At 41.7% G+C, this 71415-nt stretch overlaps 6 protein-coding genes and 1 pseudogene across 7 annotated transcripts; 4 read left to right on the forward strand and 3 right to left on the reverse strand.

Moving 5' to 3' along the window:
- Positions 1-2088: 2088 nt before the first annotated feature.
- Positions 2089-5392, reverse strand: LOC311137637 (kelch-like protein 23). The gene is made up of 4 exons (XM_084172150.1): positions 5334-5392; positions 3398-4436; positions 2798-3209; positions 2089-2674 (listed from the first exon to the last, which is right to left on the reverse strand). Exons 2-4 carry the CDS (start codon positions 4365-4367, stop codon positions 2371-2373), a joined length of 1686 nt encoding a protein of 561 aa, XP_084028276.1. The 5' UTR covers positions 4368-4436; positions 5334-5392; the 3' UTR covers positions 2089-2370.
- A 604-nt stretch (positions 5393-5996) lies between these two features.
- LOC311136989 (U6 snRNA-associated Sm-like protein LSm7) lies at positions 5997-6984 on the forward strand (annotated as a pseudogene). The gene is made up of 4 exons: positions 5997-6005; positions 6245-6335; positions 6441-6511; positions 6843-6984. The product of its transcript is annotated as a U6 snRNA-associated Sm-like protein LSm7 (transcript).
- Positions 6985-14693: 7709 nt separating this feature from the next.
- tmprss9 (transmembrane serine protease 9) lies at positions 14694-34946 on the forward strand (the record flags this gene model as incomplete). Its single annotated transcript, XM_084172147.1, has 15 exons — positions 14694-14829; positions 14935-15062; positions 15168-15235; positions 15503-15678; positions 15924-15965; positions 16067-16180; positions 16292-16457; positions 18404-18678; positions 18796-18938; positions 19448-19709; positions 21411-21524; positions 31539-31707; positions 33489-33754; positions 33876-34012; positions 34556-34946. 15 exons carry the CDS (start codon positions 14694-14696, stop codon positions 34715-34717), a joined length of 2358 nt encoding a protein of 785 aa, XP_084028273.1. The 3' UTR covers positions 34718-34946.
- A 286-nt stretch (positions 34947-35232) lies between these two features.
- Positions 35233-37182, reverse strand: LOC311137650 (mitochondrial import inner membrane translocase subunit Tim13). Its single transcript, XM_084172165.1, has 3 exons — positions 36957-37182; positions 36454-36522; positions 35233-36274 (listed from the first exon to the last, which is right to left on the reverse strand). The coding sequence occupies exons 1-3, from the start codon at positions 37074-37076 to the stop codon at positions 36176-36178; spliced, it is 288 nt and encodes a 95-aa protein (XP_084028291.1). The 5' UTR covers positions 37077-37182; the 3' UTR covers positions 35233-36175.
- Positions 37183-51882: 14700 nt separating this feature from the next.
- larp6b (La ribonucleoprotein 6, translational regulator b) lies at positions 51883-53882 on the forward strand (the record flags this gene model as incomplete). The annotated part of the gene is made up of 4 exons (XM_084172151.1): positions 51883-51927; positions 52049-52173; positions 52427-52643; positions 52767-53882. The coding sequence occupies 4 exons, from the start codon at positions 51883-51885 to the stop codon at positions 53880-53882; spliced, it is 1503 nt and encodes a 500-aa protein (XP_084028277.1).
- A 503-nt stretch (positions 53883-54385) lies between these two features.
- On the reverse strand, positions 54386-57170 carry LOC311137648 (vimentin-type intermediate filament-associated coiled-coil protein-like). The gene is made up of 2 exons (XM_084172163.1): positions 56482-57170; positions 54386-56327 (listed from the first exon to the last, which is right to left on the reverse strand). Exons 1-2 carry the CDS (start codon positions 56670-56672, stop codon positions 55973-55975), a joined length of 546 nt encoding a protein of 181 aa, XP_084028289.1. The 5' UTR covers positions 56673-57170; the 3' UTR covers positions 54386-55972.
- A 223-nt stretch (positions 57171-57393) lies between these two features.
- On the forward strand, positions 57394-59634 carry LOC311137649 (NADH dehydrogenase [ubiquinone] 1 alpha subcomplex subunit 11-like). The gene is made up of 4 exons (XM_084172164.1): positions 57394-57515; positions 57951-58043; positions 59005-59127; positions 59448-59634. Exons 1-4 carry the CDS (start codon positions 57437-57439, stop codon positions 59558-59560), a joined length of 408 nt encoding a protein of 135 aa, XP_084028290.1. The 5' UTR covers positions 57394-57436; the 3' UTR covers positions 59561-59634.
- The last annotated feature ends 11781 nt before the right edge of the window (positions 59635-71415 follow it).

The raw sequence follows: 71415 nt of genomic DNA on the forward strand, positions 1-71415 counted from the left end.
ATTACGGGGTATTGCATGTAGATTGATGAGGAAACAAATTAATGTAATCAATTTTAGAATAAGGCTGTAACATAACAAAATGTGGAAAAGTCAAAGGGTCTGAATACTTTCCGAATGCACTGTATATTGCCAACACAGTCCATTTATGATTTCATTTACGGTTTCAGATAATACTTAACTTCACTGCGATTGGAGTACATTACTGTACTGTCAAAATAATGGTCTGGCCAAACAACAAGAACACTGGTTTTACTTTTAGATCAAGTTTGTTTATTTATTTTAGATTTATAATGTATTTGTTTTTGTTTTAGATTGTGTGTAAATAATGAAAGACATAGGATACTCAGTCTCTGGCCCAGTCAGTCTCTGGCCCAGTCAAAGTGTTACAAGTGTCACAATTCCTCCCTGGATAATTCCTCCCTGGATTAAAATGTTTATGAAAAATGACTGAATCAGGATTATAAAAGAAACAACCAAGTAATCAATGGCCTTCTTATTCGTTATATGAACAACTGTGACACTAATAACACAAGTATGATAATAGAATTTGGAAGAAATTATACATTTATTAAACAATTAGCTTTTTATTAAATTAAGGATATCACAGGCAACATTTCTAGAATGAAATGTGCAGTTACTGTAGCTTTGTGATTTTAGCTGATTTATCAGACAATTTATACAAACTTCCCAAACATGCTCATTTTTGTCATCAATTCCTCATATTGGCCATATTCCTTTTTAGAATGGTGAAAGCGCCCTCTAGTGAAGAAAATTAGAACATGCCTATTTGTTATGGAGCAGCGTCATGACCAGGTATTTAACATTTTATAAGAGCAGCCATGGGAAAAAAATATTTATGTTTTTTCTATAAATGTATTATATCAATATCTTTGTGACAACAGAGAGGAGTTTGCAGCATGTTTCTCCTCAAGGTGTTTTACTCTGTGCTACTGAACTTTGTTATTTTGTGCCTTGGCCGCTACCTTTACACTGTCTGTCACAAGCACTTGTTATGAAATATGACAATGTTTTAGATTCTGTCTAAATCTATAACTGGAATAATGTCTGAATCGTTACAAGTTTACTACTCATATAGTTTACAGGAGCTTTTGCAAAAATGCGATGTCATTAGATTGACGTGACAAAACGTTCAAGCACTAAAAACATTATACTACCGTGCTGTGAAAAGATGGGGGTTTGGAATGACTTGTATTCCTCTTTTGCCCAGAGATGTGTCAATCACGATCACCTCTATCGTCTCACACTGGAATACCAGATCTGTATGAGCTTGTCATGCAATGACAATGATAATCAGATTAGTTGACTAAAGCACATACAGATCTGGGACCAGAGTAGGAACACACTTCTTTGAGACTGACTATGTTGTTACCAGGGTCTATGTGTACCTCACTCTCTGTTAATGCTGCTTTTCGACTGTAACACCAGTGTTACACTAGTGTATACAACCTTATGTTATACTAGGGAAATAGTGTTTCCATAGCTATGGCTGACAGTGAGGACTTGTGAAGAGCAGAATCAACATCTCTGCATAATAAAGTTGCTTTGTGAGAAGGTGCTTATGTTCACAGTTAGTCATGGTTACTGTATGTAAATACAAGCAATATCATTTCTGGGTAACAATTAAGTACCTTAATGTGATTGTTTTCGATTAAATGATCAAAAACATACAAAAATATATTCTTAGCAAAGAGCAATTTCTAAAGCAAGAATTTAGCTAGGACTATCTGGGAGTGGTCTGAGTTGGAAGGGGAAAAACTGAAAACTAGCTGTTATTGGCAGAGAGGTTTAGAACTCGCTTTCTTATTGGTCTATTAACTGTGAAATTGTGAAAATGATGATAATGCCCTTTTAGTGTAAGAGCTGTTTGAAAAGGCTGCCTGAAATGTTTGCCTGTTTTGGTGGGATTAATTTTTGGCCTGCCTGCCTGTGATGTCACCAGGCAGGCCAAAACTCCACCCCAATAGAACAGGCAAACATTTCAGGTGGTCTTTTCAAACAGCTCTTACACTAAAATGTACTGTATATATAAAACACGGGGAAAATCATGATTACTGGATGTTTATTTTATTAAAAGTTATTCTAGTGCAACAATAGAAATGGCAATAACACGACTAGTCTTGTTCTGAATGCACACACCTCATAAGTTTGTTCACTCTGTGGCCAGTTCAACACAATCAATAAATAACTTTTATCAAACTATTGATAAATGTGTTTGTACCTTTTCATTCAAAAGCTAAATCAATAGCTGATAAGTGTCTGACCATTTCAATACAATATCTCTTATTTTGGGGTGAGGGAGTTGGTGAGAAGGATGTGAACTGCTAAATGTTTACTGGTAACTCACTAGTGTCATGTGACTATGCGCATGGTGATACAGCCACGGAGAGGCACAGGACAGGGTATGGCATTGTCTATTTCCATGCAGGTGTCGATGTAAGGATCCATCAGTACCATGTTTGGGAATGCTTTGTTCATCTTTCGCTCGCTCAGCAGGTAGATCTGCCCATTGACTGTGGTGCAGCCACCAAAGAACTTTCTGTCCAGACATTCTTCTTCTAGAACTGTCCATTCATCTGTCTCCACATCTAGCCGCAATGCCTGACCTCCCAGGAGATAGAGGGCTCCGTTGAGCACTGTTGCAAGAAGGTCATACCTACGGGACATAAATATCTATTTTTATAAGGAACCTGCCCCAGACAAACGTCTGTTGATGCAACCTAGCTAGTTCCATGACTTTCAACCTAGCAGAACTAGTGCAAGCTCTGAGTTCACTTACCTGGGCAGAGGGGAGTAGGTGACCACGTCCCATTGGTCCTCCTTCACCAGGTACCTCTGAATGCCGCTGTACACCTCCCCATTCTCATCCAGTCCACAGGCGACATAGATACACCCACCCAGAGTGACTGTGGCAGCCCTATCCACAGCCCGCACCATGGGGCTGACCTCCTCCCAGCCCTGTGCTCCCAGCAGCAGCTTCTCCACGTGGGCCACAGGCCCCTCGTCCATGCTGCCCCCCAGGACATACAGCTCCTGCCCCAGGCCCACAGAGCAGTGGCTGTGCCTGGACTTCTGCAGCGGAGGGCCATCCACCCAACGCTCATTCCCACACTGGAACATCCGCACCCAGTCCACGCTGTACCAAAAGATCTCATCACGGAAGTTACCTCCGGTGACTACAATGTTTTCTTCTGGGAGAGTAAGAAACAAGAGATTGACATAAATGACTTGAATTATGACTCCTATGGCTTATTCAAGTATACATCCTCCCGATAGCATGTTGATAGTAAGTTCATGCATCACTTTAGCTGACTTAATTTACTCAGAATAAGAAAGGGTGTTTAACTTCAGAAAGGGAGTCAAATTGTCAAATCGTTACCTACTGCTGCCACAGAGTACTGGGTGAGATTCTTCCTCTGAAGTGGTGCATGGGACTGCCATCTCCCACTGTGGGGGTAAAACTGGTAGAGAGACTGTTTGTCCTGGTCATGGGGCCCTCCGAGTATGTACAGTGTCTCTCTGGCCCGAGTCCGAGGTACGGACCTGCCCATAGACCAGCTAGTAGGAAAATTGTCATTCAGTTTACAGATGAGTTTGGCTCGTGGGTCGGACCCTTTGAGCCTGGTGAGCAGATCAGTGATGTAGGGCAGAGACAGGCTCTCTGGTTGCACCAGTTCCACCAACTCCATGAAGTCCTCCTCCCGACTGGGGTCAAAGGTTGCCCAGCGTAAGGTCATCTCCAAGGCTTGATCCTCCCTGGGTACAAACAGTTTATCACTGGCAAGGAGGTCTGCCACACTCTCCTTGGACAGGTACATGAAGTCCTCCTCTGTGGCGATAGCAGGTAAGTGGGTTAGAGCCACCTCACGTGCTGCTGTGTAGAGCTCCCGGCATCCCAGCTGCCAAGCGTAGGCCATCATGCCCAAGCAGTTGCTCAGATGCAGCTCTCTCTCCAGGAACTTGCAGCATAGGAGCCTGGGTCTCTCCAGCTGGAGGAAGTCTGCTGTCTCTAGGATCCTCAGGACATTCTCTCTGCTGAGAGACAGCTTGGATGTCTTGGTGTATTCCATCAGGACACGAAACTGGTCCACACCCACACCTTTGATCTCAACGTGGCGCTTGCCACTCTCTCTGCCACCGCCATAGAAAAGTGCACGGAAATAGGGGCTCTGAAGAGCCAGCTGTTGACGGTTCACAAAGAAGGATTCTGTCTCTACGTGAAGAACTGTGTCAGGTATCATCACATTTATCTCAGCCTCCTCGTCGGCACTGTCGTTATCGGGGCATAACACAGGAGAAGGTGTTGCTCTTAAAGTATACGGCACCAGCTCTTGATTTCTCCTGGCCATGTCACAACAGCCACGGTCCTCCCCTCGTCTTACTTTCTCTGGTGCGACCTTTCTCTGGTTCTCTGTTGGCTACCAATGGAGAAATTAGGTCAGGTCAGCTTGCAAAACACAAGCTAAATATAACTAGGGCCTATGTGCCAACCAGACAGCAGGCATACCCAACTATTTGTTGTGGGTGAAAGGGGTTTGTAAAGACCCATGTAATAACATTGAATTATAACATTGGCTCCTTGATAATTTGCAGACCTATGTGTTAAATAGAGAATTGTATTTTTGTAGCCATTTTTTTATTTGTTCATCTTGTTTGAATGAAGAAAAAATAATAATTTAGCTAAGTTCCATACATTTTGGAAAGGGTTTAACTTTTAAATATTTTCGTTATTCAGACTAGCTAACCACCTAGCAGCACTGCAAGTCCTGGCTATCATGGCTAGCTAGCTAGCTACCCTTGCACCTATCGTGTTTCTAGCTCTGCTCCATGGCGTTTCGTGTGGCTTGAGTCTGCTTTAACACCCTGCATCTTTTCAATTTGTTTAGTCACTTCCATCAATATACTTACGTTACTCACCAAAATAAAATATGTTCAAGTTCTGACGAAATTATATGTAATGCGCGAGCATGCCCGTCTGACTAGCTCTGGACCACGGGCATGCGTCGGATATTCACTACGAGCTGCATGCACATTCGACGCATGCGCATGGACGAGAGCTAGTCTGACCGCAACCAAGGTGCTCGAAAGTAGTTTTATTTCGTATTTTGGACAAATGACAGCTTGCTCATACAGAAAAAAGTTTGTCAGCACTACTGCAACACTTTTATGTTTGCGATTAACAAAAGTATATTAAAGCCAGTCAGTAAACAAAATGTTACACATTTCCTCTATGGAGGGTAGCCATGTAAACTTGAACCTCAGCTGCATATCTAATATGCTGTTTACTAACTGTAATCAAGATATTTTTGACTAACCTTTACTTGGCGACACTTTCTTTGTTCTCGAATTCGGAAGGGGCCGGTGTCTTGTAAACCTCTACGTCCAGTTACAGGTGGAACTCCGATAATGAGGAAATATTCAGAAAGATATGAAATCCACGTTTTGTACAGAGTGAGAAATGGCATCGTGTACATGTGTAAATGTTTGTTTTGTTTTCGGTAGCACTGTGCTGTAGTCTTCTTCTGCATGTGACCGTGGCGCACCTCGATCAAACCTACAGAGAATTTGCGTTTTGGTACATCAGAAGTATATTAAAATGCAATGGAACGCCGCGTTTGCCTTGCAGCGGTAGTTGCAATGCGTTCTGTGTGGTGCAAACGTTGGATAAATTGAACGTATGTGTAGACGGCTTGACAGAAATGATAGCAGAAGGTGTGTTGAACTTTTCTTGCATACATATCCAGATGAGGTTGAGAACCATTTTACGCAAACAAACTGTCGGTGTGATCGAGGTGTTAGAAATGACCAGTTCGTGCAGATGGCAAATGCCAGATCTCCGGCAGCTAAGGTGGCGAGGAACCTCCTCATGTGGTGCAAAAAGTGGATGAAATATTTTTCAGAATATTCTCTGGTTTTTGGAGTTCCACCTGCAACTGGCCACAGAGGTTTATAAGACACCGGTGCATTCCGAATCGAGAATGAGGAAAGTATCGCCAAGTAAACGGTGGTCAAAAATGTGCTGATTACAGCTAAACAGGAGCTATCACAAGCAAATTAAATTAATTCGCTAATGATAAATCGTTTGATTTGATATCAATTATATTAATCGAAATATGCAGGGCATTGAGGTCGAGGCTCAAGCCACACATAACGCCCTGGACCAGAGCTAGCATGTTTCCAATCCCCACATGACACATTGTCGATTCATTATTTATTTCCTCTGCAGGATAAAGATAAGAAGAAGCAAGAAAGTATATTTGACCTTTCAAAATATATAGACAAACCAATCTGAGTGAAATTTCAAGGAGGACGAGAAGGTAATTGTCTAGCTAGTAACTAAGCAGCTATTTTGAACTAGGACTGGTCATTCATTGTTTTGACAGTCAATGCACCTCAATTCCAAACACTAATTGTATTCACAGCCAGTGGTGTCCTGAAAGGTTTGATCCTTTGTTGAACCTGGTGTTGGATTGAACAGTTGAATACATGCGTGGTAAGGGATACAAAGTCATCTGATAAAATCAATTGCATATATTCATGTCCTCCCGCCTCCTTTCTCAAAACCCATTGGAGGAAAAGGTCAGAGAGGCGGAACCTCTGGCTTTCTCATCCAATGGGTTTTGAGAAGGAGAGGAGAGGAAATGTGAGGACTATGCAATTGAGATTCTCCCTATGTGATGATGTTTATACTGATGAAATATTTCCCACAGCACCCTGATGAGGACTTTACTGACAAAATAGCAGTTTCTGTGAAATGCATTCTATTGAACTTCCATTTTGTTCCAAGAGAGTGGCTGATTTATCATGTTCTTCTCCCTCCCCAGACCCAGATGACCAGTTCAAGCTGACAGAGGACACAAGACAGCTGGGCCTAGCAGTGTGCAGAGGGACCTCGTGGTGCTCATCTGCCCTCAGGATAGCATGGAGGCCATTCCTAACCCCTTCTTACAGCAGCAGGAGGGCTAGCCGGTAGCAGCACCTCCACCACCTCTTTCCTATAACTCTCAGCGGCTGCATCTCAATAGTCTACATTGGCTTCCTCTCCTTGTCTTCTCCCCTTTATCTACACTGTTCCGAAAAGACAGGATCGGTGAAAGCAGTATGACGGATGACTACTAGAAATGTTTCTTGCATTTGTCCAGCTATTCTACGTTAGTTCAGATGAGGAAATGCAGACATGGAGAGGAAGCCACTTCAGACTATATGGGAAGATCTCAATTGCAAACTCCTCGCATCCTTTTTCCTCGTTTCCTTCTCAAAACCCATTGGATGAGAAAGCCAGAGGTCCCTCCCCTCTGACCTTCTCTTCCAATGGGTTTTGAGGAGACGAGTATGCAATTGAAATATTCCCTTTGAGGTGCACCCACCTACAGAACTCGGGAAACAGTGAACAGTTAATGAGGTCAGTCAACTATCATGGAACATTCCGGACCAGAGAGTAATAATGTACATACAAAAATGTGAATCTCAGATCATGTGGATAAAAATAAATAAAAAAACGGGATTTTTGTTTCTGTTTGAGTTGTGCCACACAGGCCTATCTGTTAATGGGCCGGAGCTGTATAAACAGTTGCGCACTACAGTTGTAGTTCTGATCTTAAAAAATTAGCACTTACGTGTTTAACTTAATTTTCTACAGTTAGTTGTTTTTAAGAAAGTAAAATAGAAAATTCATATCTCTCCCTTTGTTCTCTGTCTCCAGTGCCAAGTGTGACTCTCAGGGTGCACTGCAGTACTAGAAAAGTGAAATGGAGGATTTTCTTTACAGACAAATTGTTTGGGCATTGTTCTAGGTACACCCAGCTAGTTGTTAGTACTCTTTGAAGGACTAGATGGCAGTATTTCTCATTTCAACCACATTTGTGTATTCAAAAGAAGGCTGAGGCTAAGAATACAGAGTTTTCACCCTCTGGAAACTTCTTTCTCAAAACTAAGGATCCAAATCACGCATGTTATTTTGCACACACATTCAAGTTTTTCTCTTTACTCTATGCTTTTCTCACCCTCTTCTGAACCCTCAACCACTTTGATCGACATGATGATGTAGCGTATGTCTCTGCCTCATATTTCTGAACAGCTGAAATAAAAACTTGGCCGCGATTTGAAAGAACATTCCAAAAATAATACACTACCAGTCAAAAGTTTGGACACATCTACTCATTCAAGGGTTTTTCTTTCTTTCTTTTTTACTATTTTTTACATTGTAGAATAATAGTGAAGACATCAAAACTATGAAATAACACATATGGAATCATGTAGTAAACAAAAAAGTGTTAAACAAATCAAAATATATGTTATATTTGAGATTCTTCAAATAGCCACCCTTTGCCTTGATGACAGCCTTGCACACTCTTGGCATTCTCTCAACCAGCTTCATGAGGTAGTCACCTGTAATAAATTTAAATCAACAGGTGTGCCTTCTTAAAAGTTAATTTGTGGAATTTCTTTCCTTCTTAATGCGTTTGAGCCAATCAGTTGTGTTGTGACAAGGTAGGAGGGTATACAGAAGATAGCCCTATTTGGTAAAAGACCAAGTCCATATTATGGCAAGAACAGCTCAAATAAGCAAAGAGAAACGACAGTCCATCATTACTTTAAGACATGAAGGTCAGTCAATCTGGAAAATTTTAAGAACTTTGAAAGTTTCTTCAAGTGCAGTCTCAAAAACCATCAAGCGTTATGATATATTTTGATTTGTTTAACACTTTTTTGGTTACTACATGACTCCATATGTGTTATTTCATAGTTTTGATCTCTTCACTATTATTCTACAATGTAGAAAATAGTAAAAATATTTAAAAAAACCTGGAATGAGTAGGTGTGTCCAAACTTTTGACTGGTACTGTATATTATAAAGGCTGTCTGTTGTAACGGATATTGCTGTAGCACAAGCAAAACTGTCTACACATTGCACTGTGGCAAAACTATCAGCATTTTGTGTGATGATGTAATCATTATAGTTATGCTGCCATATATCCAGAGAACTCTGCCTCCCAACAGCCAATGTTTGCGCATTAAATCGCTATTGACTGCCTGTCTGTGTCTTGCTTGTTGATATGCTGCATACATATAGCTTGCCTGAATAGCTGCATGTAGTCTAACTTCTCTCCTAAAAAAATAAAATGAAATTAGTAGACTGCCTGTCCTGTCGTACTTATGTTTGCAATAGATTACTGTTACAACAGACAAATAACTAAGTTTGTTCAAAGTCTTTCATTTACAAGTGGCAGCGGCGTCACAGAGTGAGTGAGCACTGAGCAGCAGCTGAAACTTGGAGGGGGAAGCGCGTTGCAGATCCTGCACATGTGCAGAAATCTCTATCTTTAGTTGTAAAAAATCTGGGTTCCAGAAAATCCGGAACCCCAGCCACTGTAAAAAGAACATTGTGGAGGGTTGGTAGCTGACTGGCTATAGTGTCACATTTATAGCTAAGGTAGAGGGGCTGAACAGCTCTTTTCATCCTCCAGGAAGGGAGGCTTGTTGATTGTGATCAGTAGGCTGTAATTCTTATCTGCTGTAGGGGGCTACTCAAGCTTGTGGGCACACACAAAGAGACGCTTGTGGGCGGCTCGGGTCTTCCTGGGGTCTTAAGCGGTGCGCGGCTGCGAAACGAATATAGGGGAAACTCCGTTGACTCTTGAATGCATTTACATTTAAAGCAGCTACTGGCAATTATTTATCTGTAGATAGATCTAAATGTAATGCCACATGTATTTTCATCCTAAATAGTGTACTGCGTGAGTGGCACAGTGGATGTGGTGTAAAATCACCATGTAACTAGAACTGATAAGCGAAGTTGGCCAGAGAGACTGCAGTCCTTGTAAGAGAAGTAGAGATCTGCCAAGAGCAGTGAGCCCAAGGCATCGAGCCAAAAGTTAAAAGAATTCCAGGACTCTCCCCTCCATCTTGAAGTGTTTTTACTATGTCAGGAGATAAGATAATGATGCATGTATCCTGAACAAAAATATAAACGCAACATGTAAAGTGTTGGTCCCATGTTTCATGAACTGAAATAAAAGATCCCAGAAATGTTTCATACACACAGAAAGCTTATTTCGCTCAAATTTTGTGCACAAATTTGTTTGCATCCCTGTTAGTAAGCATTTATCCTTTACCAAGATAATCTATCCACCTGACAGGTATGGGGGGGGGGGGGAGGGGGGCTCCCCATACCTGTCAGGTGGATAGATTATCTTGGTAAAGGATAAATGCTTACTAACAGGGATGCAAACAAATTTGAAACTTAGATGAAAACTAATTCTGATTGGCTGGGCCTGGCTCCCAAGTGGGTGGGCCTATGGCTACACCCCTGCCCAGTCATGTGAAATCCATAGATTCGGGCCAAATGAATTTATTTCAATTGACTGATTTCCTTCCATGAACTGTAACTCAGTAAAATCTTTGAAATTGTTGCATGTTACGTTTATATTTTTGTTCAGAATAATAGCCTACATGGCCACAAATATATATACACTACATGACAAAAAGTATGTGGACACCTGCTCATCGAACACCTCATTCCAGAATCATGGGCATTAATATGGAGTTGGTCCCCCCTTTGCTGCTATAACACTCTTCTGGGAAGGCTTTCCACTAGATGTTGGAACATTGCTCCAGGGACTTGCTTCCATTCAGCCACAAGAGCATTAGTGAGGTTGGGCACTGATGTTGGGCAATTAGGCCTGGCTCGCAATCAGCGTTCCAATTAATCCCAAAAGTGTTCAATGGGGTTGAGGTCAGGGCTCTGTGCAGGCAAGTCAAGTTCTTCCACACCAATCTCAACAAACTATTTCTGTATGGACCTCACTTTGTGCACGGGGGCATTGTCATGCTGAAACAGGAAAGGGCCTTCCCCAAACTGTTGCCACAAAGTTGGAAGCACAGAATCGTCTAGCATGTCATTGTATGCTGTAGCTTTAAGATTTCCATTTACTGGAACTAAGGGGCTTACTCGAACCATGAAAAACAGCCCCAGACCATTATTCTTCCTCCACCAAACTCTACAGTTGGCACTATGCATTCGGCAGGTGGCGTTCTCCTGGCATCCGCCAAACCCAGAAAGCGTTTCCACTGCTCCAGAGTCCAATGGCGGCAAGCTTTACACCACTCCAGCCGACGCTTGGCACTGCGCATGGTAATCTTAGACTTATGTGCGGCTGCTCTGCCATGGAAACCCATTTCATGAAGCTCCTGACAAACAGTCTTGTGCTGATGTTGCTTCCAGAGGCAGTTTGGAACTCAGTATTGAGTGTTGCAACCGAGGACAGACGACTTATACGCGCTATGTACTTCAACACTCGGCGGTCCCATTCTGTGAGCTTGTGTGGCCTACCACTTCGTTGCTGAGCCGTTGTTGCTCCTAGACCTTTCCACTTCACAATAACAGCACTTACAGTTGACCGTGGCAGCTCTAGCAGGGCAGAAATTTGACAAGTTGACTCGTTGGAAAGGTGGCATCCTATGACAGAGCCACGTTGAAAGTCACTGAGCTCTTCAGTAAGGCCAATCTACTGCCAATGTTTGTCTATGGAGATTGCATGGCTGTGTGCTCGATTTTATATACCTGTCAGCAACGGGTGTGGCTGAAATAGCCAAATCCACTAATTTGAAGGGGTGTCCACATATTTTTGTATATATAGTGTATATCCAATCTTAACTTTTTTGGATTTGACATTCAACTCCTATGAAATTAACCTTTTTTAGCTGAAAATAGTTGTAACAACATTTCAAGTAATTCCATGATGAATACTAGGGAGTACCCTTTGTTTTTATTTACCTGTAGATTTTGACACACCTTATAATCCTTTTAGGTCACATAATGTGTACAATAAAGCCTATGTACACCGGGGTGTAGCCAAAACCTTTTTTAAGGCTCTAGGTGGGATCAGGGCTGCTAGGAGGGGGGACTCAGGATTTGTGAAGGGAAGTACCTGAGCGCAAGGTGATTCTTGCGCCTTCACGCCCACTGGCAGGTTGAACAAATACTGGACCTGTTTCCGATGTATTTAGTCTCCATGGACCTCTTGTCTGTCCCGACTCATCCTCTGAAAAGGATACTTTGATCGTCACTGTCGGACACTGGAGACGGGACAGGTGAGTTGGCATACTTTAAGTCGTTTAACTTTAACTGCAGTTGCTCGACATAACTTTATGCGTAAAAGTGGCGCTTAGTGTTTCCAAAACTACATTCAACTAGTTTAGGCTGCTCATCTCACAATGCCGTTCGTGGTGTGTAGACTCATAGCATTTGTTTTTCTTACATAGACTTCAAACAATAGCCTACGTCTCCTATTTATCATACTTTTTATTTGGCCTATCCATTCCTTAGGGCGATCCATTACTCCGATGCGCTTTTGACGGGTGAGCGCACGTTTCGAAATCGCCCAAAATGAAGCCCCCAAATAAGAAACTTAGATGAAAATCATAAACACTTAAATATAGCCTACTAATTATGTAGTTTTATTTCAACTCCACTCCTATTAATAATACCATTGTCTAGTGATATTGATTGTGCATGTTTACTTATAGTAAATTGCTAGCTTTTTCTGCATTAGTAGCTAGGTTTACATCCAATTGGTGACAGATTTTCATGCGAATATTCTAAAATCCGCATAAAGAAAATAGCCTATGTGAATTTTCCCACCATTGGTGTTTCCACCAAACGGATTTGTTGCAGATAAAAGTCAGTGAGTGATGACTTAGTGCACACAAAATGTACTTTTCATCTTAAATTGTACCCAATAAAAATATAATGTTCAATGTGTTTCCATCGCATTGTCATAAAAACTGTTGAGTTTAATAGCAAATGTGCTTACTCTGGTCTTGGCGAGTGCGCTCTAGCCAACAGCTTGCAGATACAGTGCTGGTAGTAGGCTAGACATGATGAGATAATGGATAAGAGCGAGAATATTTGTATTTGTCAAATGGCAGTCAAGCATTGATCATGTCACCTGAATAAGACCCTCGATATTTATTGGAAAGGAGCATCAAGATCACCCCTGCATGGTTTCCCGGGTCATAGTGTGAGGACCACACGCCATATAATCGCGCAACACATCGCGTGACTCCAAGTTTACTTAGATTTGGTGGTTATTATATCAATATTTGTTATACATTATACATTTTACCAACACAAAAAGATCCCACCATGTCCAACTAACAAATTATCTGTTGGCATTTATCAAATTGTATCGAAACTTCCTGTTTCCATCTCAGCTGTCTTGATTTTTTCAAATAAAGTATGACTTTACTCGCATAAAAACTGTGGATGGAAACTTGGTTAGTAGCTAGGTTTCCATCCAACTGTCAACAGATTTTCATGCGAATATTCTAAAATCCGCATAAAAACAATATGCGCATTTTCCCACCAGAGATGTGCTTCAATCAAATTGACTTGTTGCAGATAAAAGGCTGTGCGTGATGGTGTAGTGCAGGGTTTTCCCAAACTCGGTCCTGGCATAAAAAATACCTTTTGCGGTTAAATTCCCATTTACCGAATAGAAATACAAGTTAAATGGGTGTCCATCGCATTTCTAACTCTACTGATGGTTTTCTCACATTGTTGTTTTGCATTATATAGCGAGTGTGCCCACTGGGATTGGCACATACGCTCTAGCCAAAAGTGCTATCTGTGTTGGCTAGAGTGCACGTATAGCCTACATGATGGGATTATGAGGCCTATTATTGACAAAAGAGCGACATTATTTTTATTTCTCAAACGGCAGCCAATCATCAATTATCATGTCACCAGAATAAGACCTTGGATCTTTATTGGAAAGGAGCATCAAGCTTATCACCTTGCACTTTCACCACCATGTGAAGATCATAATTTATTTAATTTGTAGCCTAATAAACTGCATGCTTACCGGCTGAATCGTAGTGAGAGGCCACACAACAACTCACCCCAGCGCTTGACTCCAACTTTACTTCGATATGATGGTTATTATATCAATATTTGTGCATAAAAGCGTTTCCACCAACATTTCTAGCATAATTCATTTTACCCACACAAAAATATTCCTCATTGTCTAGCGTATTTTGTTTTGCGGACATTTGGAAAGTTTACCGAAACATTTTATGTTTCCATCAGGCCTGTCATTACATTTTGTATCTGACTGTGTACTTTACTTGCATAAAAAAGTTGGATGGAAACCTGGTTTAATACTGTCAATGGCCTAGTTAGATGGAATATTTAGTTCCATTGTTCCATGGTGGTGTATTTCCACTGATGGAATAACATTGGATGGGAGATCAGCCTTTTCTCCCCATGAGAGCTGCACCCATCATTATGATGACCTTTACAGAGTTATGCAATGTGAATATTATCTTGTCAAAAATAGACATCTGATGTAACTGAATTTCACCACAAGTTGTAGTATTATTGGGGGATAAAGAAGTTTGACCAGTAGACCTACAGTAAATTCCATTGCCCTTAAATGTCATACCCATCTTACCATTATTTTTTATAACTTTCTTTTAAATGGGGTTTGATATGCTTCATGTAAAGTAGGCTACTATTACAGGGTTCAATTCAAGGTGTACAAGCTACTATTACAAGGTGTGCCAAAAAAAGGAAAGCCTACAATGCATTTCCCAATCTTTGACTGACTGAGTATTCCATTCTATGTGCAGATACTGGAATGCTCTGTGTGAGGTAAGGTTGCTTTGAAGCCAAGATGGAGTTAAAGAAGGATCGTGAGTGGCCCCCAGGGGAGCCTGCTCCTTCTCCCCCCAACTCTGTCTGCTGTAGGAAAATCACACTGGCTTTTATCCTCGTCTTATTCATCAGCGTCTTTGTGGGCTTGTTGGTTGGTGAGTCATGTGACTTACGTCATGCTTATTACAGATAATGTATCGGCTATTTGAATAGTAATAATCAATTGCATACAGATGTTTGATCCTCTCTGACATCATCAGCATACTTGGTGCAAGAGGAGCATTACTTCATGGAGACAGTAGAGCTGAAGGGTCTGAAGTATGGCCCTGACCTGCAAGATGAGAGCTCTGCATTCTCTATAGTGCTCACTTCTACTCTAAGGACTAAGGTAAGAGCTGACTGCAATGAGATCCTGGGGCCTGATTTCATGGCACATATTCACATTTTAATGATTTTATTAATAAATAGTTCAAATCTTTCCATCCACTTGCAGATCAAGAATATTTTCATTGCCTCGTCAATAGCACATCACTATATCAACTGTAATATTGTTGCCTATGGGTAAGTCCAAAGATAATTAATGTTACGTTGAATAATAATATATGCCATTTAGCAGATGCTTTTATCCAAAGCGACTTACATGCATGCATACATTTTATGTATGGGTGGTCCCGGGAATCAAACCCACTATCCTGGCATTACAAGTGCCATGATCTACCAACTGAGCTACAGAGGACCACACATACTTAAATGAAATGTATAGTAAAAGAGTGTTTTAGAACCTTTAATATTTTGTTTACTTTAATTTGATGTCTCCCTTTATTCCAGTAACATCAATGGCGATGTGATGGCCACATACCGACTGGTCTTCAGCGTGTCCAAGGTCCAGCAGTACTCTGATAATTTTATTCAGGACCTTTTGAGGGTAGGACTGAATGCCCTGTTCCATGGGAAGCCCATAGAAGTGCCTGAGTTTGGAGAGATCAACACTATTGTCTTACTGGGTACTGTGTCATCTTTTTTTGTCTGATAGATATGATGTATGATAGAAAATCCCACTCAAACACTGATTGACACATATCCTGATTGTAGTTACAAGACAATGTTTCGACCAAAACAGATCAAGATATGTAGAGAAAGAGGGGGTATAGATATTGCATAGTTCACAACTATCATTAAAGTGTATAGTTACATAATATGTCATGCTTTCTTCCTCATCCAATCTTTTATTTTCATGTTCACTACCCAGGGGCCAGTGGGAAGTCATTCTATAGCATTGGAGATGATATGGGTGAGTGTTTCTATTCTACCCTAATCTTGATTGCTCTAAAAAAGTCAAGGCGCCGCGGGTCAGGGTTTTCTATCTGACCGTATGATACTGTCTCTCCCCAGCCAGCTGTCCCGACAACACTTTCAGCTGTGACAATGGGGAGTGTGTCACCAAGGTCAACGCCGAGTGTGATTTCATCCCAGACTGTGCCGACGGCTCTGATGAAGCTTACTGCTGTGAGTGCTCTTTAACCTCTATGACTGACAGACTGACAGACAGATATGACAGACAGAAACACCAGAACATACAACTTTCACAATATACTAACTGACTGCTGTTGTCCCCAGCCTGTGGGACTCGTCCGGCCATGGGCAGTAGAATAGTGGGTGGAGTGGATGCCCGTCCTGGGGAGCTGCCCTGGCAGGTCAGTCTGAGGCTGCATGGCCGACACAACTGTGGAGCCTCCATCATCAACAGCCATTGGCTTGTCACTGCTGCTCACTGCTTCGAGAAGTAGGTTACTACACCATGCACCGGTTTCCACTAGATAGCACAGCCACAAAGTCAAAATTGGCTATATCGTAAAAATGTGGTCTTCATTTAAGGTTAGGGTTAGGCATAAGGTTAGCAGTGTGGTTAAGGTTAGGGTTAAGGTTAGGTTTAAAATCTCATTTTAAGAAGAGAAATTGTAGAAATAGGTGTGGTTTCTGACTTTGTGGCTGTGGTAACTAGTGACGACCCCTTGCACCTGTCAATAGACTTGCCACACATACAGTGGTGTGAAAAAGTGTTTGCCCCCTTCCTTATTTGTTATTTGTTTGCCACACTTAAATGTTTCAGATCATCAAACAAATGTAAATATTAGTCAAAGATAACACAAGTAAACACAAAATGCAGTTTTGAAATGAAGGTTGTTATTATTAAGGGAAAACAAAATCCAAACCTACATGGCCCTGTGTGAAAAAGTGTTTGCCCCCCCTGTTATAACACAACTCAACTGTGGTTTATCACACCTGAGTTCAATTCCTCTAACCACACCCAGGCCTGATTACTGCCACACCTGTTCTCAATCAAGAAATCACTTAAATAGGACCTGCCTGACAAAGTGAAGTAGACCAAAAGATCCTCAAAAGCTAAACATCATGCCGAGATCCAAAGAAATTCAAGAACAAATGAGAAAGAAAGTAATTGAGATCCATCAGTCTGGAAAAGGTTATAAAGCCATTTCTAAAGCTTTGGGACTCCAGCGAACCACAGTGAGAGCCATTATCCACAAATGGCGAAAACATGGAACAGTGGTGAACCTTCCCAGGAGTGGCCGGCCGACCAAAATTACCCCAAGAGCGCAGCGACAACTCATCCAAGAGGTCACAAAAGACCCCACAACAACATCCAAAGAGCTGCAGGCCTCACTTGCCTCAGTTAAGGTCAGTGTTCATGACTCCACCATAAGAGACTGGGCAAAAATGGCCTGCATGGCAGAGTTCCAAGACGAAAACCACTGCTGAGCAAAAATAACATTAAGGTTTGTCTCATTTTTGCCAGAAAACATCTTGATGATCCCCAAGACCTTTGAGAAAATACTCTGTGGACTGACGAGACAAAAGTTGAACTTTTTGGAAGGTGTGTGTCCCATTACATCTGGCGTAAAAGTAACACCGCATTTCAGAAAAAGAACATCATACCAACAGTACAATATGGTGGTAGTAGTGTGATGGTCTGGGCCTGTTTTGCTGCTTCAGGACCTGGAAGACTTGCTGTGATAAATGGAACCATGAATTCTGCTGTCTACCAAAAAATCCTGAAGGAGAATGTCCGGCCATCTGTTCGTGACCTCAAGCTGAAGCGAACTTGGATTCTGCAGCAGGACAATGATCCAAAACACACCAGCAAGTCCACCTCTGAATGGCTGAAGAAAAACAAAATGAAGACTTTGGAGTGGCCTAGTCAAAGACCTGACCTGAATCCTATTGAGATGCTGTGGCATGACCTTGAAAAGGCAGTTCATGCTCAAATCCTCCAATGTGGCTGAATTACAACAATTCTGCAAAGATGAGTGGACCAAAATTCCTCCACAGCGCTGTAAAAGACTCATTGCAAGTTATCGCAAACGCTTGATTGCAGTTGTTGCTGCTAAGGGTGGCCCAACCAGTTATTAGGTTGTAGGGGGCAATCACTTTTTCACACAGGGCCATGTGGGTTTGGATTTTGTTTTCCCTTAATAATAACAACCTTCATTTCAAAACTGCATTTTGTGTTTACTTGTGTTATCTTTTACTAATATTTACATTTCTTTGATCTGAAACATTTAAGTGTGACAAACATGCAAACAAATAAGAAATCAGGAAGGGGGCAAACACTTTTTCACACCACTGTAGGCTATCAAGGTGGAGAAGTGAGGAGTGATTGTGTCAGTTTGAAGTTGAGTGAATTGACTACTCTTTTCCAACTCCCTACAGGGACAATGACCCAAAAGAATGGACAGCCCTGGTAGGAGCCATCCTGGTGAGTGGAGAAGAGTCAGACGCCATCTCTGTGAACATCAAGTCTGTGTTTGTGTCCCCACACTACAACCCTATGACCACTAACAACGACGTGACCATGCTGGAGCTAGAGACCCCCCTCACCTTCAGCCCCTACATCCAGCCTGTCTGTCTGCCCTCCTCCTCCCATGTCTTCAGCCCAGGCCGGAACTGTGTGGTGTCTGGCTGGGGGGCTCTCAACCAGCATTCCTGTGAGTTACCTTTGAATTTGTTTTTATAACCACAGCATTTTCCCAAAAGTCACACCTTTGTAAGTTACCTTTTGTATTGTAGTGCTCACTGACCCTGTTCTCTGTTGTGCTGTGTAGTTGATACGCCACCAGCTCTACAGAAGGCAGTGGTGAATATCATTGATTCAAAGGTCTGCAACAAGTCGTCCGTTTACAGAGGCTCTGTGACCGACAACATGATGTGTGCTGGCTTCTTACAGGGGAAGGTCGACTCCTGTCAGGTGAGAAAGAGAAAGCGATGAGCCTGAAAAGCTATCCACTTGCAGTCTGACTTTTTTGGTTCCCCTACATGGTGGCTCTATTTAAGTAATAAGGCCAGAGGGGGTGTGGTATATGGTCAATATACCACGGCGAAGGGCTGTTCTTACGCAGGACGCAACGCAGAGTGCCTGGACACAGCCCTTAGCCGTGGTATATTGGCCATATACCTCAAACCGAGGTGCCTTATTGCTATTATAAACTGGTTACCAATGTAATTAGAACAGTAAAAAATATTTTGGGGACATACCTGTGGTATACCCACGGCTTTCAGCCAATCAGCATTCAGGGCTCTAACCACCAAGTTTATAATACATACTGTATACATGTCCTTTCTTTTGTTGTGTGGAATGTGTACTTAGAGTTCAAATAACACATTGACCCTTAGGGCTGTCCTACAAATAGTGGGCTGGGTTTATGGCATGTTGACATGCTTATTAAATTCCCTGATTTTGTATTAAATCACTATCAGGGTGACTCTGGAGGGCCACTGGTGTGTGAGGAGGCCCCAGGGCGGTTCTTCCTGGCTGGGGTGGTGAGCTGGGGTGTGGGCTGTGCTCAGATCAACAGGCCAGGGGTCTATTCCCGCGTCACCAGGCTACGCAACTGGATCCTCAGCCACACCAACCCTGGCATGGTCCACTACCCTGCCCACACCCCGCCAATGGTGCCAGTTACGACACCAACAGTCAGTCCTATTTCCAAGACAATGGCAGCAGCTCCACTCCTGCCTGGTAATATTGGAAGCAAGGTTATAGGGACATTTTAGGTAGTTGATGTTTGATAATACAGGATATACAGTGCATTTGGAAAGAAATTCGACCCCTTGACTTTTTACACATTTTGTTACTTTACAGCCTTATTCTAAAATTGATTAAATTGTTTTTTTCCCTCATCAATCTACACCCAATACCCCATAATGACAAGGCAAAAACAGGTTTTTAGAGTTTTTTGCAAAAAAATAATACAAAATACTGAAATATCACATTTACATAAGTATTCAGAGCCTTTAGTCAGTATTTTGTTGAAGCACCTTTGGCAGCGATTACAGCCTTGAGTCTTCTTGGGTATGATGCTACAAACTTGGCACACCTCTACTTGTGGAGTTTCTCCCATTTTTCTCTGCAGATCATCTCAAGCTCTGTCAGGTTGGATGGGGAGCATCGCTGCACAGCTATCGTAAGGTCTATCCAGAGATGTTAGATCGGGTTCAGGTCCGGGCTCTGGCTGGGCCACTCAAGGACATTCAGAGACTTGTCCCGAAGCCAATCCTGTGTTGTCTTGGCTGTGTGCTTAGGGTCGTTGTCCTGTTGGAAGGTGAACCTTTGCCCCCAGTCAAGGATCTCTCTGTACGTTGCTCTGTTCATCGCTCTGTTCATCATTCCCTCGATCCTGACTAGTCTCCCAGTCCCTGCAGCTGAAATACATCCCCACAGCATGATGCTGCAACCACCATGCTTCACCGTAGGGATGGTGCCAGATTTTCTCCAGACGTAACGCTTGGCATTCAGGCCAAAGAGTTCAATCTTGGTTTCATCAGACCAGAGAATCTTGTTTCTCATGGTCTGAGAGTCCTTTAGGTGCCTTTTGGCAAACTCCAAGTGAACCTTCCAGAAGGACAACTATCTCTGCAGCACTCCACCAATCAGGCCTTTTACTGAGGAGTGGCTTCCGTCTGGCCACTCTGATTGGTGGAGTGCTGCAGAGATAGTTGTCCTTCTGGAAGGTTCTCCCATCTCTACAGAGGAACTCTGGAGCGGTGTCAGAGTGACCATCGGGTTCTTGGTCACCTCCCTGACCAAGGTCCTCCCCCAATTGCTCAGTTTGGCCGGGTGGCCAGCTCTAGGAAGAGTCTTGGTGGTTCCAAACTTCTTACATTTAAGAATGATGGAGGCCGCTGTGTTCTTGGGGACCTTCAATGCTGCAGAAATGTTTTGGTACCCTTCCCCAGATCTGTGCTTCGACACAATACTGTCTCGGAGCTCTACGGACAATTCCTTCGACCTCATGGCTTGGTTTTTGCTCTGACATGCACTGTCAACTGTGGGACCTTATATAGACAGGTGTGCGCCTTTCCTAATCATGTCCAATCATTTGAATTTACCACAGGTGGACTCCAATCAAGTTGTAGAAACATCTCAAGGATGATAAATGGAAACAGAATGCACCTGAGCTCAATTTCGAGTCTCATAGCAAAGGGTCTGAATACTTAAGTAAATAAGGTATTTCTGTTTTTTATTTTTAATAAATGTGCAAAAATGTCTAAACCTGTTTTCGCTTTGTCATAATGGGGGTATTGTGTGTAGATTGATGAGTTTTATTTATTCAATCATTTTTAGAATAAGGCTGTAACGTAAACAAAATGTGGAAAAAGCGAAGGGGTCTGAATACTTTCCCGAATGCACTGTAACTAATCATAGTGTTTTTTTTGGCAGCTGTGAACTGTAGTGAGAACTTCAAGTGCAGGGCTGGGGACTGCATCAACAAAATTAACCCTGAGTGTGATGGTGTCATTGACTGCTCTAACGAGGCTGATGAGAAGAACTGTGGTGAGTTTATCGCTGGCCTGTCTCACAAACTGTACAACTATCTCAGTTGTCAACATACAGTGCCTTCAGAAAGTATTCACACCCTTAGACTTTTTCCACATTTTGTTGTGTTACAGCCTGAATTTAAAATTGATTAAATTTTTATTTTGTGGCACTGACCTACACACAATACCCCATAATGTCAAAGTGGAATTATGTTTTGAGAACTTTTTACAAATTAATTAAATATGAGTTAAATTAAGGAGTAAACTTACATGGACTCACTCTTTGTGCAATAATAGTGTTTAACATGATTTTTGAATGACTACCTCAGCTGTGTACCCCACACATACAGATAATTGTAAGGTCCCTCAGTCGAGCAGTGAATTTCAAACACAGATTCAACCAAAAAGACCAGGGAGGTTTTCTAATGCCTCGCAAAGAATGGCACCTATTGGATTTCACCATGAGGCCAATGGTGACTTTAAAACAGTTACAAAGTTTAATGGCTGTGATAAGAGAACTGAGGATGGATCAACAACATTGTAATTACTCAACAATACTTACCTAAATGACAGAGTGAAAAGAAGGAAGCCTCTACAAAATAAAAATATTCCAAAACATGCATCACCTCTTTTCGGAGTACATAACCAGCTTCTCAGGCTCCATCTCAGTGTGCTTCATCCTATAGCTAGAGGACTTCTGAGATCTCCAGCAGTGATAAGTATAATTTTTGTCTTTATCTGTTATCTAGTACAGTCTTTTTGTGAGCTAAGGCCATCTAATTTAAGTGCTGCCTGTCTTCCCAGTAGCCTACTTGCTGTGTGAACTACTGACTGCTATTAATTTGCAGATGATTGTTGACACATCAACCAGGATTAAGGGGCAGGGCAATTTGGGACTGTTGTTGTTTTGGTCATCAGTGGCTGTATTGGAGAGGGAGGTGTGCTCTTCACCTTTGCAAGGCAATTAGCAATTAATATTAGTACTTCAGTCTCCCCTGTTTTCTCAGCGGTGGTCTTGTCAGCGGTGCAAAACTAAGACCGTCGCCGAATCAAAGACTGTTCAGCCGAGTTGTTCTGCAGAGTTATTTGAGGAAGGAAAGAGAGGAAGACTCCACACCACTCTCTGACTTTAGTATCTTATCTAGTTATTTTCAGATGATCTCATTTTGCTCTTTTGTAGCTTTGGCAACTATGTGTGTGTTTTCTATTCCAGTTGGCTGCAACCTTTCTACAGACGCTCCCCACCCCTTGGCTGCAACCTTTCTAATTTAGTGTACCCTGCGTGTACAACCCATGTGGAATTCCTGGACTCTGGCAGCGTTTGGAACTGCCGATCTGTGGTTAAGAACGCAGAGTTCATCTCAGCCTATGCTGCCCTTCAGTCCCTGGACTTTTTGGCCCCGACGGAGACATGGATCACCCCAGAGAACACTGCTACTCCAGCTGCTCTCGCTTTATATGACTACATTTTCTCTCATAGTCCGAGAGCATCTGGTCATCGAGGTGGTGGCACAGGGCTACTAATTTCTCCTAAGTGGAGATGTTCTCTTTTCTCCCTCTCTCACCTGTCCATCTCTTATTTCGAATTCCATGCTGTCACTGTCACTTGTCCCCTCAAGCTTAACATTGTTGTCATCTATCGCCCACCAGATGCCCTTAGAGAGTGCCCTTAGAGGTGCCCTCAATGAGCTTGACACCTTGATAAGCTAATTTCCTGGCGATGGTTCACCGCTCTTAGTACTTGGCAACTTCAACCTCCCAACGTCTGCCTTCAATTCATTTCTTTCCAACTCTCTCTTTCCCCTCGCCTCTTTTGACCTCACCCTTTCGCAGTCCCCTCCCACTCACAAGGCAGGCAATACGCTTGACCTCATCTTTACTAGATGCTGTTCGCCTACTAATCTCACTGCAACCCCCCCTCCAGGTTTCTGATCACTACTTTTTTATATATTTTTTAAAAAATCATTTTCTGTCTACCTTTCCTCCAACCCTAGCCACTCAGTCCCTACCCAGATGGTGATGTGCCGTCACAATCTTCTCCCGCTCTCTCTCCTCTTCTCTCTCTCTCTCTCTCCTCTTCTATCCTCTCTCCATTCTGCTGAATCCTTTTCCCTCCTGTCTCCTGATTCTGCCTCTTCAACCCTACTCTCCTCCCTTTCCGCATCCTATGACTCGCACTGTCCCCTTTCCTCCCGGCCGGCTCGCCCCTCCCTTCCTGCTCCGTGGCTGAGTGACTCATTGCGAGTTTACAGAATAGGGCTGCGGGCAGCTAAACTTCTGGAGGACCTATCATCCTTCCACTCCCTCACTCAACCTTCTCTTCCTCTGTATCTGCTGCTAAAGCCACCTTCTATCACTCTAAATTCAAGCTACTGCCTCTAACCCCTCATTTTATACCTTCTCCCTCCTTAATCCTCCACCCCCTCCCCTCCCTCCTCCCTCTCTGCGGACGACTTTGTCAACCACTTTGAAAAGAAGGTTGACGACATCCGCTTCTCATTCACTCAGCCTATTGAGTCCACTGGTCCCACTTACACGGAACTACACTACGCCTTGACCTCTTTCTACCCTCTCTCTCAACATGAAATTCTGCGACTAGTGAGGTCCAGCCACCCGACAACCTGCACGCTCGACCCCATCCCCTCCTCCCTTCTCAAGACCACCTCTGGAGACCTCCCTCATCAACTCATCCCTGACCACTGGCTGCGTCCCCTCTGACTTCAAAATAGCCCGAGTCGCTACCCTTCTCAAGAAACCAACACTCGACTCCTCTGACATCAGAAACTACAGACTGGTATCCCTTTCTTTTATTTCCAAAACACTTGAGTGTGCTGTCTATGACCAACTCTCTCGCTATCCCTCTCAGAACAATCTTCTTGACCCTAACCAGTCAGGCTTTAAGACGTGCCACTCAACCGAGACTACTCTTCTCTGTGTCCCGGAGGCTCTCCGCACTGCCAAAGCTACATTTCTATCCTCTGTCTCATCCTCCCAGATCTATCTGCTGCCTTCGACACTGTGAAACATCAGATCCTCCTCACCCACTCAGGGCTGGGTGTCTCAGGCTCTGCACACTCTTGGATTGCATCCTACCTGGCAGGCCGCTCCTACCAGGCAGGGTTGCCAGGTCTAGATACAATTTTTAGCCCAATGACCACTCAACCTGCCCAAAAGGCCTGAAAACTAGCCCAATTTTGAGAGGAGTTGCCACAATTATACAATAAACCCTTTTTCCATAACGTTGTCGAGCCAATTAAGAAGGAATATCGACGTAACTTGTAATGACGTTAGAAGCAAAATTCAGTTTATCAAAATAATAATTATTGCGAGCTAGGACATGACGTAATAAAGGAATTTGAATATCACAAGAGAAAAGATCATTCGGCAGATGATTTTCCATCAATGGATGTCGATTTACCTCGATTGACTGCTATGATTAAGCAATAAGACACGAGGGGGTTACGGTACTGAATATGGCCAATACAGTGCATTCGGAAAGTATTGCTATGAGACTCGAAATTGAGCTCAGGTGCATCCTGTTTCCATTGATCATCCTTGATGTTTCTACAACTTGATTGGAGTCCACATGTGGTAAATTCAATTGATTTGGAAAGGCATACACCTGTCTATATAAGGTCCCACAGTTGACAGTGCATGTCAGAGCAAAAACCAAGCCATGAGGTCGAAGGAATTGTCCTTAGATCTCCGAGACAGGATTGTGTCAAGGCACAGATCTGGGGAAGGGTACCAAAACATTTCTTCAGCATTGAAGGTCCCCAAGAACACAGCGGCCTCCATCATTCTTAAATGGAAGAAGTTTGGAAACACCAAGCCTCTCCCTAGAGCTGGCAGCCCGGCCAAACTGAGCAATCGGGGGAGAAGGGCCTTGGTCAGGGAGGTGATCAAGAACCCGATGGTCACGCTGACAGAGCTCTAGAGTCCCTCTGTGGAGATGGGAGATCCTTCCAGAAGGACAACCATCTCTGCATCACTTCCACCAATCAGGCCTTTATGGTAGAGTGGACAGATGGCAGTCACTCCTCAGTAAAAGGCACATGACAGACCACTTGGAGTTTGCCAAAAGGCACCTAAAGGACTCTCAGACAATGAGAAACATGATTCTCTGGTCTGATGAAACAAAGATTGAACTCTTTGGCCTGAGTGCCAAGCGTCACGTCTGGAGGAAACCTGGCACCATCCCTATGGTGGTGCAGCATCATGCTGTGGGGATGTTTTTCAGCGGCTGGGACTGGGATACTAGTCAGGATCGAGGGAAAGATAAACGGAGCAAAGTACAGAGAGATCCTTGATGAAAACATTCTCAGGACAACGATCCTAAGTACACAGCCAAGACAACGTAGGAGTGGCTTCGGGACAAGTCTCTGAATGTCCTTGAGTGGCCCAGCCAGAGCCCGGACTTGAACCCGATTTAACATCTCAGGAGAGACCTGAAAAAAGCTGTGCAGCGATGCTCCCCATCCAACCTGACAGAGGTTGAGAGGATCTGCAGAGAATGGGAGAAACTCTGCAAATACAGGTGTGCCAAGCTTGTAGCGTCATACTCAAGAAAACTCGAGGCTGTAATCGCTGCCAAAGGTGCTTCAACAAAGTACTGAGTAAAGGGTCTGAATACTTATGTAAATGTGATATTTCATAAAACCTGTTTTGTGTAGATTGATGAGGGAAACAAACTATTTAATCAATTTTAGAATAAGGCTGTAACGTAACAGAATGTGGAAAAAGCCAAGAGGTCTGGATACTTTCCGAATGCACTGTATACCACGGCTGAGGGCTGTTCTTAAGTATGACGTAACGCGGAATGCCTGGATACAGCCATTAGCCGTGGTATATTGGCCATTTACCACAACCCCCGGGGTGCCTTATTGCTATTATAAACTGGTTAACAACGTAATTAGAAAAGTAAGTCATTTCTTTGTCATACCCGTGGTATATGGCCCGATATATCACGGCTTTCAGCCAGTCAGCATTCAGGGCTCGAACACGGTTTAAAATTGCTAATAAATCCCTTTTGCGCATGTGCATAACTATAGATAAATCCGACAGGAGTGTTTGAGTGATGAGAGTTAGACAGAGGATCTCAAAATCGTTGTGCCATTATTATGTGCCAGATGTTAAGACTACAAACCGTTATAAGTGGCCCATTTGCGAGATTGACTTGTAATTTCAATAGGCATAGTCCACAGTAGCGGTACCTGGGTAAAATCACCGGGGAAGCCAAACCAGGAAAAAAAGCAATTTTACAACCTATGTGTTGTGATAATTGCGTTGTTTTCTCTATAACCTATTAGTTCATATGCCTTGACACCGTGATATAAGGCAGAGACAATAAGAAGACACAGTGGCGGAATAAATTCTACCACACATTTGTTTCATTACAAAACCGGAGAGCAACATCTGTCCGGTGACGTCCACAAAACATATTGGATGTAACAGTTACATAACCTACAGCATGGTCAAGCAAGGTAATGTTTCTGACATTTTCGGACTACTAAACTATTGATTTAGAACCACGTAGAGTTACCACAAGTCGCAAAGAAAACAGGAGCTTCTTCCACTATTCCAGCACCATTTCAACATCATGTAATCACCTAATCTTAGTCTACTACAGTGCCAACTAAAAGATACCAAAAACATTTTAGTCCAATCAACGTAAGGTAAATATGATGTGGCTGTCCATGGTACTGATTTGTGTGTGTGTGCGTGCAAGTAGAAAAAACATGTTGACTCACCCTACTTGTAGAGAAACGCCAATGCCATTCTCTTTCATGTTGCCTAAACGGTCTATGACTGTCATTTAGTACATGCTTTTAGTTTTTGTTGTCCTAGGCTACCTGGTTAAAATGCTTGCTCGCTAGCCTAACTTTCTTTTATGGGCAACGATACGCCAGGCCAGCTAGTTAACATTAGCAAACTACATCTAGCTACACGTTGAACTTCCATCATCTCAGGCCAGGGGCACAATGTATGAATTTATTGTTGGATCAGAATCGCCGAAATAATCATTGGCCAGTATGGAGAATCAAGTAAAACCACTCCAAATAACTATCTCCATCCAAGGCTAATATAGGAAAGGTTCGATTTTAGCTAGCCACCGGAGGACAACAACATGAGATGCAACAATTCAAGTTATTTTCTGTCAACAATTACATTTGGCCTGTGATGTGATTGGTCTGAAGCCAAATCCAAACTGGCTTCCCTTGACACAATGTTTTGGTGCGCCAGGACCATTCACAGCTGAGCTCGCTCAGTTTAGCTCAAGGCTGATTGCCTATTATTTTATTTTTTATCAGCTTGCTTAGTTCAAATTAACAGACTAATTAATTCAACATGAATAGGGAGGCGATTTCGAGGTAAGACGTGCTTGTGTTTCCCAATAGACAACAACATGAGATGCAACAATTCAAGTTATTTTCTGTCAACAATTACATTTGGCCTGTGATGTGATTGGTCTGAAGCCAAATCCAAACTGGCTTCCCTTGACACAATGTTTTGGTGCGCCAGGACCATTCACAGCTGAGCTCGCTCAGTTTAGCTCAAGGCTGATTGCCTATTATTTTATTTTTTATCAGCTTGCTTAGTTCAAATTAACAGACTAATTAATTCAACATGAATAGGGAGGCGATTTCGAGGTAAGACGTGCTTGTGTTTCCCAATAGCCAGCTGGAATAGGCTACTGAGGATGGGGTCATAATTTTAATCACTGAATTAAATATTAATAATTTGTATTTGAACTGAATATGCTTGTCAACAACAGCTAGTGTTTTCTTTAAATGTTTTTTTACTTGTAGCCTATGACTACTGTTACAGTCAATCTAATGCGTTCTAACAACCGATCAGCAATTGCGATAGAGATTTGATAACTTCCGATTGAATTAACAAAACATGGCCATTAATAATTGCACAATAACACAAGGCTACAAATGGGCACAAATGTATTTGCAATGACTCCAGTGATATCGTCATTTCAACATATTTTTTGTATCAAATGGTAGCCTACAGTAGCCTACAATGACATATAAATTAATAGGCTAATTGATGGCCAACAGAGGCAAAAGTATCATTCGCTACATTTAATGTCAGTTTCATTGAGGACTTTGCCACATAAAAAGAACCACGTGAGGGAGTTCCATAACTTTCATTTCAAATTTCCACTCACGCAGCCCCAGAGACCCAAGAACTGATGAGCATGCGTAAAACACTTCGCTTTAAAACCGTTTTCTTTAAGAAAAGTCGACATTAGAATGGAGTTTAAACCACCTCTGAGCGAAGTTATGTAATGCGCTCTAGTGCGCCCAAAGTCGTTTCCAATGCTTTGTCTCCACTATTTATTGATGTGCATTAGTTCTAGCGTGTTAATATGTTTTATGGAAAAAGGGTTGGAAAAAGGTAGGTGTCTCCATAATGACAATCTATACTGAACAAATAAATACTGAACAAAAAATAAATAAAAAATATTAACACAACATGCAACAAGTTCAAAGATTTTACTGAGTTACAGTTCATATGAGGAATTCAGTCAATTGAAATAAATTCATTAGGCCCTAATCTATGGATATCACATGACTGGGAATACAGAGATGCATCTGATGGCCAAAGATACCTTAAAATAAATGGGCCTCACAATGGGCCTCAGGATCTCGTCACGGTATTTCTGTACATTCAAATTGCCATCGATAAAATGCAATTGCGTTCGTTGTCCGTAGCTTATGCCTGTCCATACCATAACCCCACCGCCACCATGGGGCACTCTGTTCACAACGTTAACATCAGCAAACCGCTCGCCCACACAACGCCATACACGTGGTCTGCGGTTGTGAGGCCGGTTGGATGTACTGCCTAATTCTCTAAAAATGACATTGGAGGCGGCTCATGGTAGAGAAATGAACATTAAACTATCTGGCAACAGCTCTGGTGGACATTCCTGCAGTCAGCATGCCAATTGCACTGTGTTGTGTGACAAAACTGCACATTTTAGAGTGGCCTTTTATTGTCCCTAGCACAAGGTGCACCTGTGTAATGATAATGCTTTTTAATCAGCTTCTTGATATGCCACACCTGTCAGGTGGATGGATTATCTTGGCAAAGGAGAAATGCTCACTAACAAGGATGTAAGCAAATATGTGCACAAATTTTGAGAGAAATACGCATTTTGTGCAAATGAAAATTTCTAGGAGTTTTTATTTCAGCTCATGAAACATGGGACCAACACTTTACATGTTGCGTTTATATTTTTGTTCAGTGTAAATAGCCTACCTACAACTGGTAAAAAGTTGTCACGATGTGCACGTGTGCTGCTCTGTTTCCTCTCACTCACGTGGCTCAGCCAATAGTGGACTTAGCTGCCTGCTGTAGCGCTCTCTCAACACACACACACCCCTCCGGCCCTCCCCACCACTCACTCACTCAGCAACAGACTGCCTCGCTGTCAGCAGCAGGTCACAGTGAAATCATTTTTTAAGAGAAATGCCATGGTGGTTGTGGTGTAACTTAGAAATAGTCCTAAAACCTGCAACCAATATACACTATATATGCAAAAGTATGTGGACACCCCTTCAAATTGGTGGATTCGGTTATTTCAGCCGATGTTGCTGACAGGTGTATAAAATCGAGCACACAGCCACGCAATCTCCATAGACAAACATTGGCAATAGAATGGCCTTACTGAAGAGCTCAGTGACTTTCAACGTGGCACCGTCATAGGATGCCACCTTTCCAACAAGTCAGATCGTCAAATTTCTGCCATGCTAGAGCTGCCCCGGTCAACTGTAAGTGCTGTTATTGTGAAGTGGAAACGTCTAGGAGCAACAATGGCTCAGCAACTTCAGCACAATAAATGTTTGTTGGGAGATTCTTGAAATGGGTTTTCATGGCCGAGCAGCCACACACAAACCTAAGATCACCATGCGCAATGCCAAGCGTCGGATGGAGTGGTGTAAAGCGTGCCGCCATTGGACTCTGTATCAGTGGAAACGCGTTCTCTGAAGTGATGAATCACGCTTCTTATCGCACCCCCCCCCCCTTCTCACCTGACACCTCCCCTAGCTCTGACTTTGCTGATAGCTACTCTATTGAGGAAAAATGTACTTACAATGACTGTTATGTGGTTGTCTGACCTAGCTATCTTAAGATGAATGCACTAACTGTAAGTTACTCTGGATAAGAGCGTCTGCTAAATGACAAATGTAAATAAGGCACTAAAGTAAAACTGCAAAAGATGTGGTGAAGAAATTAACTTTGTCTTGAATACAAAGTGTTATGTTTGGGGCAAATCCAACACAACACATCATTGAGTACCACTCTTCATATTTTCAAGCATTTTGTTGGCTGCATCATGTTATGGGTATGCTTGTCATAGGCAAGGACTAGGGAGTTTTTTAGGATAAAAAGAAACGGAATCGAGCTAAGCAAAGGCAAAATCCTAGAGGAAAACCTGGTTCAGTCTGGTTTCCAACAGACACTGGGAGACAAATTCACCTTTCAGCAGGACAATAACCTAAAACACAAGGCCAAATCTACACTGGAGTTGTTTACCAAGACGACATTGAATGTTCCTGAGTGACCTAGTTACAGTTTTGACTTAAATCATCTTGAAAATCTATGGCAGGACTTGAAAATGGCTGTCTAGCAATGATCAACAACCAAATTGGCAGAGCTTGAAGAATGTTAAAAAAAATGTGCAAATATTTTACAATCCAGATGTGCAAAGCTCTTAGGTGATTCTAACATGTATTGACTCAGGGGTGTGAATACTTATGTAAATTAGATATTCCTTTATTTCATTTTCAATAAATTAGCTAACATTTCTAAAAACATGTTTTGACTTTGCCATTATGGGGTATTGTGTGTAGATCGGTGAGAAAAATAAATTTTGATTTCAGGCTGTAATGACAAAATGTGGAATAAGTCTGTATGTAGCAGATGTAGATGGACCCAATTTTACAATCCCTCTTCAAAACATTGACGACTTTTGAAGTTCTAAGTTGCCATCCTGCACTCTTTCTCTCCTCAGACTGTGGCATGCGTCCGGCGGTGGGCTCCCAGAGGATTGTGGGTGGCTTGACAGCACGGAGGGGGGAGTGGCCATGGATTGGCAGCCTACAGTATCAACGCTTACACCGCTGTGGAGCCACTCTCATACACTCGAAGTGGCTCCTGACTGCTGCCCACTGCATCAAAGGGTACATTTTACATTTTAGGCATTTAGCAAACGCTCTTATCCAGAGCGACTTACAGTTAGTGAGTGCATACATTTTTTCATACTGGTCCCCCGTGGGGATCGAACCCACAACCCTGGCGTTGCAAGCACCATGCTCTACCAACTGAGCTACACGGGACTACAGAATACATCACTGTCTGTCAGGGCCTAATATGTATTGTAGACCATTCACATTGTCACATACTGTAGAAGAGTGATTCCTCATGAAACCCAGATAAAAAAATACCATAATTTTGGGGATTTTCATGATTAGTCCTTTGGAGGACGAATTGTTGACATACATTTGACATTTGTATCTAAAAGCATAATATAGAAATCATTTATCAAAGTTGGCATATTTATTACATTTTGGCCTTACCCAGGCCTCCTTTAAGACTCCATAATGTTTCAACTGTAGATGCTACAAAGCAAACGTTGGTGTCATATAAAGCTTTACCAGTTGCTCTGTAATATGAGTAGTATTTAGATTTCCAAAACTGTTTTCTCTTTACATTAATTTATGAATATTGACAAATAAACATAAATATAGAAAATATACAATTTTAGATTTGGCAAATATCAAAGTTTCAGAGTGAGCTCTGCTAGTTTAAAAGTTATGGCCCATTTTAGTATATAGAGAAATTGGCATAGTAGGCAACGTATCCAATCACAGCCCTCTTTTTACTTGTATCATTGCACATCCAGCAGAGGGCAACCATTTTGAATCCATTTTCACATTCATTCTTGGTAACGCTTACAAATTCAATCATAACTCTAATAAAAGTAGGAGAGATCCCACTTTTGAAACTTTGATATGCCAGTAGTGCAGGGTTCCCAACTGGCGGCCCATGGGCCGAATTTGGTCCCCCTAGTTTTCTGAGCAAAAACCTTTTTATTTGTATTTTTTCATTGTTGGACATTAAAATAATTTTGGAAATCTGTTCCCAAGTATTCCCACGCATAATAGAGAGACGTGGTCGTATACAAATATAAGCATGGTTTGAAATGATTGTTTTAGTCAAATATTATATCTGTTTGGGATTCTTGCAGTCAATCTGCAGTCTACAAATTATTTGTAATTATGTTCCGGCTCCCGACCATCCGCTCAAGAAAAAATCCGGCGCGCGGCTGAATCTAGTTGATGATCTCTGCCGTAGAGTATATTATGTTCAACAATATAAAAAATTGCCAAATAAATAAATGGTATTTTCAATATTCATCTTTATACATTTTTATTATTCATAAATTAATGTTTAAAAAAGTTATTGAAATCAAAATACTACTCATATTACAGAGCAAGCATGTGACACCAATGTTTGCTTTGTAGCACCTACAGATGAAACAGTATGGAGTCTGGGTAAGGCCAAAATGTCATAAATATGCCAACTTTTATAAATTATTTCTCAATTATGCCTCAATTATGCTTTAGATACAAATGTCAAATATATGTCAACAATCCTTCCTCCAAAGGCCTATTCTATGGATTACACTTCATGATAATCATCAAAATCATTGATTTTTTTGTCTGTGTTTCGTGAGGAATCATTCATAAATTGTTTACTTACACAGGGAGGGACATCAGATTCCCCATAACATATCCTTCCATTTTTTTTTAAATAGGGTAAAGGTGTGCACGTCTGTCTGTCTCTAGTGCACCTCATAACTGTATATAGAACATTCACTTCTACACATAATCCAAAATCCATGCCCTGCCTAAACGGTCAGTTAAATAATCAGCTAATTTTCCTCATCCCTTCACCATAGTGACTCCAACCCTGGCGGCTGGTCAGTGAGTCTGGGTTCAGTGCTGAGGTCCGGGGTGGGAGCTCTGGTTATCCCCATCCAAAGGATCATACTGCACCCAGGCTTCAACAGAACCAACATGGACTATGATGTGGCCCTGCTGGAGCTGGCTGTCCCAGCACCCAGGTCCTACACCATCCAGTTGGTTTGCCTCCCCTCTCCCGTACACAGCTTTCTGAAGAACACTGAGTGCTACATCACTGGCTGGGGCTCCATGAGGGAGGGAGGTGAGAGTAATATCAGATAAAATGTTTCATATGTTCAAATAAGTGTAAGTGATGTGTGTATAAATCTTGCAATGCTAATCATTGACTATGTGACTCATGTTGACATTTGTCTCACCCACAGGTTCTCTGACCAACCTGCTCCAGAAAGCTGATGTGAACATCATTGAGCAGTCAGACTGCCAGCAGGCATACGGCAACAGCCTCACCCCGAGCATGATGTGTGCCGGCTACATGGAGGGGGGCAAAGACACATGCCTGGTAAGAGCTCAGATGACATGAAGTGCAGTGCACACTTTCTCCAATTTAGAAGCAACTGAAGTCTTTTAAAACACTTCAGCTCAAGATAAGTTAACATTGTTCGGTACTCTTGCCCTTTCTTGAAAGACAAACTTTGAGTGGTTGTTTATCCTAAGACACTGCTGCACTTAAGCAAGTGATGCTTATCTGTACATTGTTTCTCCTTAAAATTGCACCAGCAGTCAGCCTCCTCTTCTCTTAAGCTGCTTATGTAACCAAGTCAGCCGATTTGCATTCCTGGGTCCGGGCATCCAGCGTCTAGCTAGCCAAATGGCACTCTACTCAGCAAAAGAACAAAAATAATCACACAGAGTCACTGTTCCCAAAAGTACATTTATGGTCTGCATGGTGACAAACATTTAAATCGGGTGACTTATTTTTGTTCTTATGCTGTAAATCGACCTTCCCAAGACCAGTGCACATTTTGGATGTGCTTATTGCCTTGTATTTTGAATTCTCTACCACAAAGTTGTCAACCGAGGTCTCTCTCTTTCTGAAACGCAGGGAGATTCTGGTGGCCCCCTGACGTGTCGTGAACTCTCTGGCCAGTGGTTTGTTGCCGGGGTGACCAGCTGGGGACATGGCTGCGGACGGACTGCTTTCCCAGGAGTCTATATGCGGGTCACTGCCATCAGGGAATGGATATCCAACTATCTGCACTTCTGAGGCTATGGAAGAGAGAAGGAATTGAGACCGACAGAGACATCATACAATCCTCAAGGACACAAAATGGGTTTTCTACACTGCAGCCACCACTGGCATTTCTTGTGTGTTACTGGTCAAGGAAGATATGCTGCTGTATGCCACCACTACCACCATCAGTAAACTGCCTGGAGAGTCCAGCTGAAAGTTTCATCTTGGACAATAATGTGGATAACTGTGGTCCAGGGACATTTTACTACAACATACATTATTATTAAATGGGGAAGTGTATTTATTTTAGTATTTGTGGGTCCAAAAATATATTTCATTTTATTGGCATTTACCCAACTGTCATTTGTCTTATTTAGCCAACCACCTTTTCGATGATAGTTCTATAGACCAACCATAACTAAAATGTTTGACAATTATGGGCATAGCTATAGCAGATTCTTGTCAGGAAGTCTTGCATCAGTGGCTAAATCTACACATATTCTAGAAGCTGTTCAGGCACTACATGAAATATGAAAGGCAGCCACTGATTCATCAAGCAACAGAACATTTATTAATTTTTAAGGACAAAAATTGCAATTGGGCAAAAACAAGTCTGGATTTATTTACTTCTGATAAGTGAAAAAGGCCATTCCAGTCAGTCACAAACACACCTCAGTCCTCTGAGCAGCACCCACCTTTCAGCATTCACAGGCCATTTCTTTTTACTTCTCTACACAAGTCAAAGGGCTGAATGAAGTGGAGCTGTTCCCAGAAATCTGACAAACCAAGCACACAAAGCCAGCTGGGTTCAATACAAAGTCTGCACCACAGCAGACCTTGTTAAAACAGACCCACTACTGTGGTGGGCAGATAGAGTGACAACTGGAACGAAAGTCTGACAATACTGTTTTGTTCTCAACATGTATTCTGATATAGGATTATTTGGCTTGGCCGGGATCACAGTTATGAAAACAAAAACTTGTTCCTCAATTCATCCCCATGAGAGAAACTAGGTTTACAGAGGAAAGTGGTGGTAAAATAAACCTTGCCTACCCCTTCAGGGAACTGGTGTTTCACCCACACAAACATATACCCACAGCCTGTGACAAACTGAAGAATGGGTACCTGGCACTGAACTTAAGGGGACGGTTACAGAGTGTAGACTAGTTCAGAGTGATTGAAAAGTGACATTATAATTGCAGAAAATCTTTCCTCATGAACATGATTAATTCATGACTCTTGTAATAAAAATAAACTATAGAAGATATCCATTTGTTAAACTATCCTTTAGTGAAAGGAGAATGTCCACAAGTATTATTATGGCTGCTGTTCACAAGGTCTGCAAACCAAACCTGTCCGTGAGGTGTTGTCACAAAAGTTTGTGTGTCATCGTGCCACACATGCTCTTACAGCCTCGGCCACTACCGTTAACACCTTCCCTGCCATATGTTTTGGCTTTGCTAAGGTGTGGCTGGCAGAGTAGGATGATGTTCATATACGAGCTCTTTCCCTCTGTAGTCTGGAATTGTAGGCACGGGACACAGTATTCCATGCATCCATATATCGATCCATGCACATTGCGATGCATTTCTGCAATAAACACAAAAATATCAGTCAGCATTACCACTGCAAAATATTTGCATTTTCACATTTCCAACATACCGGATGTCTCAAATGACAACGTCACTGATTCAAGTTAGGGGACACAATCAACCACTTCATATCCATATCCCATCATAATAATCTGCAAATAAAATACAGTGGCATACCTGTTCAGAGTTATCCAACGTGCCTCCTGGTTTGCCTATGCATTTCTTGAAGCATTTGTCTGTCATCCTCTACAAAAGAGGAGAAAGATAAGATTTAACCCATCATCACTCACCTCAGGCAACACGACCTCTGACAGGCAATTTAGCTAACTGCATTGATAATAGGCCTGGCCTACATACCAAATATGCCGTTTGTAGTTAACTATATGTTGGAAATATGAATGTAATAAAATATTTACATGGCTTGCTAAGAAAAAACACCATTCATTCATTCATTCATTGACAGGCTAAGATAGCTAGTTAGCTAACCAACGTTAGCCAGCTTGTAGCTATAAGGCCTATTGAACTAGCTAGCTTGCTAACTAGTTGTATGGTGGTAGTAACTTATTGCTTTCACATTAGCTACCTTTAGCTATTTCAACTTGCTACTCAACAATTAGCTAACCAGTCAGCTAGCTGTCAGCTGTCTACAATGAATGTAGCTAGCTAGCATAGCAAATTACCTGCAAGAGCTCTTGCGCATTAGCCACCGCAATCTGGACCTTTACTTGCTCCATGATTGTGCCGGTATCCATTTTACCGGACCCAGCACCTGATGAAAAATCGGAACCAAATCCATCCATATCTATTTGTGATAGTTAATATTAACTTTAAGAAATGAAACTGTACCTAGCCAACTACACGTGTAGCTCCTGCAACCACTTCGACAAGTTGCCCTTGAAACGAGATAATTCGACAACGTGACTTCCTGTAATTGTGATTCCAACATGGGAGACGTAGTTTTCAGTTTCCTGGCCAGTTCAGGTCACTAAACGTTGTATATCAAGTATGAACTTTTTGTCTTGATTCATTCATTGAAATAATTTTTTAAAACACATAATCTCCCTGAATTGTGTTTTAGCCCATTTCAACGTTTTTGAGACATATGGGTGTGTGGTGTGCTATATTCCAACACATAGATTTGACTGACACTATGTTATGCATTATGCAACTATTTCACACCATCTTCCAGCATACTGCCAGACTGGTCTACATATATATATATGCTTGTTTGAGAGGGAAGCTAAAAATACAGTTTTGCTGATCAGTTGTATGTGGGCCAGAGTATGTGAGTGCAAGGAGCTGAGCATTCCCAATTTGACTGGAGCATGGAGCGAGTCATGGAGTTTGCAAAATATTTTCATAAAGAAATTGATAAACACACAGGTGCAAAATCAAGATGACTTACAAAGATGAGGACCAAGAGCAAGAGAGGAAAAGCGGTGATAGTGTCCACAACTAAAGAATCATTGTGGAATCTGAAAAAATACACTTATCCCAAAAGCATGATGGTGTACTTACTACCTGCATATGCTAAAATAAAGGAACAAGGTGGGTAGATCACTAAGTGTGTCATTGTAGCAAAGTATTTATAAACTAAAAATCAAAATCGCTTAAAAAGTTGTTTATTTTTGTTCTATTATCTATACAATAGGCCATAATTGATTTTGGCCCAATAGGCCTGGTATATTCCCACTTTCAAGGAGCTTTCCGTTTTGATTGGGTTATTTTGCCTAAAAACCTTTAGGCCTACCTATATATATTTTTTTAACAACTCTGCATCTCTGCCCAGCCTGGCAAAAGTGGCCAAAAGGGTGTTTAGCATCCCCAGTGGCTCTGCAAGCGTGGAGGATATTCTCCGCTACTGGCCTGCTCTCCAGGCACCATCGCATGAACCCGAAGCCACAGCTTGGCCAAACTCATGTTTCTAAAAATGAATTCAAAAGGCACTGAGCCTAATAAAGCATTTTTCATTTAATTTGTATTTAATTCTAAGTCACAGCATATATGCGCAGTTTATAGACTATAATGATTTAATATAATTAAATGTTGTTTAAAATGCTGAGCCCTTTATGTCCCTACCAGCCTATTGTGTCGTACTCGCAAATGCTTCACAATGTATTTCTTTGTAGACGATAGCCTTGAAATAATATAAATAATATATCCTAAAATCAATCATTTTCGTTCCCTCTTTCTATAGGCTCCTGACCTATTTTGTGTGTTTATATGCTGTTTAATATGACATGTAGCCTATTTGAAATGATGAGTGCTTCTTACATTCACCTTTCATGTTTATTAAAATACTTTCCATTAAAATCATATGGTTTGGTTCAACACTTCAAAACCAAAAATGGTAGGTCCAGGTAGTAACAGCAATAGAAGGGTTAGGGTTACAAAACAGGGTAACTGTGTGCTTTAGGACCATGCGGACGCCTCTGAGCGGTCGGGTAGGCTGTTTGGAGTGTTTAACCCACTGTCCCCCACACTTCTAAAACCAAAGTTGCACCCCTGTCAAAACCATAATGTATCATGGGTAAATTGTGACTGTTCTACAAATTATAATGAGTAGATATTTATGATGCAAGGTTCTTTGTAGGTCAGTCAGAAATCCCCATGATTAAGTAGAACAGAATAAAATGTTCAGCCTTACAGACAAAGACTTGTATATCTGTTATTGAGAGCAATAGTAATGGCCCCTTTTTGTAGGCACTAACTCTGCCATGGTTTCCATGGTTCGTTAGACAAAGCCTATGAGGAAATTAAAGGGAAAATTAGTGAGTGATGAGGTGTTTCAGACATAATTATCCACCATATCAGTATTTTTTTTATTTTTGCGCTGGGAGAGTTCAACCAATGTCGTCATTGATTGATTGAGTCTGCTGTCTGATCTAAAAATGAATGGAGTCATGTTTTGTAGCAATTATTGTGGCCTTTGTGTTTCGCCGTTGCACGATCACGCTAGCAGTGAGTATATATGGTTGTCCTTGTTCAATAGAGACATTGGACTTGTCTCAACGATGTTCCTATCTACCTCGACATTGCAGGATATCTATATAGATAGACTCAATTTCCCTAGCTTTGTAAAGGCTACAGCCTGACAGGAGCCCTACTTCCTTGTCCAATTGTGTTCGCACACTTCCCACCCTCGAAGGCAGTCTTTTTAAATCAGGGCGCACTAATTTCTACAGGTTCACAGGAGCTACAGTGCCTTCAAGAAGTATTCACACCCCTGTCTTTTTCCACATTTTGTTCTGTTATTTAGTTTTTTTTGTCACTGACCTACACACATTACCCCATATTATCAAAGCAGAATTATGTTTTTCCAAATGTTTACAAATTAATAACAAAATCAATACCTCAATAAGTATTCAACCGCTTTGCAAAACTTTCAAAAAACTAGTTTTCACTTTGTCATTATGGGGTCTTGGGTGTAGATGGGTGAGATTATTATTATTTTTAATCCATTTTGAATTCAGGCTGTAACACAACAAAATGTGGAATAAGTCAAGAGGTATGAAAATAAAAATAAAATGTATGCACTCACTAACTGTAAGTCGCTCTGGATAAGAGCGTCTGCTAAATGACTAAAATGTTAATGTAAATGTATGAATACTTTCTGAATGCACTGTATGTTACGGTGCACTGTCTATCCGAGATGGCTAAATAATTACAATGGCTGCTTCTGGTTAACAGACATGGTTGCCCTGTTCCTAGCTCCCAGCCAACTTTGCACTATTTCGTTTTTTGTTGTTGTTATTTCTTACATTATTTGCTCAGAACGTTTGTTGCATTATTACCTACAGCCAAAATTTACTTTTGGATATTAGATCGGAGGTCACTCACCAGCATTTCGACCAGAAATTAGACTTTCCTGAATTGGAAACTGTATTCTATTCAATGCTCATCCTATATAACTACTGCTCTACACACCTTTTCTATTCATATACTGCCCATAATAATAATCATTAATAATAATTTATAAAATGTCTATAGCGCTTTTCATAAGAATCTCAAATCGCTTCAAAAGCAAAAAAAGAACAAGCAATACATCATCATGAATAGCCTAACTATAGTTAGGTCAACCAATAGAGGCAAAGTCTTTGAGTGCATGCATCCTCTAAAGATGGGGAGGGACAGTTCATGGCTTGATCAGAGGAATGTGGTCAGGGAGATGGTTGATGACAAGTCTAGTGACGATCATGTAGAGGGCTACTCTGGGAACCAGCCTGAGTCATATAGCTACTGGACTTCTTCACAATGTGTAGCACCCACTTGGGTGATGCCTCAGCAGCTCTGGGTGCCAGAAAGCTCACCACACACAGTTCAGAGTAGTAGCCAGTCGTCCTCACTATGAGCCCTCTGCCTCAGCTCTGCATTACATTACTGCATCTCCCATTCCTCTCAAGCTTCAGGTGACTCCTCAATTAATTTGAAGATCAGGAACTAGTAGCCAGGTGAAACAAAAAAGCTGGTACAGTGTCCAAATGCATCATCAAAATTTTTAAATAATTGCCAGCTAGCTAGCCAAGCCAAAAAGAGTTGACGTGCCTGTCCATCTGCAAATCTGTGGGTCAAAACCACCAGAAATATGCAATAAAACTCAATGTTATCAAAAACAAAACAGCTGATTAAAAAAAATAAAAAATACACACAATTAAAAGCACATACAAATAATTGTATATGTACAGTACATATTCTGGACTCTGACTGCTCTTTCTAATATTTCTATATATTTCTTAAAGCTACAATATGTAACTTTTTGGATGACCTGACCAAATTCACATAGAAATGTGAGTTATAGATCTGTCACTCTCATTGAAAGCAAGTCTAAGAAGCAGTAGATCTGTTCAATGTGCAATATTTCTATGCTTCCCGTTCTTAAGTGTCATTTTTGCCTGTTTTACTTTCGGTTTTGTACACCAGGTTCAAACAGCTGAAAATAAAGTTTTTGGGTTATTGAAAATATATTTCACAGCGGTTGCGATGGTACAATGATTCTCTACACTCGGAGTGCTTGTTTTGTCAAATAAACTGAAATTAGGCTATTAGAATTTTAGCAACCAGGAAATGGTGGAGCGATTCCTGCATATTGCACTTTTAATTCCTTTCTTTAATTTTTTTGGGATTTGCAGTGTATTGTTTTGTATTTTTAGGTATTGCTGCATCGTTGGAGCTAGTAACAGAAGAGGAATGTCTGTGCTGCATCAAATTAGATCGCGGACCGTTCTTACTGGAGAGGTCCACTACAGATCGTGTGTCTGTGACAGAACATTGAAGTTTCGATGCACATATGGATAGAGGTGTGCTGGAGACGTTCTTCAGAACCTCCAAGATCAACTGGACCAGCATGGCAAATGAGTTAGTTGTTTTGCTGTCAGTAGCTAGCTAGCAATATAAACTCACTTTTCACACGAGGCAGTGTTGTTCAGTGCAGTATAATTTTGTGATCGATTCAGCCATAACAGGGCTTGCTAGTACCACTGCAAGCCAAGCTAGCCAAGTTGAGCTAGCTAGCTTTGTTTGCTATACCAAAACTGTACTGTAGCCTAACGTTATGGCTAGCTAACGTTAGTAGTATATCTGTTGCCTAGCTAGCCTCAGTGCATCTTATTAGGAGCAAAACTGGATAAATGTTTTGATGATGATGAAGAGTAAATAAATGACTTTTGCTTTATTAGTCTTTGAGCAACTATACATGTGTGTTTTAGCTAGCTAGCTAACGTGTGTGTCTGTGAGATGTGTAATATTCTGCATCGTGCTGCTACGGTAAGAATATTTGTTTGTATTTGGTATTTTATTAGGATCCCCATTAGCTGTTGCAAAAGCAGCAGCTACTCTTCCTGGGGTCCACACAAAACATGACATAATACAGAACATTAATAGACAAGAACAGCACTACATCAATTAAAAAATAAATATAAAAAGGCACACGTGGCCTACATATCAATACCAATACATACACAAGCTATCTATGTCAAATAGGGGAGAAGCGTTGTGCCGTGAGGTGTTGCTTTATCTGTTTTTTGAAACCAGGCTTGCTGTTCATTTGAGCAATATGAGATAGAACAGAGTTCCATGCAATAATGGCTCTATATAATACTGTACGCTTTCTTCAATTTGTTCTGGATTTGGGGACTGTGAAAAGACCCCTGGTGGCATGTCTGGTGGGGTAAGTGTGTGTGTGTGTGTTACAGCTGTGTGTAAGTTGACTATGCAAACAATTTTGGATTTTCAATACATTGTTTCTTATAAGAAGAAGTGATGAAGTATAGATGGTACACAACGATTGCCCATGAAAGTCTAATAGCGTTTTTGACACTCTCTTAAAGACAATACCGCTTGGTGGCCTACAGATTATTTTTGGAGTTTGTTCAATGTGGGGAGAAGCTAGGCACAGGACACCAAATCCCCTTGCATGTGGGTGTTGTTTGGGCCATTCAAGCAATTTATCCCTCACACGATGGACAGTATGTTGGATACAAATAAATTGATGACTCAAGAGGAGAAAGGTCCATAACAATTATCTCCCCTTGTATCAAAGCGACACCGAACACCTCACTGCACCCACCATATGCAAATATTCCCTTTGTAGAACAGTAGTATTTATTATAGGCGTTAGTAGTATATTTTTCTTCTACGATATAAATGTCATACATTGCCATAACTGTTCCTGCATACTGCTGTGTAAACTCACCTCTGTCTCCAGAGCAAATAAACTCGGTCTTGAATACAATCTGTCTATTTATTTGCTACATTGACAGACTAATCTACTGTTTTATTGAAACATGCTTACTTAAAATCTAAATTGTACTCATCACATGCGCCGAATACAACAGGTGTAGACTTACCTTGAAATGCTTACTTAGAATCCCTTAACCAACAATGCAGCTTTAAGGAAATAGAGTTAAGAAAATATGTACAAAAGAAACTAAAGTTAAAAAAGTAACACAATAAAATAACAATAACAAGGCTATATCCAGGGGGTACCGGTACAGAGTCAATGTGCGGGGGTACAGGTTAGTCGAGGTAATTTGTACATGTAGGTAGGGATAAAGTGACTATGCATAGATAATATACAGAAAGTAGCAGCAGTGTAAAAATAAATCAGGGTGGCCATTTGATTAATTGTTCAGCAGTCTTATGGCTTAGGGGTAGAAGCTGTTGAGGAGCCTTTTGGACCTAGACTTGGCGCTCCGGTACCGCTTACTGTGCGGTAGCAGAGAGAACAGTCTATGACTTGGGTGACTGGAGTCTTTGACCATTTTTTGGATCTTCTTCTGACACCGCCTAGTATAGAGGTCCTGGATGGCAGGAAGCTTGGCCCCAGTGACGTACTGGGCTGTGCACACTACCCTCTGTAGCGCCTTACGGTCGGATGCCGAGCAGTTGCCATACCAGGCGGTGATTCAACCAGTCAGGATGCTCTCAATTGTGCAGCTGTAGAACCTTTTGAGGACCTGGGGACCAATGCCAAATCTTTTCAGTCTCGAGGGGGAATAGGCGTTGTCGTGCCTTCTTCACAACTGGTGTGTTTGAACCATGATAGTTTGTTGGTGATGTGGACACCAAGGAACTTGAAGCTCTCGATCCGCTCCACTACCGCCCCGTTGATGTCAATGGGGGCGTGTTCGGCCCTCCTTTTCCTGTAGTCCACGATCAGCTCCTTTGTCTTGCTCATGTTGAGGGAGCGTTTGTTGTCCTGGCACCACACTTGCCAACAAATAAAAGTTTAAATGATACACCAACTCCCTGCATCATTTGTTTTAGCAGTAAGATTGTAGCTAGTTACTTCCAAATACATTTCATGAATATCACAATGAATTGATCCAGAAGTCAACACTTTATTGGTTTCTGATGCAGCTGGAATAATTGAGTCACTTGTCAGTACACTTAAAAAATATATATAATATATAACATTTTATCAAACTCTTTACGTACATACACTATATATACAAAAGTATGTGGACACCCCTTCAAATTAGTGGATTCGGCTATTTCAGCCACAGCCATTGCTGACAGGTGTTTAAAATTGAGCACATAGCCACGCAATCTCCATAGACATACATTGGCAGTAGAATGGCCTTAATGATGAGCTCAGTGACTTTCAATGTGGCACCGTCATAGAATGCCACCTTTCCAACAAGTCAGTTAGTCAAATTTCTGCCCTGCTAGAGCTGTCCCAATCAACTGTAAGTGCTGTTATTGTGAAGTGGAAAGGTCTAGGAGCAACAACGGCTCAGCAACGAAGTGGTAGGCCACAAAAGCTCACAGAACGGGACCGTCGAGGGCTGAGGCACATAGCGCGTAAAAATCGTCTGTCCTCGGTTGCAATACTCACTACCGAGTTCCAAACTGCCTCGTCAGTGCAATACGTTTTTGTCGGGAGCTTCATGAAATGGGTTTCCATGGCCAAGAAGCCGCACACAAGCCTGAGATCACCATGCACAATGCCAAGAGTCAGCTGGAGTGGTGTAAAGCTCGCCGCCATTGGACTCTGGATCAGTGGAAAAGCGTTCTCTGGAGTGATTTATATATTTGTATTTATTGTGGATCCCCATTAGTTGCTAACAAGGCAGCAGCTACTCTTCCTGGGGTCCAGCAAAATTAAGGCAGTTATACAAAAAATTTTTATTACAATACATTCATAACAGATTTCACAACATATTAAGTGTGTGCCCTCAGGCCTCTACTCTACTACCCCATATCTATAACACAAAATCCATGTGTGTATAGTGCGTATGTTATCGTGTGTTTGTATGCATGTGTATGTTTGTGTTGCTTCACAGTCCCTGCTGTTCCATAAGGTGTATTTGTATCTGTTTTTTTAATCTAATTTTCCTGCTGGCATGAGTTACTTGATGTGGAATAGAGTTCCATGTAGTCATGGCTCTATGTAGTACTGTTCGCCTCCCATAGATTGTGCTGGACTTGGGGACTGAGAAGAGACCTCTGGTGGCATGTCTTGTGGGGTATGCATGGGTGTTCGAGCTGTGTGCCAGTAGTTCAAACAGACAGCTCAGTGCATTCAACATGTCAATACCTCTCACAAATACAAGTAGTGATTAAGTCAATCTCTCCTCCGCTTTGAGCCAGGAGAGATTGACATGCATATTAATGTTAGCTCTCCATGTACATCCAAGGGCCAGCTGTGCTGCCCTGTTCTGAGCCAATTACAAAGTCCCTCTTTGTGGCACCTGACCACATGACTGAAAAGTAGTCCAGGTGTGACAAAACTAGGGCCTGTAGGACCTGCCTTGTTGATAATGCTGTTAAGAATGCAGAGCAGCGCTTTATTATAGACAGACTTCTCCCCATCCTAGCTACTGTTGTATCAATATGTTTTGACCATGACTGTTTACAATACAGGGTCACTCCAAGCAGTTTAGTCACCTCAACTTGCTCAATTTCCACATTATTTTTTGCAAGATTTAGTTGAGGTTTAGGGTTTACTGAATGATTTGTCCCAAATACAATGCTTTTAGTTTTGAAACATTTAGGACTAACTTATTCCTTGCCACCCATTCTGAAATTAACTGCAGCTCTTTTTAAAGTGTTGCAGTCATTTCAGTCGCTGTAGTAGCTGACGTGTATAGTTGAGTCATCCTCATACATAGACACGCTGGCTTTACTCAAAGCCAGTGGCATGTCGTTAGTAAAGATGGAAAAAAGCAAGGGGCCTAGACAGCTGCCCTGGGGAATTCCTGATTCTACCTGGACTATGTTGGAGAGGCTTCCATTAAAGAACACCCTCTGTGTTCTGTTAGACAGGTAACTCTTTATCCACAACATAGCAGGTGGTGTAAAGCCATAACACATACGTTTTTCCAGCAGCAGACTATAATCGATAATGTCAAAAGCCGCACTGAAGTCTAACAAAACAGCCCCCACAATATTTTTATCATAAATTTCTCTCAGCCATATGAAGCCCATAGAAATGCATTGGGCTTTCTTTGACGAGTGAGCCCTCTCGCGTCGCCTCTTCCTCTCTGCCTTAGTCCTGCTTGCAACCAAAGTCTTTCAAGATATGTTCGCCCTCTGGTTGGTAGTCATCGGAACAATTTAGTCATTTTTGAACAGACTAAGGGCGATGTATCTATACTGAACAAAAATATAAAACGCAACATGCAACAATTTCAAAGACTTTACTGAGTTACAGTTCATATTAGGAAATCAGTCAATTGAAATAAATTCATTAGGCCCCAATCTATGGATTTCACATGACTGGGAATACAGATATGCATCCGTTGGTCACAGACACCTTTTTAAAAAAAGGTAGGGCCGTGGATCAGAAAACCAGTCAATATCTGGTGTGACAACCATTTGCCGCATGCAGCGTGACACATCTCCTTCGCATAGAGTTGATCAGGAGGTTGATTGTGGTTTGTGGAATGTTGTCCCACTCCTCAGGAACTGGAACACGTTGTCGTACACATATATCCAGAGCATCCCAAACATGCTCAATGGGTGACATGTCTGTTGAGTATGAAGGCCATGGAAGAACTGGGACATTTTCAGCTTCCATGAATTGTGTACAGATCCTTGCGACATGGGGCCATGCATTATCATGCTGAAACATGAGGTGATGGCTGCGGATGAATGGCACATCAATGTGCTTCAGGATCTCATCACGGTACCTCTGTGCATTCAAATTGCCATCGTTAAAATGCAATTGTTTTGTTGTACTTAGCTTATGCCTGCCCATACCCCCACCGCCACCATGGGGCACTCTGTTCACAACATTGACATCAGCAAACCGCTTGCCCACATGGCGCCAAACACGTGGTCTGAGGTTGTGAAGCCGGTTGGACGTACTGCCAAATTCTCAGCCTAGCAACTCAAACATTTCCTGCGCCAGCAAGGCCTTTTTCGTTGTAAAGACTTTGGCAACTTGTAGTTTATTAGAGGGGAGCTACAGGTCTCCGGTGCTTTGCACGGGTACCGGTGGATGTACAGTAAGTGCAAAGAAAGGGGGTTGCACGTACGGAAAGAAGACGACTAATTCTATCCACACTTGACTTGACCCAACTGACAGAGATTCGAAGGAGTAGAAGACTTACAAGGGGCCCAACTTCGTGTGGCATGTCGATTCCTATGATAAATTGAAGCCATTTGGGATCTGCATTAACAGTGCCATCGACAGGTTCTCAAGAAAAATACTCTGGCTAAACGCATTCAACCCCAGCAGCGACCCCAAAGTTATCGGTGGCTATTTCCTTGATACGGTTGGGGAAGTGGGGGCTGTGCCCGCATTGTAAGAGCAGACATGGGGACAGAGAACAGTCGTGTCCGGGACATGCAACGGTACCTACGACGCAATGATGATGCATATGGGGGTGAGAGAAGCTTCACATACCGTCGATCCACCAGCAATCAGATAATCTTAAACTGGTGGGGGTTTCTGCATAAAGAGTGTTGATTTTTGGCTTGAGCACCTCCATAGACTGAAAGATGAAGGTGATTTTGACAGGGACTTCTTGGACAAGAACCTAATGCTGTTCTGTTTCCTGGGCTTCGTACAGGTGTGTGCCACACTGTACTGCACTTGGCTATGTGAATGAACTTTCTACTTCCGTGTCCATGTACCTGACCAATACTGCAATTACAAGCATATTTTGTAGCGTATCCGAAAACGAGGACAGAATGTAACTCTTAATAATCTGTTTTATTTCCCTATGACTTCCCATTTCTAACTGCAATTGAATTGCATGCTGTTTGGAGCAGACAAGTGTCCAACTTCAATCAATAGACCCCCAGTCATATAGGCCTATCAGTGTATTATCTATGGCCTGTAGCGGAAACCAAAAGATCTGGAGCAGTAATTGCAATAATCTTTAAGTGTATTCACTATTTTACAATTCTAAAGTTCAGGGGAATGGGAACAATAACATTGGAAACATAGCAGTCTCGCCTATGAAGCCTTCCACATGCCAACACACTAGCAATGCAAACCCCAAAGAGCCACAGGTTTAGTCTTCTCATGAGCTCTGAGTTGAGCGGAGGCATTGCCCCCGGTGCCCCTTTCTTAATATTTTTATTTGTGTGTATTGCTAGGTATTACTGCACTGTTGGAGCTACAAACACAAGCATTTCGCTGCATCTGCGTTAACATCTGCAAATATCTGTACACGATCAATATATTTATATTTGATGGGTCGCTGTCCAGCAAATGGTGGTGCTGAAATCACAGAGGTAGCCTTCCTATGTTTATTTGGCACTGATTTGTGCCATTGTTCATGGTCCTGAATCAATACGTATCTGCTGTTTTAATGGGCACATCTTGGAGTTCATGGGGCTTCTCAAACGTACCTATATTTTTTCCCTTACTTTGGCACTTGACATAGCTTGTGATGAGGATGTGTACACCCTGTGCGCCTACATTATGGCAGAGAACAATCTTGCTGTTAATGCGGATGCACACATGGCCCTTGACCTCTACCTCACGCTAAGGGAAGAGCTGTTAGTACTTTTAAACCCCTGAGAGTCCATGGTGGTATGCTTGACTGAGACTGTAGGCCTATTTCATTCTCCCTCTACCACTCATATACTAGGTATTTACAAGTCATTATTTGAGAATTAATGGATAGGAATTGTGCCTTTAAGTAACAGTATACTTTTACATTTTCAGACAAAATATAAGCAATGTTGACTTTTGTTATCAATGACCCTTTTATTTCATGAACATGTAAACTCAAACTTTGGACTCAAACGCATGGAGTTTTTACAAACTAGGCTACTCCCGAGTGGGGAGAGTGCGCACTGTGGAACCGCGGCTTTAAAAATAAGTGAAAACAGAGCCCTTACGCTAATTATTGATAGTGGTTTGGCAAATGTAGATGCGCAAGAAACCTCAGTCTCTTCTTTCAGATGGTCCATAAAAATCTAAACATCTGGGCTGTATGCGATTTGAAATTATGATTTAATAAAGTTGAATTTTTGTTAAGAAAACTAAAACAGAAGATGCTTCCTGACTCCATGTAGACCGAAATTAGGGTTGAGGTAGCCTGGTGGAACAAGACATACATGTATACTGCTCCCCAATAACGTAACCATCATCCTCCCTACTAATTTATGCCAATTCAACCACTAATGCTACATGATTGATTTGAGCAAGTTCATTGTGTGTGTGAGAAAATGTCTCACTTATATTTAAATTATGTCCATCACCCACACCTTGGAATCCAGGACCTGTGTGAATTCCTCTGGCATCTTAAGGAATGATGTGTAGGTGTTGGGGATCTCCAAAACACATCCGCAGGTGTGTGTTTGGGGGCTTCTCACTAAGTCACTCTTGGGCTCAACAAAGCGTATGTGAATGGCTGAAGACACTTTCTTATACAGGTGCAGATGTCCTTGTAAGACATAACAGAACAAAGAAACACTAAATTACATTTAACCTCCATAGAAGCAATATCAAACAAACACATGCTAGGAGGTTGGCTACTTAATTATTATTGCTCAACATTGATGTTACCTGTGCAAAAATTTGAGAAATTGCTTTAGGCGGTTGGCTGAGCAGTTACGCATGTACTTCTTCAAAAAGTCCATGATCGTTTGTTTCCTCTTGGTTAAGGTATCGTGTTTAACAGCTGCAACAACTCTTGCATGTTGGTGTGAGGCTCCCGAGCACCTAGTCCAAACCCCCAAGAGGCAGTTTCAACCTTTTCAGTACGCTGTTCCAGCACTCAGTAATGTAGGCAGGATCTTGAATGATTTGTGGACGACTTCAAGCAGCATCTTCTGCCATTGCATCTCATTGATCAGAATCTTGACATGTGCTTAAAGAAAATCCAATAAATCTTCACTCCCAGCAACTGACGAGCAATCTTAGATTGACTGTTCTAACGATTACCTTTTCCTCACTTGGTATAGACTGCAAAAATGTTGCCAAGAGGTCTTCAGATTTTATCTGTTCATTTACTGCCTTTTTTTACTCCCTTTTCAGAACCATGGCTGATATGGCTGACGTTATAGTTAACATGATAGCCGACTCCAGACTCTGTGGATGTGAGCTCTAAGAACGGCGTTCTCCTTAAGTATACTTTTAGGCTTAGTAATTTCAATAACCTGAAAAGTAAGGACCCTCGCTAGCTGTCATAACTGAATTATGCATGTTTATGATGCAAACTAAAGCCACTATGTGCAAACTCGGATTCATGCCACGTGGACAACATGAACAGCGTCATCTGCTGAATAATTTCGAGATTACACCATGAAATAACACCAACATGAAAATGGTTCATGTTATTGGAAAGTATATTTTGCCTGCTCCTTACCGTACTGTCAACTACATTATGCGATTAGTGATTTGTAAATACAGAGCACACCCATGCAGAGAACCATGCACAGAACGCAACTTTCCCCACCCGGAACTAAATGTGCTTGCTATAGTGACATCTTGATTTGATCGTCCAGTAAAACATGGCATCAGGAAAACGCCTTGATGTGTTCATGATTGTTTAATTGTCACAGGCAGAAAGGAATAATGTATAGGACTGGTGGCTTCGGTGTTAACAGGTGCAATGTCAATGATGCGTTCTCATCCTTGCGCTATAACTATTTTATTATGAACCTCCTAAACGTTAACTACATCACATAGGCCTATGACCTTTTCATTGATGATGGTCTGTACGAGATCCTCATCAAACCCTCCTTGAGCTTTCAAAAAGCGCTGGAATTCCTGGCTCTGCTCCATTCTAGCTAGCCTATACTCCAGAGGATGGAGAGGGGCAGCCTCTGGTTAACTAGCTATCTATTAAAAGCTCGCTAGCTATCTACGTATCCTAGCCTGGCAATCAGCTAATGTCCAGGTGAACGTATTGTCATAGCAATAAAGCATATAGCCATCAGTTGCTTAAATTGCCTGGTTGCTTAAATTGTTACACAGCAAACGAACAAGACAGTTAACACCAAAACACTGTAAACTGCTTACACTACCAGCTAACTACATATGAATTATAAATCGTTTACCTGTTTTAATCGATCTCAGACTATCGTTCCATCAGCAGCATGTTTTCTGGCGAAGGGTGTAGGCAGACACAATGAATGGAAAAACACGAATATTCCAAGGATTATTAAAATTGAGGGAATTAATTTTTTTTAAACGTAGAAATGAATAAAAGATCAGAGGGAACTGAAAAAAAACAACAGGGGAATTGATTTAAAAACACAAACAAGGAACGGGTTAGTCTGGCAGTTTTCTCTCTCCACCATGACTCCTAAGGGGCTCCGTACCAATCAGATAAACTCCGAAAAAGAGCTGATGTAACAAGATCTGATGTGATTGGTCAAAATACCAATTAGTGGAAAAATTATCAGAATTGGGCTGCCTGTCTAAACGCAGCCACAGTGACACAGATAAGGTACCATGAACAACTCTTATATGAAAATTCGATTTAGGCCTAATTATAGGCCTTAATGTGTGGCCTTCAAAAACAAGGGAAAACTGCTCTCACAACGGTATAAGCGATGGTAGTGTAGAATACAAAATGTAAACACCTGATTTTCCTTGATTGCATCCATCAAACATGTCATTATCCAATGGTCAAGTTATCTCAATTGTGACGTAAGGGACACCTGAAATTAGAATTTCTAAAAATATTCCATGTCAACATGAGAGGTGGAGAATGGGGAAACGTCGGGCAAAGAGGATATCAGGTAGGCTAATTTTGCTTTGTAACTTCAGGTAATGGTTACATAGAAAGTAAGCTATGAACATGCTCAACACACATGTAGGCTACAAATAATCTGAGTTTATCGATACAAAAATTCGTTTCAGTCTAACAACATGTCTTCACCAACTGCGGACGTCTTCCGATGTGGGTTGCAAATTTATCAGCTGTCCCCAGATTCAAAGCGGCTTGGGTCTTACACGGAGGACAGAACATATGATAGTTTGGATGGGTAAGAGTCCATGTTAGAGATGATTACTGTAATATCTGATAATCAATTTAAATGTCATGTTTTAAAATGAATTTTTCAGATTTGCAGGGACCAACTAGGTCATTATAAATAAAAAACATGATCAGAAATATAGGCTGTTATTTTCTTGTTCAAGTGTAGCATGTGTATTCAAGACCTCGTCCGCGCTTTACTCAATGTCAAAATACACGTAATGTTTATATCAACTTATGAATGTTTATCAATGGTTCTGCAGGAGCTCCACAGAGTTGACTGATGTGTTTGAAGAAGAGGATTGTATTCAGGATGAAGGCTGGAGTACCCCTGTTGCAGACCTGAAACAGAAAATTGCAGCTCGGCTAGAAAACTATCTTACCAATGAGAGCCTGTCTGAAGATGCCTTTTTACTGAAACATGTTCAGAGGAACAAGATGGGCTATGTCAGTGTGAAGTTACTAACTTCATTCAAAAAGGTAGGATTTATAGATGACTTTGTTATTGAAATCTACCCTGCTCACAGCTTTGGCCTTCACTGACATGTATTTTGGTAACAAGTATAACCATTAAACTACTAACCTAAACATTCTGTGTCGTAGATCAGGGAGCTCACACGTGACTGGCGAACCACTCTGGCTGCGGCTCGCACCACGCAGCAGCTGGAAGTCAACGAGGAGGGAACCAAGGTGCGACGGAGGGACCCAGTGCCCGACTGGCTACTGTGTGTCCCCACCAGCAAGCTGCTGCTGGCCTGGAATCTCCTGGGAGGAGAGGACAACGATGAGGAGCGCGTAGCCCCGGGGGTGGAGCACCAGGGCCTGATGGAGACAGCCATGAGACTATTTGGCTGCCACGGCACCATCACTTCCCTCCGTATCCTGCGCCCAGGAAAGGAGATCCCTGCCGAGCTCAAGAGGTATGCCAAGAAGCACATGGAGCTGGGGCGTAAGGTGTGTGCCGTGGTGGAGTATGAGTACCTGGAGGGGGCACGGAGGGCCTATGAGGCCCTGCAGGCTGAGGAGCAGCTGCAGGGGAACAGGGCGGTACGTGTGGTGCTCCTAGGCAGCAGGGGCACCAGGAAGCCAAGGAGCAGCCAGGACCGCACAGAGGAAGAGTCTGAGGACGGCATCGAGAGTGTGTGCTCGAGGAAGCCCAACCGCAAGGGCAGGCGCTACCCGGGCTACTCCCTGGAGGACTCTGCCCTCTACAGCTCGTCGGAGTCTGACTTCGCCCCAGCCTCGCCCAGGCCCAACCGCAGGGTCACACGGCCTCAGGCTCTGTACGGCAGCCCCCTGGCCATCCCCCGGGTGTCCTCCTTCCGCTCAGACCCCTACAAGAACCCAGTGTGTAGCCCTGTGGGGAGCCCCCTCCTGCCCCGCAAGCTGTTCCCCAGTGGCCACACTCCATCCCCGCTGGCTGCCCCAGAGATCAGCAGCAGCAGCCCTGTATCCAGTGGCAATGGAAGCTTTGGCAGCAGGAGCAAGTGCTCTGGGGACTATTCCCAGGAAAGTTTGGGCTTTGTGGGGAGCCCCTGGGTCCAGCGTCGAAAGACTGCCGCCCAGGCCTTTTTTCCTGACAAAGGTGGGCCCCTCTCGCCTGGCCTCCCCAAGAGGCCACTGGGCGTGGTGGAGGTGTTGCGCCAGCCGCTTGGCCCTGACGGCACTAAAGGCTTCTACAACTGCATTGGCAGGGGGAAGCTGGTACTGCAGCAATGATAAAACCTGGCCAAAATGACCTCTGCCCAAAGCAAGGAATGATTGGATCTGATTTTGGGGGGGGGGAATAGTCACATTGGTCAAACTTGTTATGAATGTTATTTTGTATTGAGATTAATAAAGATTACGATGTACTTTCAACAGTTCTTTGTTAAATGTTCTTTCCCTTTATGCCCAGTATGGACAACAATTCTTCACAGAATATACAATGACATCTCAGTACATTACTATTCTGGGGTAAAACATAGGGTTGCATTCCTGCCTCAACTGCTAAAGACACATATGCAGTTATCTGAACTTCCCTAGCATAACTTCTAATGTATGCGTCTCCGTCTGGATAATGTTCTCAAAATGGGTCCCACAGGGGCAATGGCCACCATAGCCTTTGTCAGGCACCATTCCCTGTGCCTGCATGTCTTCAATAGTGGGGTATGTTCTACAAAGATGGAAGTATTTTATTTCTTTGTCACACTGCCAAGCTATTAACGTTCTCTTTTTCAAAGTAAATGGTGTATGAATAATTTATTCATGTGGCAGACTGATCTGTTAAAGCATTCCTCATTGAACCAAAATACCTATTTTCTCATTCATTTCTTCATTGACTAGGACATGAACAGAGCGAGCAACACACGTTTGACAGTTCAGAGGCAATATACAACTGTCCCCATGCTAAAGGTACAGTGATCACAAGAGGAACAGTTTAAGCAGCACAATCATGCAGTTGTACTGAAAGACAAAGCAGACATAACATTATTTTAGCCACCTGATGATTTAACCCAACACAATATATATTGCTTCTATAATGATTTAGCAAAACAGTACAGTATAAAGAGAGCACAACAAGGCATGGTTGTGATGTCAAATATTTGTTTTACTTCTAAAAATGTAGTTTACGAGGTTCAATCAGGAAGGCTGGTCTGAATGCTTGTTTAACTTCATCCAGTAAGCATAAATCATTTTGTTTTCTATTCTACGGGCATAGAATACAAACAGCATAGCGTCTTGTTTCTCTTTCCTATTAGCTATGTGCAGAATGTCATTTACCTTACAGCCTATAAGCGTGGCACAATAATGCACATTCCACACGCTTTCCATTTAACATATGGGCTCACTCTTATCACTGTCCTCTCTCTCTCAACCAATGAGTGTAAATCTTGGGATGTATTTATGTCAACTTACCCTTGTTCTCATACTTGCTGTTTTTCAGCAACAGTTTGACAACCATCCACCACCTATAAAAACCTTGAGGTTGGAACTCCTTTCCTCCGGAGGGGGTTTAGATGTTGCATTCAGTCTTAATGTTCTTTCAGTTAAGCCTGTACTCAATTGAACTTCCACTATTAAAAAATAATAATAACCTTTGCTTCTGACCCTACTGGAATGTGACATATGTAGCATCTTATGTAATGTAAGAATGAGTGAACTGTAAGAATGAAGCAAACTTCAACGTTGCATAGACTTGCTTCACTGAAGCAAATATTGACGCCAATAAGAGGCTAATGTATGTCTTAGATTTACCATTAAATGTGTCATGTTTACAAGGGAGTAACTACAATCCCTGAAAATAATCTCAAGCACTTTAAACTGAATTGTCACTTTTAAAAAAATTATGACTAAAACGTGTATACTACATAGACAAAGCATGGGATATATTGGAACTTTGCCTTGCATGTGCTGCAGATGTACTTTCTAAAATTTGAGTTTCTGAACACTGACCATAGAGGTCCTGTTTATACTATTTCCAAATATTTCATATTACAGTATAAAAATATAGCAGTTGAAACAACCGGAACAGATGTGAAACGTATAGACATCTGGTTGTCTGGTTAAGACATGGAATCAAGGCAGATTCATTTCTCTCTATTTGGTTACATCAAAGGCTTCATAACGTGTTGAGCAGTTCCCCCACATTCATGTGACGTCACGTTAAGTTGTTAGTCATCTGCTTAACATACAGAACTACTTAGAGCATAAAAAAGTAACACGACATGCATGATGTTTTGAAATGACTCATGCTTCTACTTCAAGTACTATCCTCTTCTAGAACCTTTTCACCTCTAACCTATGTAACTCTTCTCAGGGGCCTTTTACTATACAGTTGTTCCAAACACTATCTCATCCAGCTCCTGGTCATCCATGTCATCCTCACTCAGGGAGAAGTCTTTGTGGTTAGAGATGCGGTTGGGACTGCAGTTTGACTCCCCGTCTGTGAGGGATGTATTGGTTGTGGGTTCACCCATCCCCAACACTGGCCCAAGTCTTTCTGCCTCAGCCATATGGGACAGCATACTGTCTAGTAAAGGCCTGCTCTTGCAGATGTTGTCCAGGAGCTGGCAGCGATGTTGCAACTGTCCTATCATAGCATCCTTCTCCTTGACCATGTTCTGAAACCTCTGGATGGTCTCCTCTGATTTGCACAGCTTCTCGTGGAGGTAGTAAATCTCCCTAGAGAAAAAATTTAGATGAGACATGATTGATAACCTTTAAGCACACCCTTCTGCAGTCTCGAGCACACAATGCACATATGAAATATCAATGGTTGGGGACATTAAAGGGGAGCTTTGGCAATGCCCGAAGAGACAAGACCTCAATCACTTACTTATCCTTGGCCTCGGCGATCTCCCGGGTAGCAGCCCTCAGTTGCTCGTCTTTCCTGATGAGACTCTCTGCTTGTTCCCTCACGGTGTTCTCCGCTGCCTCGAGCCGCTGCTCCAGCTCTGCTACCCGCCTGTGCACAGCGACCAGGTGTGCGTTCGCCTCTCGAATTTGGACCGGTGATGGCGAGGACATGTCACATGAGGAATATGGTACGACCTAAAGTCAAGTTACAACAGCTCACCGTAGAAGATTGATCGTGACGATTGACTCATTGACAATGACATTGTTGACAAAGAAGAGAGCAATGAATGATCACTTGAATGCTCGTGAACAAGCATTTCACCGGAGGGCTGGTGTTTACTATTCCTGCCATACCTGCACCTTCTTCAGCGTTTGTTCCTCGTTAAACAACTGAACCAAAAAATAGTATTCCTTGTCCAGAAAAAAAGTGTTGATGATGTTATGCTAACCAGCTACCGACACGTCATCCTCCTACGGGATTCTAATCTCTGAAACTCAAAAGAAATGTATCAATATATAATTAAATGGATTAATTACGAACAACATTACTCGAGCAATATAATCGTTCATTATCTGCACTGTTTTGAAATAAAAGGCTGGATAACTTGAATGAACTTCGAAACTGATTCGCTTTGTAACCTGTGGATTAAACTCCGCCCCGGAAACAGTAGTGTTGACAGCTTTACATAAAATGTAGAAACATGTTGTCAGTGTGTGGTGTTGTTTTACATGTAGCTATTAACACATCTAAAAAGTAATGATATATTAAACTTATTTATTTTTAAACATATGTCAACAAAATACTCTTCATAAGATGTTTGTTTAGCTAATACATGTTTATCAATAAAGTTTTCAATATTTCAAGTATCGTCTTCTTTCTTTTTTCCATCTCGCGATATTTCTCCAATGTCTGTGTCCTTCATGTGAAATCCAAAATGGGTTATTGGGATCTGCAAGAAGGGAAGGATTGTATCGAGAAAACATGGATAACCACCAAATTGGGCACAGCTCTAGGTATCTAAATCTAACATAAAAAAAAGACATTATGGAAGTTAGCTAGCTGGCGGTAAAGAGCGGTACAGTAACACTAGACCCCATAACCGGTTAACTTTAGCTAGCTACTAAGCTAACTAGCCATAGCATAGTTAACTGCCATTCTAACGAACTAGTGCTAGCTTACTGTACTAGTAAGCAATGTGTTGTTTTCAACGAATGTAACGTCAGCTAATGTTGTTCGGTTAGCTAGCTGCAGTCAGGCAGTACAGCTAAGGCAGTAAATTAAACTCTGCATTTTGAATGATGTTTACCAGTTAGCTAGCAAGCTAATCATAGATAACATTCTTGTGACTTTCAAAAACAAAATAGTTGGCAAGTAGGTAGTTAGCTAGCTAGTTAACCCAGTGCACAGTATTCTAACAACCTATTTTGTATTTATTTTTTTACATACAGGGTTGGTGGGTTCAGCCTATCACATTGTGGCATTCCAGCCTGATTCCGCAATCCAAGCTGTTCAGAGAGCCACAAATGGCACAGTAACCATGGGTATGCATGTCTCTAATCTCATACACTGTGATAATAATCACCTGGCTTGCTGCCATGAAGGTATCCAAGTTTACACTTGAATACCTAGCTACCCCTCCTAGACAACAGTGTTCAAGCTAGAAGGTTATCCCAGATCGGTACACTACATTTTATAATAATAATAATAACAAGAGGATTAGTCCAGGGCCCATATCCACAAAGCATCTCAGTAGGACTGCTGATCTAGGATCTGTCCATATAATCTTATTCAGTATGGTCTAAAATGCAAAACTGATCCTAGATCAGCACTCAGCTTTCTGGATATTGGCCCAGGTCACAATGCTGCAATTTACCTAATAAACACCAGAGTCTCTACAGTTGCGTCGTTTGAGTGATGGTGAAAGTGTGTCTGTTTGATCTTAGTGTTTCAATGGTGGTTTTTTTCTGTGATCAGATGTTTGTTAACAAACAACATACAGTTAAGGTGAGTTTATGCCAGTATAAGTTCATTTAGGGCTCTATTCAATTATATCCGCTTTAGCGGTGTCGGAGGTATAACTGCGTTAGAGCTGTCAAATCCACAAGCGGCTCCTGTCATTATACCTAAAGCGAACATTGCTATTAGCTGCACGGAGTTGCATTGCGAGAAATCCCATGCAGCCTTGTTTACACGTTCAAACACTGGAATGTGAGATGTAATTTACACCTCGATTAGGCTGATAGAAATCCTCATTATTTTATTTAATGATTTTCAATTTGAGCGTAATTATTTCTATATAGCCTACACTTTCTTGTTCTGAACGGGACGGGTGTGGCTTCGTGAAAATGATCAAATGCAGCTGCTCACCGATTTGACAGCTCCAACGCAGTTACACTTCAGACACTGCCAAAACATCAGCTATGCGTGTGTCGGCAATCGCCAGTTAGGCCTAACGCTGATTGAATCCAGGCCTTAATTGGTTTGATCTTTCCTTCATGACAGCTGCCTTGGGGGCGATCTTTGGAATGACCACTTGTCTAGCTGCACAGGCCCGGGATGCTCCTGATGACCCGGTGAACTATTTCCTCGGAGGCTGTGCATCAGGAGTCTTTCTTGGAGCTCGTAGTGAGTAGGCTAAATATTACATAGTATGCTGAAGATTTGGGTTAGATTCAGTAGGAAAAAACAGGAGCAAACGTTTTGAAACGGATAAGGAAAATGAGCATTCTTATTGGGAAAGTGGTATTTGCCCTTCTGCCCTTGTTAACATCCCACATAGTTACCATCATATTGCTGTCATCTATCAAGCGCTATAAGATCTTTGTAGGGCAGTGAACGTCTTCTCATTGCTAGATGATGTTTGCTAGAGATACAGAGGGGCATCACAGAGATTATCCTCTTTATTTTCCACTAATAACATGTCTTTGTTTCTTTATGATACACAGCTCACAGTGCAATGACAGGCACAACGGCGTGTATTGGGCTGGGGACACTGGCCATGTTCACCAAGGTGGGCAAGATGGAGGGCTGGAGATTAGCGGGACCACCCAGGATGTAAACAGCCCAAGGGGGAGACTATATATTGACATGTATATTGAATATTCCTTGAATAAACTTGTGTGAAAGAGTCTACGACAGTCTGTATCTCCCTGCTTTAGCCACATGGTGGAGACATTGGCTAACTTCCCAGCCAATTTGCACCAATCAACTGCAATTGAAGATATAATATAATATGCCATTTAGCAGACACTTTTATCCAAAGCGACTTACAGTCATGTGCGCATACATTTTTACGTATGGGTGGTCCCGGGTATCGAACCCACTACCCTGGCGTTACAAGCGCCATGCTCTACCAAAGATTGTGTGTGTCAAATAACTTAAACAGTGGTGTAAAGTACTTAAGTAAAAAGTACTTTAAAGTACTACTTAAGTCGTTTTTTTGTGTTATCTGTACTTAATTATTTATATTTTTTGACAACTTTTACTTTTACTCCACTACATTCCTAATGAAAATAATGTACTTTTTACTCCATACATTTTCCATGATAAAAGTACTTGTTACATTTTAAATGCTTAACGGAACAGGAAACTGGTCCAATTCACACACTTATCAAGAGAACATCCCTGGTCAACCCTACTGCCTCTGATCTGGCGGACTCACTAAACACACATGCTTCATTTGTCAATGATGCATGAGTGTTGGAGTGTGCCCCTGGCTATCCGTAAAAAAAAATAAAAAATTGTGCCGTCTGGTTTGCTCAATATAAGTAATCTAAAATGATTTTTACTTTTGATACTTAAGTAAATTTTTGCAATTTCATTTACTTTTGATACTTAAGTATATTTAAAACCAAATACTTTTAGACTTTTACTCAAGTAGTATTTTACTAGCTGACTTTTACATGAGTGATTTTCTATTAAGGTATCTTTACTTTTACTCAAGTATGACAATTAGGTACTTTTCCCACCACTGCTTACAAATCCAATAATCATTCAAAATAGTATATGTAAGCATTGTCATGTTCATACTGTTGCAAATATTCATTTTAATATTGTATGATACAGTACATAACAATATGAATGCAATAGCCTCAACTAGCCATTTAGATTGACATTTTAGTCATTTAGCAGACGCTCTTATCCAGAGCGACTTACAGTTAGTGAGTGCATACATTATTTTTTAATTTTTCATACTGGCCCCCCGTGGGAATCGAACCCACAACCCTGGCGATGCAAACGCCATGCTCTACCAACTGAGCTACAAATTCTCTAAAATGACATTGGAGAGAAATGAACATTCAATTCTCTGGCAACAGCCCTGGTGGACATTCCTGCAGTCAGAATACCAATTGCACACTCTCTCTAAACTTGAGACATCTGTGGCATTGTGTTGTGTGACAAAACTGCACATTTTAGAGTGGCCTTTTCTTGAAGAGAATTAAGCTTTGCATCCCCCCAATGGCCCAAATGTGGAATCCGTACCCTTGCCAATATCATGGACAGAAATAGTTTGAGAACATACCAAGATTTTTAAGACATATACACATTTCCAGGCAACTCCTTTTTTCTATATTTAGGTCAGCTATGCTGGTTTAAGGAGTCCCTTGGAAAACCCAATTACCAAACCATCCAATGATGAGATCTATAAATAAATATATAAACCACTTTTGGAAAGCTCATATTCTGAGCTACCCATTAAAAAAGTATGGTCCATAGATCTAATTGAATCTGAACAACCCTTTAACTGGAACAGAATATGGAAACATATTACCTTGGCATCCCGTAATCAATTTATTTCAAGTTTGTTCACAGACTGTATTTAACACCAAGGAAACTTTTTACGATGAAATTGGCCCCAACTGTTTACTGTGTCCCCTAAATAAGATAGGCACATTCCTTCATATGATGCGGGAGTGACCTGCAGTTAAATGCTTCTTGGACAAAGTTTCTAAAATAATTTAGAATTGTATTAATATAAATATTCAGTGCTTTGCATCAACTATGTTACTTAACAATAATAGGTCCTTGAATCTCTCAATCAATCAGAGATGATTACTGCTGAAAGGCAGCACTGCTGCAAAAAAAAGATGTTGGCTCTTAGATGGCAATCACCTCACTCTCTCCTAATTCACCAGTGGATAGAGTTACTATTAGAAGTTTTAACATTAGAATTATCGACAGCGAGAATTAATGGTGCTAGTCAAGGAACAATTGTAAAGAATAATCTCAGCTAAAGTCCAACACATACATATAAACAATAGACACTGAGTGTACAAAACATTAGGAACATGCTAACAAACTAATCACAAATCTACGGCCATCAACATACTGTTGTCCTGCACATCTAATTTGCTTCCTTGTGTCTATCGTCAGGTACTTACACTGAGTGTACAGAACATTAAGGACACCTGCTCTTTCCATGATATAGAATGGTGAATCCAGGTGAAAAGCTATTATCCCGTATTGATGTCAACTGTTAAATCCACTTCAATCAGTGTAGATGAAAGGGAGGAGACAGGTTAAAGAAGTATTTTTAAACCTTGAGACAATTGAGACATGGATTGTGTACAGTCGTGGTCAAAAGTTTTGGTCTTCACAAAGTTCGCTGCTTCAGTGTTTTTATTTTTGTCAGATGTTACTATGGTATACTGAAGTATAATTACAAGCATTCCATAAGTGTCAAAGGCTTTTATTGACAATTACATTACGTTTATGCAAAGAGTCAATATTTGCAGTGTTGACCCTTCTTTTTCAAGACCTCTGCAATCCGCCCTGGCATGCTGTCAATTAACTTCTGGGCCACATCCTGACTGATGGCAGCCCATTCTTGCATAATCAATGCTTGGAGTTTGTCAGAATTTGTGGGTTTTTGTTTGTCCACCCACCTCTTGAGGATCGACCACAACTTCTCAATGGGATTAAGGTCTGGGGAGTTTCCTGGCCATGGACCCAAAATGTTGATGTTTTGTTCCCCGAGCCACTTAGTTATCACTTTTGCCTTATGGCAAGGTGCTCCATCATGCTGGAAAAGGCATTGGTCGTCACCAAACTGTTCTTGGATGGTTGGGAGAAGTTGCTCTCGGAGGATGTGTTGGTACCATTCTTTATTCATGGCTGTGTTCTTAGGCAAAATAGTGAGTGAGCCCACTTCCATGGCTGAGAAGCAACCCCACACATGAATGGTCTCAGGATGCTTTACTGTTGGCATGACACAGGACTGATGGTACAAGGTGTTTTCCGGATGCCCCACACAATTGGATAGGGGATTCATCAGAGAAAATATGACTTTATCCCAGTCCTCAGCAGTCCAATCCCTGTACCTTTTGCAGAATATCAGTCTGTCCCTGATGTTTTTCCTGGAGAGAAGTGGCTTCTTTGCTGCCCTTCTTGACACCAGGCCATCCTCCAAAAGTCTTCACCTCACTGTGCGTGCAGATGCACTCACACCTGCCTGCTGCCATTCCTGAGCAAGCTCTGCACTGGTGGTGCCCCGATCCCGCAGCTGAATCAACTTTAGGAGACGGTCCTGGCGCTTGCTGGACTTTCTTGGGCGCCCTGACGCCTTCTTCACAACAATTGAACCTCTCTTCTTGAAGTTATTGATGATCCGATAAATGGTTGATTTAGGTGCAATCTTACTAGCAGCAATATCCTTGCCTGTGAAGCCCTTTTTGTGCAAAGCAATGATGACGGCATGTGTTTCCTTGCAGGTAACCATGGTTAACAGAGGAAGAACAATGATTTCAAGCACCACCCTCCTTTTGAAGCTTCCAGTCTGTTATTCTAATTCAATCAGCATGACATAGTGATCTCCAGCCTTGTCCTCGTCAACACTCTCACCTGTGTTAACGAGATAATAAATTATGTGATGGCAGCTGGTCCTTTTGTGGCAGGGCTGAAATGCAGTGGATATGCTTTTTGGGGATTAAGTTCATTTTCATGGCAAAGAGGGACTTTGCAATTAATTGCAATTCATCTGATCCCTCTTCATGACATTCTGGAGTATATGCAAATTGCCATCATCAAAACTGAGGCAGCAGACTTTGTGAAAATTAGGATTTGTGTCATTCTCAAAACTTTTGACCACGACTGTATGTGTGCCATTCAGAAGGTAAATGGGCAAGACAACATATTTAAGTGCCTTTGAATGGGGTATGGTAGTAGGTGCCAGGCGCACCGGTTTGAGTGTGTAAAGAACTGCACCGCTGCTGGGTTTTTCATGCTTAACAGTTTCCCGTGTGTATCAAGAATGGTCCAGCCAACTTGACCCAACTGTGGGAAGCATAGGAGTCAACATCTGCCATCATCCCTGTGGAACGCTTTCGACATCTTGTAGTCCATGCCCCACAAATTGAGGCTGTTCTGAGGGCAAAAGGGGTTGCAACACAATATCAGGAATGTGTTCCTAATGTTTTGTACACTTTGTATTTGTATTTATTAGGGATCCCCATTAGCTGACTCTTCCTGGGGTCCAAACATATTAAAGCACTTACATTACATATAAAACAAAATATAAAACAGTACATCATATGACATTATTACACCACTACCTATCTATAGAAAGTATTCATACCCCTTGACTTATTCCACATTCTGTTGTGTTACAGCCTGAATTCAAAATTGATTAAATTGATTGTTTTTATCACCCATCTGCACACAATACCCCACAATGACAAAGTGAAAACATGTTTTTAGAAATTTTTGCAAATTTATTGAAAATGAAATACAGAAATATCTAATTTACATAAGTATTCACACTCCTGAGTCAATACTTTGTAGAAGCACCTTTGGCAGAGATTACAGCTATGAGTCTTTCTGGGTAAGTCTCTAAGAGCTTTCCACACCTGGATTGTGCAACATTTGCACATTATTCTTTCAAAAATTCTTCAAGCTGTTTGTTGATCATTGCTAGACAACTATTTTCAGGTCTTGCCATAGATTTTCAAGTAGATTTAAGTCAAAACTGTAACTCGGTCTTCTTGGTAAGCAAGATTCGGCCTTGTGTTTTAGGTTTTTGTCCTGCTGAAAGGTGAATTCATCTCCCAGTGTCTGGTGGAAAGCAGACTAAACCAGATTTTTTTCTAGGATTTTGCGTTTGCTTATCTCCAATCCATTTATTTTTTATCCTGAAAAACTCCCCAGTCCTTATCGATTACAAGCATACCCATAACATGATGCAGCCACAACTATGCTTGAAAATATGGAGAGTGGTATTCAGTAATTTGTGGTATTGGATTTGCCCCAAACATAACACTTTGTATTCAGGACAAAACGTTAATTGTTTAGCCACATTTTTTGCAGTATTACTTTAGTGCCTAGATGCAAACAGAATGAATGAAATTCACTGCTTGACTGAGGGACCTTACAGATGGTGGGATACAGAGATGAGGCAGTCATTCAAAAATCATGTGAAACCCTATTATTGCACACAGAGTGAGTCCATGCAACTTATTATGTGACTTGTTAAGCAAATTCTTACTCCTGAACTTATTTAGGCTTGCCATAACAAAGGGGTTGAATATGTATTGACTAAAGACATTTCAGCTTTTCATTTTTAATTAATTTAAAAAATGTAGAAAAACATAATTCCACTTTGACATTATGGGGTATTGTGTTTAGGCCAGTGACAAAATAATCTCAATTTAATCCAATTTAATCAATTTTTTGTCAATCAATGTGACTGTGAAAGTATTCAGACCCCTTGACTTTTTCTAAAATTGATTAAATAGTTTGTTTCCCTCATCAATCTACACACAATACCCCATAATGACAAAGAAAAAACAGGTTATTAGAAATGTTTGCAAATGTACTCAAAATAAAAAACGGAAATATCACATTTACATAAGTATTCAGACCCTTTACTCAGTACTTTGTTGAAGCACCTTTGGCAGCGATTACAGCATAGGGTCTTCTTGGGTATGACGCTACAAGCTTGGCATACCTGTATTTGGGGAGTTTACTCCCATTCTTCTCTGCAGATCCTCTCAAGCTCTGTCATGTTTGATGGGGTGCATTGCTGCACAGCGATTTCCAGAGATGTTCGATCGTGTTCAAGTCCGGGCTCTGGATGGCCACACTAGGACATTCAGAGACTTGTCCCGAAGCCACTCCTCCGTTGTCTTGGCTGTGTGCTTAGGGTCGTTGTCCTGTTGAAAGGTGAAACTTCGCCAAAGTCTGAGGTCCTGAGCGATTTGGAGCAGGTATTCATCCAGGATCTCTCTGTACTTTGCTTCGTTCATCTTTCCCTCGATCCTGACTAGTCCCCCAGTCCCTGCCAATGAAAAAAGTATTCACAGTCACACCGCTTGAAAAAAAATTGATTAAATTTGATTAAATTTAGATTTATTTGTCACTGGCCTCCACACAATGCCCCATAATGTCAAAGTGGAATTATGTTTTTCTACATTTTTAAAAATTAATTAAAAATGAAAAGCTGAAATGTCGTTAGTCAATACATATTCAGGAGTAAGAATCTGCTTAACAAGTCACATAATTAGTTGCATGGACTCACTCTGTGTGCAATAATAGTGTTTGACATTAATTTTGAATGACTGCCTTTTACTTTCTACCCCACTTTGCTTTTATTGAATTGAATGAAGGATGTTTGGCCATGTGACCTTCCGGATCCTGCCATTCCCAGTCTGTGAGTCAGCTGTGACTCAGAGGTAAACCCTCACCACTCAATAGGTCCGCCCTACACCCCTCATACCTGGGCTCTGTTTAAATACTTTGAGATGCTTCCACCGTTTTCCTCCTCTTGAGTAATCACTGATCTGACTTGGCTGGGATGGTGTAAGTTATGTAGCTATGTAGTGGGATCCCTGCTTCACCTAGCCGACTGAGTGAGCTTGATCAGTGATTACTCCAAGGAAAGTATTCACACAGGGCTCAGTTGGTAGCTTAGTATTATGCTGGACCTTTCTCTCCATCCATCACTGCTTGGAACTCAACTTCCCGTGACAGTCCCTGGAGAGGATCCCTGTGATAAATCCCCTTTTTTATAACTTGGCACAAACATTTTCATTATTAACACAATGCAATCATAAGTGCAAACAAATTATGGCTTCAATGTTTACATATTTGGGTAGCCTAATTATTTACAGCGATGTGAAGTGCCTTGCATCTTGCCTGTTAAGACCCACCTTGATTGCGCAGCGCTGAGACAGAACTTAATAATATGCCATTTAGCAGATGCTTTTATCCAAAGTGACTTACAGTCATGCGTGCATACATTTTACGTATGGGTGGTCCCAGAAGTCAAACCCACTACCCTGGCGTTACACACACCATGCTCTACCAACTGATCTACAAAGGACCACTTGATGATCTGCATTATTTATAAGGCAGGTTTCTCCCTCAGTGGTTGAACCAGGCTGAGCATTCAGTCAGGGGTGGGCTGGCTCTGGCTGTGGGATGGTGTGGTGGAGGGCAGCAGAGGGACTTTACAGGGGATCAAGGCCTTTCAGAATGCCCAATTACACATCACCTGTTTGGCAGCCATTTCCCTAGCATTGAGGGAAAACTAAAGCCACGCGCCTCAGTATTGGCATGTTGGAGAAAGCCTTCATGGCGTTAAACCTTTATTGATGTACCATGCAAATAAAAGCGCATCCCTCCAAAATGTATTTAAAGGCGATTACTTTAAGTATTATGGTTCAGCACATAAACACTGTAAATTAGATGCGAAAAACCAGCTGCATCTTGTTTGTTTTCTGAGGTAAGCACCTGACATGAAATACATTAAGGAGATAGTATGAGAGAGAGAGAGAGAGAGAGAGAGAGAGAGAGAGAGACAGGGAGAGAGAGAGAGACAGAGAGAGAGAGACAGGGAGAGAGACAGAGACAGAGAGAGGGTAAGGCCAAGAAAAACCTGGATGCATAACTGGAACTGTGAAGAAGACACAACAATGAGGGAGCATTTGACTTGGCCAAAATTCACTGCAAGCAGATTGTCCATCAGTAGTGCTTAGAGAGTTCCGATAGGCAGAGGTGAGTGGGGTAATAATTCATCCAGCTACTGGTACAATAGGACGGTAGTCGACCTTCGTTACGATCCCAAATCACATGCTTCCCTCAGCCAGGCTTTCAGTAATGAGGGGAGATGTGTGGACAAAAAGAAGGGGAGTGACTAAGTGGCTCAGATTTCCTTTGCTAATGGCTGGCTTTAATGCAGACAGTTTGGGCAGATCTCATCTATCTGTTTGTCTGAGAGACTGTGTGGTGTTATCAAGCAGTGACTGAAAGAGGTTGCTTCACTCAACACCCTCAGACCACATCAATCCGTAACATCTCTATGGGAGATATAAGGTTGGGCAATGGAAAACTCCCAGGAAAGATCAACCTACAGTACTGTACCTCAACCACATCTAATGAGAAGACACATTCTGAATCTGATCCAATCCTATCAGGCCTAGGTTGAACTCTGTAGGATTAAGACATTGGGATAAACTTGGGAAAATAACATTATGTTATGGTATGGAAAATTACAAGGTTCATTCTTTATTTTTTCCTTTATTTAACCAGGTTCATTCTTACCAGAGCAAAGCTTATGGGTTAGTGTTCTAACATGAATCCCTTATTAACAGAATGAAATACATTGAAGAGGAACCCAAATATGTTGATGGTTCAGCGATATCTGAATGTGTGACCCGTGGAGTGTTTTTGCAGGGATAATGTTGACCCTGGTTTGGCTGGGGATGAGAAGGAGGAGATCCATGGGGGTCCTGGCTGGCATTGTTGATGTATCAGAGGAAGTGAAGGCTTGTGCCTGACAGTATTCTAAAAGAAAAGGTCACATTGTGATGAATGAAGGTCCATAGGCTCACGTCTGCATGCTGTGCGAGCGTGTGAAATCCCAAATTCCACACAAACAGCAACAACTTCCTGCCAACTTTGTGGCTCAATGGCTGAACGTGTTGTAGTTTTTTCAACGTAATTTTTTGAAAGAGGATCATAGGGAAGGCGTGTTCCAAAATGATGAGCCTATTAGCATGTTAAGCGATTCGGAAAGGTCCTTGCAGTACAGTAAGCCATTTTTATCTTTCAATTCTCATTCAAACCTTTATTTTGACTCTCATTGACACAGTTAGAATGGACATGTCTTTGTGGGTGTAGTCATATAGCAATAGCAATAATTTACAGCTACATGAGAGACTCCAAAGAGAAAGAGACACAAATTCCATTAAATGAGAGTGGCAAGTACAGACAGAGCCAAACACACACAAAAATACACATTTTAAGACCACCTTAGGAAAACATTATTAATGGCTGTTGAGTGGATACTTTTGCTAGTAGCACAAGCTGCACCCACGTATTCAAGCTCAGAGATAATATGTCATGGAGCAGAAGGAGCATCATTCAACAGGCTTTTAAGATGAGATAACACATGGAGTCAGAGATCGGCCACATGCAACACTGATTCCAGCATCAATCTAAAACTCCAGCGGTCATAAGTCTTTCTTATATCCCTCCAGGAGACAGGCTTTTAGAGAAGCTGTTTGAGAGGACTTGGCTAGGCTAGTTGTAGGCTAAAGTAGACCATACCCTTCTATTTACACATACATACATATATACAACTGATATTGTAGAGACACATGAAATAAATCTACAATAATTATGTTGTTTGTAATGTGTGAGCGCATAAACTGAACAGGCTAAGAACATGGTTAAAGCTCATGTCATAAGGTTTCAATAAGCACATCTGAGAAAGTGAGTGAACTCAGGAATTTTTGAAAAAGTTATACACAAGTTCAAAGCCCCCATAAATCAATCTGTATTCCAATCTTAATCCAACATTTTTGTATTGTATAATTTTGCCAATGAGAGATCACAAACATATGATACTTTGCTCTGTATGGGATTCAAAATAGCATGCCTGTTTCAATCCATGAGAGAAAGGGGTTTGGTTTGAATCAGTTAAATGGACTTGAGTAATTTAACTACTGTACAGCAGCTCTGACTCCTGAAGGTCTTGTCTTGATTGCACAGTCCATATTTAATATCTAATGTCTCCTGCTATTGCTGTTGCTCCATTGCCTGATGCCACCAAGTAGAGGTCATCGTGATGGCATGGTATTAATAGAACCAACTGTCTTGTCTGTCTCTTTGTAAAATGGAAAGATAGCATGATGCTACACTGTCTTCCCTTTGTCGCTTTGTCAGTAGACACAGCCCAGAACCCTTCAGAAATACAATGCTCAGGATTTTGGGGTGGTGTGTACTTACACTATACTGTCTATATATAGGACTACTACATTTCCGTCCACTGATATTCAAGCTTTTTACAAATTTGATGACATGACAAGAACGTACTCCGGGGGGACACCTCTTTTTCAGCCTGGTAGCTTATGTAAGTGAGTTGTTAAAGAGTTCTGTGCCTTGGTGGCCCAGTCAAGTACACAGTGATAGGAAATGAGTGTTACAACCCTTACCCTGGAAGCTAGGTTGCTGATTGCTTCTTTGTCACACCATTATGTCAGAGCTGGATGATTTGAGTTTGTCCTGATTTTACATATATTCCTTGAGAGTCACCATGCCCTCCCTTAAAGGGATAGGACACTCAAAAATCTCATAATTTATTAATATTTTTCTTACCTTGGATGTCATCTAAATCAAAATAAATGTGCTTACAATCACAGAATCGACTGGGACATAAAGGCAGTGGCAGAAAAGAGTACAAATAGTTTGTTTTATGCCTGTCTGGGATATCCGCCCACTCAGTTCAGTATTATCTGCCTATGTTTAATGCTCTGCAACTATTGTTGAACTTATAGCCGTGGCTCATAAAGAAAGAGGAAGGATCTCCTGGAGGTTAGAGCAATGCCCCCTGTCAATGGCCTCCTGACCAACACACACCGCAGCCCAGGTCGATGTTCACTAGATTTAAAAGGCTTGTTTCATGGAGATGAGCTTGCTGATCCTCTGCCATCCCATTTTACCACCCTAGGAAGAACAGTAGAGTACATCACATGTACACTGTAAATGTGCTAACTCATTTAACACACTCACCTACATGATCTGACAGGCTATGGAATAACATTTGCTTGACTCAGAGGAAGAAACAGAAGCCACGTTTATACCTGGTTCTAACATGCATCCTTTGTCCTGATCTTGTCTTTATTCTGATTGTGCCCACATTTTTAGACAGGTGTAGATGATTCAAAAGACGCATTGTGAACTGATTTTGATCAGATCTTATAAGTGTAAATGGGCAAGATCAGGACAAGATCGGGACAAGATCAGGACGAAGGACGCATGTTAGCGGCAGGTATCAACTGGGCTTAAAAGAGGTGACCTGATGCTGAATTAATTGAAAATATGCATTCTGCATTTCGCTGTACCCTTTTTCCTGCAAACTCATTAGAATAGGAGGATGTGTTGAATAAAAAATGAGAAAAACTGAAGTTAGCAAACTCCAGGCAACAAATACTCTATTTACTAGACTTAATATGCAATATTGATATCTATGACACTTTGAATCAGTAAGATTGATTTACACTGTGTGTTGACATTTTGTTAACTTACTGGTCCATTATGACAAAGACGACCAATACCAGTATAAATTACTATTCTGACATAGTGAGTACAAACCCAATTTCCATTTTGATCAAATATACATTTTTTGGGCTAGATGTTTGGAAACGCAAAACTCAATCACTCCATGTTGGTTGGGTCTGCACTCCTCAATGTGACAAGGATCCCACCATACTGTATGTGAGCCCGAAATATTCCCCAGACGGCAAAACATGAAAGTTCAATTTGCAGGAGCGAACGAATTGAACTACATTTAGATGGAATCATAATGGCAGGGCACAAACCTTACGAGATACAACTACACATACTACACATAAAAAAAATACATACAGGCATGGCCTAACAGTCCATTCATTGCATTCCAGAACATTGTAAATTACG

The sequence above is a fragment of the Coregonus lavaretus genome, assembly GCF_964263955.1.
Source record: "Coregonus lavaretus genome assembly, chromosome: 11".
Classification (NCBI taxonomy): Eukaryota; Metazoa; Chordata; class Actinopteri; order Salmoniformes; family Salmonidae; genus Coregonus; species Coregonus lavaretus.

What these genes read in the sequence shown, in the direction of transcription:
- LOC311137637 (XM_084172150.1), bottom strand. Translation starts at nt 4,367, where the DNA reads ATGGCCAGGAGAAATCAAGAGCTGGTGCCGTATACTTTAAGAGCAACA. An exon ending in GTACTCTGTGGCAGCAGTAG is followed by an intron (nt 3,210 to 3,397) that starts GTAACGATTTGA and finishes TTACTCTCCCAG; the next exon opens with AAGAAAACATTGTAGTCACC. An exon ending in ACCTACTCCCCTCTGCCCAG is followed by an intron (nt 2,675 to 2,797) that starts GTAAGTGAACTC and finishes TATGTCCCGTAG; the next exon opens with GTATGACCTTCTTGCAACAG.
- LOC311137650 (XM_084172165.1), bottom strand. Translation starts at nt 37,076, where the DNA reads ATGGATGGATTTGGTTCCGATTTTTCATCAGGTGCTGGGTCCGGTAAA. An exon ending in ATGCGCAAGAGCTCTTGCAG is followed by an intron (nt 36,523 to 36,956) that starts GTAATTTGCTAT and finishes CCTCTTTTGTAG; the next exon opens with AGGATGACAGACAAATGCTT. An exon ending in CGTTGGATAACTCTGAACAG is followed by an intron (nt 36,275 to 36,453) that starts GTATGCCACTGT and finishes TGTTTATTGCAG; the next exon opens with AAATGCATCGCAATGTGCAT.
- LOC311137648 (XM_084172163.1), bottom strand. Translation starts at nt 56,672, where the DNA reads ATGTCCTCGCCATCACCGGTCCAAATTCGAGAGGCGAACGCACACCTG. An exon ending in ATCGCCGAGGCCAAGGATAA is followed by an intron (nt 56,328 to 56,481) that starts GTAAGTGATTGA and finishes TTTTTTCTCTAG; the next exon opens with GGAGATTTACTACCTCCACG.
- LOC311137649 (XM_084172164.1), top strand. Translation starts at nt 57,437, where the DNA reads ATGGGTTATTGGGATCTGCAAGAAGGGAAGGATTGTATCGAGAAAACA. An exon ending in AAATGGCACAGTAACCATGG is followed by an intron (nt 58,044 to 59,004) that starts GTATGCATGTCT and finishes CCTTCATGACAG; the next exon opens with CTGCCTTGGGGGCGATCTTT. An exon ending in AGTCTTTCTTGGAGCTCGTA is followed by an intron (nt 59,128 to 59,447) that starts GTGAGTAGGCTA and finishes TATGATACACAG; the next exon opens with CTCACAGTGCAATGACAGGC.